This window comes from Strix aluco, chromosome 1, assembly GCF_031877795.1.
Source record: "Strix aluco isolate bStrAlu1 chromosome 1, bStrAlu1.hap1, whole genome shotgun sequence".
Classification (NCBI taxonomy): Eukaryota; Metazoa; Chordata; class Aves; order Strigiformes; family Strigidae; genus Strix; species Strix aluco.
This window is the reverse complement of record NC_133931.1, coordinates 100,506,377-100,578,465: the sequence shown is the minus strand read 5'-3', so window position 1 is coordinate 100,578,465 and position 72,089 is coordinate 100,506,377. Positions and strand designations below refer to the sequence as shown.

The 72,089-nt window shown below is 42.0% G+C and overlaps 2 long non-coding RNA genes across 3 annotated transcripts; both read left to right on the top strand.

Annotated features, from left to right (window-relative positions):
- The first annotated feature begins 10,634 nt into the window (after positions 1 to 10,634).
- LOC141933619 (uncharacterized) lies at positions 10,635 to 13,181 on the top strand. Its single transcript, XR_012626144.1, has 4 exons — positions 10,635 to 10,772; positions 10,955 to 11,057; positions 11,254 to 11,420; positions 13,061 to 13,181. It is a non-coding gene; the product is annotated as an uncharacterized LOC141933619 (long non-coding RNA).
- A 25,940-nt stretch (positions 13,182 to 39,121) lies between these two features.
- LOC141933613 (uncharacterized) lies at positions 39,122 to 51,591 on the top strand. Of its 2 annotated transcripts, none has more exons than XR_012626142.1 (2): positions 39,122 to 39,279; positions 50,945 to 51,591. It is a non-coding gene; the product is annotated as an uncharacterized LOC141933613 (long non-coding RNA). The 2 variants fall into 2 exon arrangements; XR_012626139.1 differs by lacking the exon at positions 39,122 to 39,279 and adding an exon at positions 49,409 to 49,738.
- The last annotated feature ends 20,498 nt before the right edge of the window (positions 51,592 to 72,089 follow it).

Below are 72,089 nucleotides of genomic sequence, written 5' to 3'. Positions count from 1 at the left end.
AAGTGGTATATGGGGGAATCCTATCAGTGATATTCAAAAGTGTTAGGGCTACCTCTGCATGTTTCAAGGTTCTGTTGGCAGAACTGTTTATACCTTTTCAGAGTAGCATAGAGAGGACAGGGCTGTGCTTGCAACTCATCAAAACTACCTTGTCTGGTAGCACAGAGTTCAGTGTGGGCAGAAGTCTTGCCTCTGATGCTTAATAAATGCATAGGGGATATTTTCTTTCAGGTGAGCTTGCTGCTTAGTCCGAACCAAAATTGAGCTATCTTTTTTTTTTGTGTGTGTCCTTCAGCAGACCTTCCTTTGGATCGCAGCATTAAGCACACTGCATGAAGCCCTATGTTTTATGTGCACTGGAGTGACCTAGTTGCCTCTGGGGATGGGCAGCCAGTGACTTGAATACACCCACAGCAGTGGAGACTGTGAGTTTCTGAGTAAATGCCAGTGAATGTGGAGGCAGAGGCAGACATACATCAGGAAGTTGGACCCACAAGATAGCAAAAGAAGTTATGAAATATGGTGCTATAAAAATTCTTCTGTGGGGTCCTCAAATCATTGGCATGTCTCTGTTGTGGTTTATGACATTTCTGGCATGACAGAGAATGACAGCCCTTTCTTTCAGTGTTCAGGGTTATTTATCGTGTGACGTTGCCTTTGAGCCGGCTCTTCCAGACAGGTACTCTCATGTCCTTTCCTTATTACTACACTGTTGCTCTGCTTTGCTGTTTCTGTGTGATGTTATCTACCACTTGAGGAAAAAAAGACAGGGTAAGAAAAATATGCTGGTGTATTTGCTTGAATGGCAAACTGTAGGGGATGGATTTCTCAAAGAACTTTTGTGCCTGTGTGGCACCAATACCTGAAGCAGGGCAGTTAGGTGTGCAGAACAGCACATGCAAAACCCTGCAGAAATCTGGCTGATCATGGCCAATGTGCTCAGATGCAGGCACAAATTAAGATTATGAGGCTCAGTGCTACATCAGTGACACATTCAGAACTGTTTGTCAATGGTCCTGACAGTGTCAGGCTTGAGGCTGTGGCAAAAAAGGTACTGAGCTGCATGGATTTGTCCCGTAGACCATACGTGGCCCTTGGATCACCAGCTGATCCTCCTGAATGAAATCATACCATGGTTAGTATTCCTGACTCAGTTCCTATTGTGTATTCTCTCTCGTGGTTCAATTTGGACAGATTTCCAAACTGCTCTGAGTGGTTTGAGTGCCGTGATGTGGTGAGTGGCCTGGCCTCAGTCATGCTGAAGGGCTTTCATAGTTCAGTCCTTCTGCAAATAGGAGTCTTCAGCCCTAAAGCGATGAGCAGGCTTTCCCAAAGGCAGGGAGGCAAGCTAGAAGGGTGGCTGCTCACAGTTTCTATTTGGTTCATTCAGGTTAAAATATCAGCTTTGCGTATGGAGAAAGAGTGAAGGCCTCTGTTGACTGCCTTTCAAGAGACTTGCACCTTTCCTTTCCTGCCTTATGCAACAGAGTTGTGATGTCTTTTCACATACCCTTACCCCATCACAGACCTACCCTGTCTCTAAAGCTATCATAAGGAACTTGTCACATCTCTCTCTGCTTTGACCCCAGCATCTTAACCCACTCTCCCTCACTTTTTGTTTTCCTCATCTCTCTCTCCATTTCACCTCCCATTAGGCAAAATCTCCCCTGTAGAGCTGTGCTGGAATAGAGCCTGCATGTAGGTCAAGATTGGAGAAAGGATTTAGACACCTCTAAGTGCGTCTTCTTGACAAATAGCCTGGTTATGCTGCATGAAGCAAGGAAAACAGGTCTGATTCTTAGCCATCACCACTGAAGCCTGTGCTGCTGCTACACTCCAGGCAGTGCTCAGTTCCCGTAAGAGGAGCAGGTTGATGGGAAGGTTTCTGCGGCCGAGCTCCAAAACGTTCCCCAAGAGTCTATGGGAGTGTCAGCAGATTTCTAACCAAGCCAAGAGAAAGGCCTCAGCGGATGGCCTGGCTAGCTGACAGCACCTCTGAACTATGCGTAGGATTAGCTCTTGTCACACGCACAGTATTCCTGTAAACTCGGGGTGTTCAGCTCCGTCCACTCCCTCGGAGCATTGCAAAGGACAGGGGCTGCGGAGTTGTCTGATCCACAGGAGGTTGGTGCAGCACGATGGTTAACGCAGTATCTCCAGGTGGTGAAAGAGAACGGGAGAAGTTGTAAAAGAGGCTTTTTGATTTCATTACTTTCTTCCTGCACCCTGCATACTGTCTACAGAGAGCATTTAACAGATTCATGGACCTGGACTGCCATGTGAGTTGAAAAAAAAAGTGAGGGAGAGTAAGAGAAAATGAAGGGAATCCATTAAAAATTGCCTCTGATACCTCATTAATCTTTTGCAGCAAATAATACATGCAAAACTTGGGCTAGTGAAGTCTCCAAAGAATAACATTTTTTTGGTGAGGTTTTAGCAAATTAAAGAAATAAATTAAGTCACTAGCACAGCAGGAAAGTGCTTGAGGCCTCCAGGATTTGTATGTTTTACCATTGTTCTAAAAATAAACTGGGAAAAAAATTTTAAAAGTCTTTCAGTTGAAAAATAATATTTGCTTTAAGTGGCTGTGTTTGGGTTTTGCTCCCGCACGTCACTTCACCACCTTCCCTGGCCCTGCGGCTGACTTTTGGAAACAGAAGGCGGAAAATGGTAGGAGTAGAGGTAGCAAAGCCATGCGGTAAAGGGAGAGGCATGATGGGCGTTAGCAGGAAGGGATGTGAAGCAGAAATTAAAACCCCTGTGCCTCACCCCACTGCAACTACTGAGACAAAGCATGTGTTAGAGATCAGCAATCAGCTTTCTGGCCCCACCTAGGCCCAGACCAGTGGGAAAATTTCTGGCAGCTTTGGTGAGGTTTGGAAGAGAGGTGGCTGGTGCCCCAAATAAATGGCCAGGCTGACCCCCTCCTCTTTTGCTATATTATAGACTGGTCATTTTTTTAATGAGCAGAACAAGGCTAGCCAGGTTGCCAGAAATCAGAGGAACAGGGCTGCCTTCTGATCTTGCTTTTCCATGCTCCTTTTTGTAATTTGCTGTAAAGCGCCTGGAGAGAACAGCATTACCTTTCTATTTTCTCTTCTCCCCTAAAATTGACCACTTCCTCTCTCATCCCAGCTGCTGCCTCAGTACTTGCTTCCACTGCCTCTCCTCCCTGGACTACCTCCACTTCCCATTCACTGCCTGCTGTCATTTCTTCTAGCTCCACCCAGGCCTTGCCTTGAGGAAGAATAACTACACTCACTCTCTTTCTAGCCTGTCCCAGAAATTGGAACAACTGTTTTTTTGTCAAACCCAGCTATGCTGCATGATCTGCAGGCAAGCAGCATTATGGAAGAGGTTTTTTTAAAGGTATAAATGATGGGTAGGTGTCTAGCTTCCCACTAAAGATTATCACCAGAAGTTAGATATCATGAATTTCTCCTACTCCAACCATTGCTCACACTGAAGCTGAATGCATACACCTTAAAAAAGAAATTAGTTAAAGGATGCCTTCAGAGTTGCAAAAGCAAGGCTGCTGTTTTCTGGCAGGTAGTCTGCAACTTGACTGTAATTGCCCCCCTACTCACCTGAATTCTGCAGTAGTCGGAATTATATATGTGCTTGAGCAGTATAGGGAAATATTTACTCTGATATTGTGCGTATCTTTTTGCTGCTGGAGCTCTGACACTTGTTCCTCCAACCTCAGTTAACTTCCCTGTAGAATCCCCTCAAGGGGCTTGGCCACTGATTTTGTGTGGATTACCTGGGCATGGAATAATCAAATGTGCACAGCATGCATACACACATGCACTCATACACGCATGTGCATGACACATCCAAGTCAGCGAATGCCAGAACTCCAGTTACCCCTGGTATCTTCAGTTAGTCTCCTTGTGAATGTTTTTCTGCTGTAGCCTTTAATTACATAGGCTTTGCTATTTTCCCCCTCTTTCATCTCTGCCTTATTTCGTGCACAGAATGGGCTGTGCTCAATTACTGAGCAGCAACTTAATATTTAGTTTTCTCCTTACTGCTCAGTGTGTGGCCCCTAGCCTTATTTACTGCACAATATTCAAGCCCTGCTCTGATGACATAATGGTTGATTTTCTCATGGGCTTTTCTGTGTCCTCATCATTGTATGTGTATCTGTGGCTACGCAAGTGATTTATGGTGGAACTTGTTCTGGTATTTGTCCCCAGCCTCCTGATGGTGCCCACTTACTGCTTTCATTCTTGGGATGGTTTCAGAGTAGAAGAATATGCCAGGGAAAGCTGTATAATTTGCTGTGAAGGGAGGTAGCTACTTTATTTTGTTTGTTTGCAGGTAGTGGATGTTCTGTTTTGTTATAAAAGCTGTGGGTGAGCAGCAAAGGAGGAGGCTGTTTTATTCTGCCTGCTTCCATTCTGAAGCGAGTGGGAAACTGCCCCTTCTCAGAAGGCTATGGGGAGGGCTGAAGAGCTTTTATAGAGGGCAGTGTGGGGCATCCCATTCTCCCTGACACACACCCCCAAACCATGGAGCAGAGCTTATGGGAAACTCCTGAGCATGGCACTGGGCCATGACATGCCCACACAGCCCTCATAGAGGGTCTCCTGGGAGCCAGCGGGAATGGTGCAGGGCTTGGAGCTGAGCAGAGCACACTGAAAAGCATTGGGCTGAGAGAAAGATTGGGAGCTCCCTAGCATGTGAATGCACAGCAGCCGGGAAGGAGTGGAGGGGGCTGGGTTTTTTCTGTTCTAAGATCTGTATTCACTCTGTTTTGAGTAGCCTGGATTCACATCTGTGCAGATCCTCACCCCCTTGTCACGCTTGGGCTGCTCACATTGAAGAAAAGGTGTGAGAAGACCACCTCAAAGTGCTGGCCAGCTTGAGATGCAGTTGCACCCAAAATGGAACCAGCTTGGTAGCAGCTGGATTTCTTTGGTGATATCTGCCTGTGTTGTACACTGTTAAATCCTAGTGGCAGTCCTGGCTCTGGGGCTCTGTAGAAAGCTGCTGGCTCTTGCTCGTTGCTGTGCTAACTTCTGAGTGGTTTGGGAAGATAGGCTCTTTGTGGTGCTGGCATTTTCCCCTGAGGGGAGAGGGAATACATTTGGTTCCTGTAGGGCTGCAACAGCAAGTACTGCCTATAAGGAAGACCCTAGACATTGTATGGTGTTGGACTCGTGTGACTAACAAGGATGGTGTTTGTTGGGCTGAGAATGACAAGGAATAATCCCCCTTTCCCTGCAGTTAGCAAGTCCACGAGGTGTTTAAAGGTATCTATGGTTGGATGGGACTGAGACTAGATCAGTATTTAGCATAAGGCTCTAGAAGGTTAAGGAGAAGGTGTCTGAGACAGCAACAGACTGTTATAAGTGTGGGGCTTATGTGTGAGGATGGATGAAACTAGTGAGGAGGCTGCCAGGTGCTAATAGAAGGAGGAGGAGAAATGTTTTTCCACCTATAATGTTTTATTGAGGTTCTCCTTTACATAACCTTAGGAGGACTCTGTTTTGTGTTTTAAAGGCCAGTAGGAGTATCCAAACCAAGAGACTGCTGGAGGTACATGACCTGATCAGAGTTTTTCAGAGCTTATGACTAGACAAAGAGGCTCTCAGCTCCCTGAAGTGTGGGCAACATCCTTTAACAGCCATCATTTAAAACATGGGTAAACATATCTCAATGAATGATGTCTCAATTTCACCACTGTGGGAAAAAATAAATCCTTACTTACTGCTCCAGTCACTGTGCTGTGAGGCCCAGGCTTGGCAGGAACCATGGTTCAGTCTCCTCTGAATTGCCAGCTCTCTAAACAAACTGTATCTTGTTGAAACAGAAGAATCTGTTTTCCACTGGGACTTAAAATAATTTGTATTTGAGCCCTGGGAGTTTCCAAGCTACCATATTTTGAAATTGTCTTTGTTAAAACCGGAAAGGGATCCTAGAGTATGGAGATTTTGAGTCAGTGATCTGGATCTGCTCATCATGCAAGCAAAGGGGAGATCTGCAACTAGTTTCAATATCTGGACAACAGTGTTTATCAAGGTAGGCACAGAGATGCTGGTAGCCTTCCCTTTAGCAGACAGTAGCTGTGTTGCTGCGTACCACCCTCATCACTCTGATAGTTGACTCCAGCCTTGAGTACCAAAAATCTGTAGCAACAGGTTTCTGGCCTTACAGGGAGAAAGCGGAGGAGATAAACTTCCAAGAGGCTTATAGGATCATGTCATGTTAGAAAAATAGTGTTTGCATTTGTTTCCTGAACAGCACATACTAACTCTGGGAGGCAGAAAGTATAGAGCAATAGGACAGGTTCTCTTGAAGTGACTCTGGGATGGCCTGCAGGGAGCCAGGCTAAATTGAAGCTAAAGTATGCTTTATGGGCAGCAAGTTTAGAAAGAGATTTAATTTTTTTTTAAAAAGAGGGCAGCTTGGAACCTGTGGCTGGTTCTGAACCAGGGATTAAGCACTGTAATGGGCAGGTGTGGAGTTAAAAGGGGCTGACCCAGGTGAAGGATATTCTACATCTAGCCTTGGATTTGAGTCTGATTTCTGTGATAAGAACCATCTTTAATGTAAAGCTGAAAAGATAGTATGAAGATGAAACAGTTGGAAATAAAAGAAGTCTGGCCAAAATTTTCATTTACATGGGCTATGTAAACCTCTCTCAAGCTGCAGTTAATGATCTTTTTTTACTTTCTTTGCTTCCCAGAGGCAAAATGAATAACTCCATGCCAAAAAGGCTGATTTTCCCAGCATTTACCAAAACCAGCATGAATTCCTCAATAGCCAATATAACAGAAGTTTCTTGTCTAAAAGTTTAGAGTTTTGTAAGCATCAACATTGTGGACAGAAAGGGGCCAACTAAACCCCAGGCCCTAGACAGGTTTGGATCTCTATCCACACTTGATATCTCATTATTGTGATCCAGGTTCCTCTCTGCTTGATGTCTTTCCAAGATTCTCCTATATTCATTTTATCCTTGACAGGCTAGTGAATATCTACCAGCACTTGTATCAAAAGGTTTCAAAAGGGAACATCTGAACATAATCTTCAGATAAATGCAGTATACCATGACCACAGATAAATTGCCTCTCCCATGAAAAGAAAAGTGAGTCCTGTAGCTCTGAAAGGCTTTTTATTTAGATTTTTCCCTAGAGAATAGTGAAGATCATGTTATCACAGTTGTGATTCTGTAGTGCGGTGAGCTGGGCTGTGGAAACTCTCAGGTAGATACCTGCAGCTTGGCTATGCAGAGCATTTTGTGACCTGGGTCGGGAATGTCCTGTCGGATGGTATGCTGCTAGGGCTTAGTGGCTTGAGCCTTCCCCACATTAGCCGAAAGAGAAGAAATGAACTCTATGTTCCACCCCTGATGCAGTAGAAGTATACAAACAAATGTATCTGTCTCTGCTGGGCCACATTCACATGCACGTGTTGGTTCCTCAGTGCCAGATCCTGCTATGAACTCTAGCTCTGCATGCTGTTAGAAATGGCAGAAAGAGATAGATATCTGTATCTCTACACACGCACATACTTTTTTTTTTTTTTGACCTGCAGCATATGGTGATGTTTGCTTAATCCATGGAAAACTCACATACCCATACACGATGTGACATGTATTTTCACCACAAAATGCAAACCATAGTTTTACACTGGGCTGTATTTGTTACTGGATCCTCAAGTTCTTTTCTGCTGCATAGCTAGGCAGGTATGTTTGGTATTTCTGTTCTTTTTTTTCTTTTTTTTTCCCAGTTAAAAAAAAAAGCCAAACCAAAAAAAAACCCCACCAGAAAACACATAAATAATTCAGAACACATGCTTTATGTCAACTGTTTCACTGTTACAATTTTATCTCTATAAACAGGGCAGAGGCAAATCCCATCCAAACAAGGAAGGGAAGGAAGATGCATTGCAAAATTACGGCTGGGTCACGTGAGTCAAGGATACATACGCAGATACATTTTTGACTAGAAGGCCCAGCTCAGGAATGTAATGCCTGCATTTTAATGCTTATGTATTGTGAGTTGCTGAGTGCATGTACAGTAAGTTGTGTGCACTCTGGCTGCATCTGACTTGTTCCTTGTGTGCAGTCCTTATTTGTCCATGACTTTAGGTGCCCAGGCTTCCAGATGTTCAGAAATCCCACGCAAATATTCTGTAACAAGAGACTCCATTGGAGGGTGCTAAACTTCTTGTCATTCCCTAGGAATTCAGCCCCTTAAAAAATATGAAGTTTGGGTCACTTTTTGTAATGGGAAAGCCAAGTCCAAGCTCCTGAAGTCAGATGGAAGTGCTCTGTTGAATTAAAAAAGGACTTGGGCTGGACCCATAACAGATCTCATCTTCCATACAGATGTGGTAGTTTCATTTGCTTTTTCGTCTTGTGGGTTCTTGACTAATTGGCTGCTGAGAGAATTTCTGAAATTTGCTTTAATTTTCAGCACACCTTACATACTACCTATAGACCATGCCAAAGCCCTAGTCTCTTTATATGGAGACTTTCCCTCACACTCCACTTACTTTGGCTCAACATTGTTGTGAGAGCCTGTCCCTGGTCCTTTGTAGCTGCTTGATTTGTTTTAATAACTTGATGAGGTATATTATTTTGTATATCTTCTGACACATTAGAATTAGACCCATCCCTGTTTTACTGTGGTGATAACAAGTGTCACCATTACTTGTCTACCACTCAAGTTCTAATATGCACTGCAAAGCTAAAGATAGTGCAACAAACTAGGTAATATCCTAGGCTGCCATGTCGACAGTGTAGAACACAACAGGCCAGTTCAATCTTTCAAAACACCTGTTCCTGAGAATTATTTATCAGCCCTTTCTTAAAACCGTATATGAAGGACATGCCACAGCATTTCTATGAATATCCTGTCCCAGTACCTCATTTCTCTGCAGTTAGATGATTTCCCTGATGTCCAACATTGTTGTCTTTGATGCAAATCTCATTCCCAACTTAGTGGCCACAGAGGCAATCATTAACAGCCTCTTATGTACCAGATAGATGGGGGACGCTGTAACATAGATGCTTCTGCTATGGTTATGAGGAACCAGAATTCTGGGGGCCTTTCTCTGCCACATATTTCCCATCTGACCTCGGACAAGTCTGTTAATCTCTCTATTTTGCTACTACAAAGGGATGCTATGAGGGCAAGTTCACTGGTGTTTGCAGGGGTGTTCAGATACTGCACTGACAGGGGCTACATAGGTGAATAGAGAAAGAGAGCAGACATACATTTATTAATCTGGTAAAGGACTGATATTTAACTCAGCAATGCTCCCAAACAAATGTCAAAGACTATATTATCAGCATGTCTCTTATCTCTGGAATTTTGTTTTGTGCTGCGCTACTTTACTTGTTGGTTTGTGTTTTGTTTTGCAGCTTCCTGGAAAAGAGAACTTTAAAAACATGAACAGAAAATGCCTGGTAAAAGTTGTAACCAGCTCTGACTGTCCATGGTATGACAGCCAACAAATATCACCTGATGATGATTTACAGATTCCTGGGAATATGTGGTGTTGAGTCTCAAAGAACTGGAACATGAACAACTCACCCAATATGCTTCTTGGGAAACAGTGTAATGTACCCACCCTCTTCATGCTCTCCTAATTTAGGACATGTGTAGTGTGTAATGATGAACTGGCCAACTGGTTATGTTGCTGTAAATCTTATTCCCCACCTTACAAAACACCCTTGATTGACCTCTTCTTTCATGAAAGCTCAGCCCAAGGTTTCCAGTCCACCTCTTGGGAGGGAGACAGATCACACTAGCCATTTGTGAACGCACTTCTCCAGAGAGAAAAATGCAATGTTTCGTGGTTTTTCATTTCACTGGGCAGCCTTTTCAAGTTCTGTGACCCGCTTTTGCTTCCCTTTAAGCTATGACCAGTATTTATTTATTTATCCCTTTTTAAACACAATAATTTAATTAAGAATCTAAGCAGCAGTGTTGAAATGATCTTTGAACTACACCCCTATCACTGAAGGAAATTTATGAATGCATTATATGAGAAAGATCCTATTATCTAAAAAGCTCTTTACTAAAGGGATTTGGCATCCGAAAAGTGAAACTTGAAATTCTGCACTAAATTTATAATGTAGAGATGTGAACATTATTTATAGAGTCTGAAAGGTATTCCAACTGAATCTGACAAGTTTGTCTGGATTGTTTATTAAAAATAGAACGGTTTCAAGTTCAAAGGATTTCAGAAGCGAGTTGGATATTTAGGAGTTGAAGGACAGATTATAAAGGTACTTGTGTAACAGATAGAGGTTTAATGGTTTAGGCTGCCTCTTCAGTCAGTGAAGAGAGATTGGCATGTTCCAGTTATGTTCTGTTTTCTTAGGCACTTATCTTTGGATGGGAATTTATTGGCTGATCATCTCAGCAGGACATTAACAGGGTGTCTGTAGTTAATCATTATTATCACCTGCCAGTTCCAGTTCCTTTGGCTTCAGATCAAGAGAACACTTCTGAAAGCTACCTGGGATGTAGGCACCTTGACCAGAAAATGACGAGATCCAAAAAAGAGAGTCCCACCTGTGCAGTCTCACTCAACCCTAGGAACTGAGCTGTTGCTGGTTGTGTAACAGAACAGATTCAACAGGACTATCTCCTCCTCACCAGCCATCTGCTAAGTGAACATCAGCACTAGAGGACCTAGTTCATAAGTCCAAAATGGTTTCTGGGATATGAAGGCTCAAAGACATTTGGCCCAACATAGTCAAGACAGTTACATTTCTGGACATGGTCAGCGGAAGAATTAAAGGTGCTCCGGTAAGTGCTCTGGAGGAGGACCCAGTGGCTAGGGGAGGGATAGAAGGTCACTTACTTGCTGTCAGGCCTCTCCATCCGAGTGGTACTGTGGGCACCTAACTGCAGGCTTAGCTCTAGTCCTTTGTCCTTCATGGAGCTGAACTGACAGGTGGACATAACCAAATAGTTCTATCCAACTGCAGGTCTGGAATCAGGGTCTGATAGCTCCAATTAATGAATGGCACCTGTGAAACCTGGTTTTCTATGGCTTTGGATCTTCTGACTGAATAATCCTGTATCAAGAAGGTATGAGCTCTATTCCAAAGTTTGGCTGTGACTGGTAAGTTCCTCAAAGTGCTTACCTCTGGAGATTCTCTTGTGACTAATAAATACAATAAAAGAGTTCTTCTCTTTTAAGAGCAGTATAATTATTTCCTGTAATGCCTTCTTAATTTCACAATATTTGTGGAATTTCATCTTTTATCTTTTTGTCCTCTAATAGGTTGACTTGAAATGTACCAACAGGTTCAAAAGGCTTTGGTGTGGGGAGAGAAGATAGATGAAGGATGACGTGCAGTACTTTCCTGAGAAAAGTAGAATTAAAAGGGCATAGTGTCTGTCCTATGAAGTCTGCTGTATCTCCAAAGGATGGTCAAAACACAGTAGTGGGTATGGTGTGTGTGTATATATATATATATGGTATGATATATATATAAGAGTGGGCAAAACACTGAGGGGAATATGGTATATTAAGTGTCAGAAAGACTGGGGAATTCTTTTAGCAACTTGATGAGACCCCCAGTTAAGTTTGCCACTACCTACACTACCTACTCTGCTGGAATCTATTGACATGAGCTTGCTCAGAGGTATGATGCAGGAATTAATATCCTCGCACTTTCCATTGCCTCATTTGCTTGGTTTTGTATTATATATGTATTATATACTCCACATGGGTTCTGTAGGGAAAAGAGAAATAAAGATGAAAGGAGACTGCCATTTTTTCCATGAAGAGCAGATTGCAAGAGTGTGGCATTTTTCCCACACATCTTGAATGGTTTTGGGCTTGAGCTTTTTGAGGAGTTTTAATTAATTTATTGTTTAAGTAACTGTAATGAGAAGAGCCCCTGCCACACTGATTCTAATGAGGATTGCATGTGCTCTGTGTCTTTCTCATTGTGGCCTGTATCATTTAAATATCTTCACCAACATGTGCTGTGGCAGATTTCACTTATATCTGCTTAAATTAAAGCTTGTCAGTTTAGGAGCTAAGAAGCATGCAAATATTTGAGAGAGATTTGACATTCACTGCTGAAATCACTGCACTAAATATCTGGCATCAATGACATTACTTGAGAAGGGTTAGAAATTCTTGCTTTGTTGTACAGGCTGGACATTCTGGACTTAAAGAGGAAAAAATATACTTCTCCTTCTGTGTTCATAATTAAAGTCTCCACCAAAATTTCAGCTTCCTTTTCTTCTGTATTTTCTCCGAGCAATATGTGACTGTTCAAGTTCCTCAAAGTTGCTGCTGGGAGAACAAACAGTACCAATATCTCAGAAGTAGCTGGAGTAATAGCACGATTTTGCTGTAAAAGGAATGGCATTTCCTTATGTTCTCATCCCCCAGAAATGCAAGGGAAGATGGCGCTGAGCTGGAAGAGTCTGATGGAACCTTAGATATTTGAACAGCTCCAGATGCAGGAGATGAAGCTTAATTTCCCGTGTGCATGTATTTTTTCTTCTTATGGGTCACTGTAGCAAAACACCATACTGTATGTAGTATGTACAGCAGTGTACAGCATGCAGACTTTTCTGTGCTGGAAATTACTTGCTTGTTGACAAACTGAAGTCAAACTTGGTTATTAAAACACAGGTATTACACATCTAAGTTTAATTGTAATAGAATTGTAGTGGTACTTAATTGGCCGTTACAAAAGGGACCAGAACCCAAATACCCCAATACCACAAGAGAGTACTTGCTACCAAACGTAGAGTTGCTTTTCTTCTCTCATACAGGATCAGTGAATATGAAGTGGACAAACAATATCAGTGCAGATAGGATCATAGGATAATTCAGGTTGGAAAACATCTCAGGAGGTCTCTAGTCTAATGTCATGCTCTAAGCAGAATCAGCCATGAGATGAGATAGGTTCCTCAAGGCTTTATCCAGATGGGCCTTGAAAACCTCCAAGGAGGCTGCACAACCTCTGGGCAACCCTGATTGTCCTCAGGGAAAAAAAATAAAAATAAATCCTTGTAGCTAGTCTGAACTTGTTTCAATTTATGCCTTGTCTTCCCACCATGCACAGCTGTGAAGAGCTTGGCTCTGTCTTCTTGATGACCTCCTTGCTCAGCAACGGGGTGCTCTGTTGACCACCAACTTCTGGTGACTGAGATGCAGAGAGGAGGCTCCGATGGTGTACTGACATCTTAGATGGTATAAAGGCAAGTAATGGATGTTAAATACAGTGTTTCCTCTTCCAAAGTCTGTGTATTGGCTTATTCCCTCAATCACATCACTCCTTTCGAAGCATTTTTTTCTTCAGCATCAGACTGCTGGGTTTCCTGCTGTTCAATGATTCTAAGAGTTGGGAGGAGGAGACATTTTGTTTGACCTGTATTGGTTTATCTTGTTTGCAGTTAGGCACATGAAAAAACACCACTTTCCACAGAGGTTTTGTGTCCCATTTTCCACAGTTTATTCCTCATTTCCTTTAGGATCTGACCTCTAGCCATAATCATCTGTAGCTGTAACTTGGTTGTTTCAGGTTGTATTCCTTTAATATTCCTTATTTATTGTCAAACTTTGCGTAAGCAGTGGTACAAGCCCTGAGCGCTGCTCTGCATAGTCTCATTGGAGCCATCGGAGAAGAGTCATGAACTCGGGTCCTGGCCCGGCTATCTGTTCACTCTCAGTTGTGTCAACTCCAATTACTGTCCCTTGCAGCCGACATACAGCCCACTGTCATGCCCAGGTCACACCTTTGACGGAGCAGTAACCTGCCCCTCCACCAACTAAGCTCAACCTAGTTGAAAGTCAGATCTGTCATGCAGAGCTATTTATAATTTGAGTGAAGCTGCAAAGGAAGTGGTAGGCAGAATACTGGTGCGGAAGCTGGAGTTGACAGAGCTGAGCCAGCTTTTGTAGCACTTGAGCTTTCTTGTAAGAGAATTTTGCTTTGTGTTCGAACTCAGGACAGGTCCAAATGGAGGTGTTGCTCAATCCAGCAGAAACCATATGGAGGAGTGGGTTCCTTCACCCTGAAACATTATGCAACTCTACCTCTTCAACTGCACTCCTTCATGCTGTGGACGCACCTCTGTGATCCTTGCCCTTTCCTCCACCTCGCCCATAATAATGCGGAATAATCCCTGTTGGCAGTGTCCTGTAGCACCAGAGTGCTGCGTGTTTCAGGCCAACTGGTAAATCTTCCTTTTTGGGGTAAGAAAACTGATATATAGAAAGATGAAATTACATGGTACTGCTCCCTGTGCTTTGCAAAAGTGCTATTTACTGTTGCCTGGGCCCCTGTTAATCGAAAAGCTTAGTAGGGGCTCAGGAACTTCATACACTCAGGGTTCTTCTGCATTTTATTTTCACTGATTGTATTAAATTAATTTGTTCCCTCTAAAGAATTGGACAGGCTTTCTCTAGCTTTGGTGCTACACATTAATACTTAAGCATAATATGACTTTAAGAAAAGATGAATTGGTGAGTGGCCTGGAAACCTGAGGCACATTGCCCTTTTAAGTAATGCTTCTGCATATGGAAGGGGGAGGAAAATATTGCCATAGGGCCTCTATGACCTGTTCATGGATAAATAATTATTTAGAAAACATTGATTTGGAATGAAGAATCAGCTCAGAGGCCTGACAGTTATACAGTAGTCCATGGGGTTAATCTGGGAAGGTTGTGAAGTCAGTCAAAAATCAAGTTCATCCCTGAACAAAACTGCCCTGGTTTTGAAAAATAGAAAAACAAAGCAATGTTGACTGCTGTAGGTGGAGAAAAGCATCCTCCAGGCTTGTGACATTTTAAAGACACAAAATCTTGTACATCAGATAGATTGAGCCCAATGTTCTATATATGCACATGAACAATATCCTTTTGAGTGATGAGTGTGTAAGCTCTGCTAGAACTTCCAGCGCATGAAAGACTTTATAATGGACTCATTTAAGTTTTTATGGCATGCTGTGTAAGCCAGCAAAGTGGGGTTAGAGAGTCAGGCAAGGCATCTGGGAAGTCAGAGGTCTCCTGGTAATCTTTATTGTCTTGGATGTCTCCCTTTCTCAGCTCCTGTTTCCCAATTGAAAAATGATAATGCCAAGGTCTGATGGACAGTGTCTGCTTTATTTGTTCTTAGTTTATAGGTTAGATTTTTTTTAAAAAAAGACATAGCTGGCTCAACTGCAGCCCTTGTGAGAGGAAGATGGGCCTTTCTACCTTTTCTATCCATTCAGTAGTGTCAAGGAGGAGGTGATTTCACAGAAAAGGGAGGGGCAACCACTCAGTAAAAGTGGTCTCCAGCCCAGTGGGCAGGTTGGGAGGTAGCAAAGATAAACAAGAAGCAGACTCACAATCAAGTGTCTTTGGAATGGGAAGAAGCAGCTTCACAGGGACCAGAAGGGACTATGCATGACTTGCTGTGATCCAAATATTGACAGAACTGAATGAAACCAGGCTAGAAGGCATCCTTGTAAGGGTGCAGTGGGCACAGAAAAATTGATTTATGTTATCCATTTTACGGTGATTGTGTTTGACCTAGTCAGTCCAGTTTACACTGCTTTGAGAAGTTAAGGATTCTAATTTATATTCTAACAAAATCCATTTGGTTTAAGTTCAAAGGCCTTTCTTATATCTTTTGAGGGGCTCTGGATAAGGGAAGTTTACCTGCTAAATTGGGATCTCATAATACAAGGATATTCTTTCTTTGCAAGATGATTTGGGGTTCTTAAAGTGAAGAGTACCATGGAAAAATGGTATGGTGAAATCATAGTTACTGAACTGCCGAATGCTCACGCAGGTCTAGAAGCCCATTTCCTGCACTCATATGCAGCTTCTCCGTGCTGAGAGCCTTGCTGAATTCTGCAGAGATTGTAAGAAGTTAGTCCTTGAGGGTATACTATTCTACTCTGCTGATACTGAATACAAGCAAAAGCAATGAAGATTCTGCTTGTCTTGGCTGAAGTGGAAACATCTTCAGTCAAACCTTTAAAATTATCTTTTGTTCTTTGATCTCTTTTTGTTCCCATTTGTCCCTTTGTTATATCCTTTCTGATGCTGAAGTGAAGGCTCTGTGGAGACAGGGCTACCCCTGCTTCTGCATTTCTGGAGGTGGGCAAATCACCACATAGTGCTGCTATGGAATGGTTTCCATCAACGCCAGGTCCCAGTGGGGCGTATAATTCTCCATAAACGGAGAGGCAACTTTCCAGACTTTTTATCCAAAAGAAACACACAAAAGAAAATGTGCAATATATGGTTTTCTTTCTTTTGATCCCTTTTTCCATAGATAGTGCATGTCAAATTTAACTTGAATAGTCCCAGTGAGATCCATTTTATTAGCTCTAATAATTCATGTCTTACAGACATAAAGCTCCCTTCTTGCCCATTCCTGCACTATACTAAACTCCCAATATATAGTCTGAGCCCACACAGTCATCAAGATCCCAGTAACCAGAATATGTTGTTTAAGTCCGTGGGGATTCTGGAAGCATCTTATCACCCGAAGTCAGCTATTAATTATAAGTAATAATATTGATTATTATTAATTATGGCTATAGAAGTATGTTGGACCCTCTCGATTTTTTTAATGTTTTAGGCAATGCTCCATGACACTTTGACCAACATTTAGAAAAATGGCCTGTATGTCTTTTTCTCAGAGCAAATAAATTACTTTTTATGGAATGGAAGTGGAGGGTAGAACTGAATAAGCTAGTTGCAATGGAAATAGTCTTTCAAAACACTGGAAAAGTTAGACACTCGCAATAGCATGTGGTCTAATTTCCTGAACCTGTGAGAAAGGACATGAGTTATTATATAGCTTACTGCTGAACATGTGCTTGCTTCCTCATGTATGTAGAAGGCAAGGGTGGAATATGTGCATGAGTCAGGTCTAGCATTCCTCATTTTGTCTCTTACAAGTTCAAAACCAAAGCAGACATTGTGAATGACAAAAAGGCATGCCAAGAAGTGAGCCAGAGCAACTTAGTCTAGAGGCTTCTAAACTGGAGTGGACAAGAAGAAAAGTAACTTTTGCTAACAGATACCTTTCTAATTTGTCAACAGCTTTTATTTTGTTTTAAAAAACCTTGTCAGAAGCTTTGGAGTTATATTTTTTCAGTGTGTATCAAAATGGTCAATGTTGGTAATTTTGTGTAAGAACCATAGTCATCTGCTGCTCCCCTGGCGTGGCAGTCTTTCTCCAATATTCCTACACTCTTTTTACAGCATTTCCAAATAAGTTTGCTGAAGCTTGAAGTAAGGGTGGGGACAAAGAGGGACCAGTGGGGATTTTTGGTGTGGTTTTTTTGTGGTTTGTTTTGGTTTTGTTTTGTTTTAAAGAAACAAGCATATCCCCAAGTATAAAACTCAGAAGAAGGAATCTTGGCTCCTTTGAGGCAGCGTCAAGGTGGGATCCTGGATACATAGGTTTGGTTGCCATCTAGGGAATGTAATGCATTCACAATTCATATTCAATTTACTGCCTTTACATGAAAGGATTCTGGATTTCAGAGCCTGATGGTGGGGTGACATTGAATACAAGATTGTGTAGCACTTTACAGAACTTTCCTTTTATTAGCAGCTCTATAATCACATTAACTTAGACTAAAAATTTGAACTGATTTTTCCCTTGAGGCCCAGGCTCTAATAATGGTAAAAATCTGTGAAATAGGATAAATACAATTCAATAATTATATTGATAAATAAAATGAAAATCAACTAATTGTGTCATTCAGTCAGTTGCCTGCTTCCGTTGTTGCTGCCTTTCTGCATCAGCGACTGCTAAACTTTTTCTGTCACACTTCAATAAATTTAATTGTGCAGAATAAATGAGCTAATTTTTGAAGTCACAGGCTCTGTTTGCAAGATAAGGATGGTGATTTATTGACCTCCTCTAACTCTGTAAGAGTGTCACCCTCCTTTTTACTGACAACCATAAGAAGGGTTTTTGTCCCTCTTCACCCAACGCCTTGCTAAATCCTACTTCTTATATTTACCTTCCCATCTCATTTTCTTGAAGTCACATAATACACCGCAATAGACCAAAGATCCTTGCTTCAGTTGGTGGCTATACAGACTATTCCAAGTGATTAGCAGAGCTGTGGCGTTTTTATCTTTCTTTTTAATGCTGTTCTGATGATCATTTCATTCTCTGGGTTTTGGAAGGATAGCTGCTAAGGGGAAGTGCAAGAAAAGGGGCATAGATTAATACCTGTTTTTTCTGGAAACTCTGGTCTAATCTCATCCATGAATCATGAGCTCATCCACCCTAACAGGATGCACACTCCTTTCAGTGCTCATTCACGTTGATAGTTTGACCATGAACACAGGAAAAAAGCAGATATTAGGCATTGGACATGCCTCATGAAAAAATGGCCTGCTTTTTAAACTTTTGTTTCTGTTTCTTGGTTTTTGTGTTTAGATGCTGAGAAGATGAGGAGAAGATACTGTCTATCTTGTCTGTTATATTACTGCTGCAATTGGATCTGTTAAACTGACATAAAATAGTAGGACTGAATAGGTTGTACCCTTTCTTTTCCCACCTCTTTGATTTACTTTGATTGTGAGTCAGGATTTTTTTAGCAAAACATCTGTATGACAGCCACAACTACCCTTTTCATAAGGCTGGATTGTTTGCTCTATTCTTTAAATTAAAGCTATAAAACAACCTATATGCATATGGAAACGGATGATTAGATACTGTGGTACAACTCTATCTCTGGTATAACAGACAAATCAGTTGACATGCTGTAGCAATATGACCCCTGAATCAAAAATCTTGGTACTCTGCTGAGTCAATAAAACTCTTTAGAGAAAAATAAAATCAGCATCAACACATCAACTATGCAAAAAAATGGTCTTAAAATTCTGCCTCCCTGCCTCTGGCAAATAAATCCAATAAATGAGAAGGATGGAGACACCTTCTTTGTATTATTAAATGGCTGTCTGCTGAGGTGCATAGGGCCTATGCAAACCAAACAGTTTTCCATCTTGGTGTAGACTATGTTCTTCACAGTGAGATGGAATCTACTCTTCTTTGAGCATAATTCTAGGCAGCATAGCAACTCAAATATATATATGAAAGCTAGCTAGACTTTGACAAACTTAACCTCCTAGAAGTGCTTGGCAAAAGACTTTTTATGGACCCAGGACTTCAGCCGGGCACCTAGAACACAAGCTGTGAGAAATCTTTTTCTCATGTTTTAGTAGTTATATTGGACCTCTTTAGGCTGTAATTTTCTTCTAAAGAAGACTTATAACCTCCTAAATATTTCCTGTCAGGTGTTGGCTAGGTGAAATGCATCCTAGGGAATTGCAGCTGGAGGAATCACAACGTCCCCCATACAGAGCAGTCCAAATTTCTGCCAAACTCTTCATTGTGTTTTTAACTCAATCCGTTTGCATTTTTTGTGATTAATGCTTGTAGCAAAAGGCAGACCTAACCCAAGAAAGCCTTCTGCATCACAGCTCTGCCTTTCTTCAAACAAAAACTTATGTCCAATTTAACAGCCTGCCCTGGGAGCTCCCCACATGCAGCCTTTGCATGAGATGATAATTGCTGTTGCTCTCTGTTTTCACTGTGTAGTTGGTGTCTGTACCTTGGTTGCTGTGTGTCACTTAATGTAGACTATCTCAGGAACCTGTCAACCTGCACCTGAGCAATGACATTGATTTTTGGGGGAGTAGGAAAGTAAATTAAACCTGAACAAAACTTACTCTTTGGTGAAGAAACCTTTGCCAATTTTAACAGGATAAAATTCCACCAACATGTAATGTTTTATTGGGCTATAGCGAAATACTTTGGAGAAAGATTTCCAGTTCATAAAACACTTCCAGAACGTCAACTGACCTTATGTTTTGTGGGCCATTTTCATTTTTCTCTTCGCAAACCAAGTTCCAGTTGTTCTGTGGATTTCTTGCACCAAGAACACAAAGATAAAGTTTGTACTGAAGAGCTGGACCTTGGGGAACATACAGGAGCTTTCTGAAGATCTGATTCAGAGCTGATCTGATCTGATTCAGATCAACATTTCTAAAACCATGACTTTTGCTGAAGGAGGGCTGTGTCCTTCCTCTGAAAGAGGAAGTAAGCAAACCCTTACAATAAAAGTAATGCTCATTTTCTAGTTCAGATTTTTTTTCTGCTGTGACCTTTGCCAGATCTTAAATGGTAGGTAGAAGAGTAGAACATATTTTCTAACTAATCTGAATTGAACACATTCATCATGCTCTGTAAATCAAAATGCAATTCCGCCTTTCTTTATCCTTTTTCATTGGTGCTCTGGTTATGTGGGTATGACTGGGAATTGCTGGTCTGATCTGGAAGTGACCTGGCAAAATACAAAACTTGTCACTCTAAGTCTGATTTACAGAGCAGCTGCAGGGTACAAACTTTGGTGAAATATGTAGTCTATAGATTAAACCAAAGTAAGGCAAATAAGGGTTCTTCACAAAAGAAAGCCGATCTTCCCTATTGCTGAATGTAGAAGCTGAACTGCCCAAGTGTGGAAATAAATCAGAACTGCGTACAGAGATAAGACTTCATACTGCCTGGTGGAATTTAGGTATCCTCCTAAAATATCAGGCTTTTGGTTCATTCTGTTGAAGAAATGGAAGCCAGCCCCATTACTGGTGCAATGCATGGCCAAGGCCAAGGTTGCAGTTTGAGATCTTTCTGTGTTCTTTGATGTTTGAAAACTAAGGTAGCAATAACAAAACAATCCAACTATGTGAAAATGGGGAGCTTGAGGGTCTACTTGAAGTCCAAGTGAAAGCAATTGCAAAACAATGTCTGGAGACAGGAGACATTCTCTATCCATGGTTTCCTTGGGTCCCTGTATTGCCAGACCTCTTCCAGTCCCCAGGACAGAGCTAATATGATTAGATCAGAGCATCCCCTACTTCATGAAATACACTTGCTTCAAGACACTTGTTTCCAGTTGGGTTATTTTTTTATGTTGTAGTTTTGAGACTGAGTTGGAATATTTTATATAACATCAGCCACTGTGCAGATTTGTGTATTGTACTGTAATTACTTAAATAGGGGATTTTGTATGCTACAGCCACTGATTCATGAACTGCAGGGTATCTGCAAAAACAGGCTTTCATTGGGATTATGGGATGTAAAATGCCTGAAGGTTTTTGCCTTTGATAGCAGACCTGCCATTGCATCCACACAGAGCTTGTCTAATAAATTGTATTAGTGTTTTCCAGCATCCTGATAACTTCTGTCCCCCAACTCTTTGCTATTCTGAAGTGTTTTGAAAGAAAACTGGTTCTCTGTGAATTATTGCTGTGGCAATCATTAAAGCGTATGTTCAGCATGCTTGTTGTTGACCATGCAGCATACCAAAGAACGGTGAACAGGTTCTTCAGGAAGGACTTAATATTGTAATATTTGCAATTAATTACATGATTTCTAACTAGAAATAAGGGGGTTGTGGAGGGTGTGGGGAAAAGACCACAGCTGGATGTTCTCAATGTCTTCAAGGGGATGTAGTCACTTACCTTCCATCAGTTTAGGGTTATGTAGCTAAATCCCCTACGTGCTTTTGGAAATAGTCTCAGCTACTGAAGATAATCGAGCTACTGTTTGATTTAAGGCATTGTCTAACTTGACATGTCAAATTATTTCAAGACCACAAAAAAGAGGAGGACATGCTGATGACAGCATGTTCATGCTTGTGTATCCAACAAATGTGTTAGACTAGGAATCCTTGCAGACACAGGTAAGTCTAAAGCTTTTTCCTTCTGTGAGATCCAGCAGGAACTGGGCAGGGGGACTCATAAACATATTATAATGGCTTGCTGCCTGATAAAAAACCTAATTCATCCAAGGGATAGCAGGTTTCTGGTGAAATTTGATTGCTGACTTTTTTGTCAGACCATTTCTAAATTTCTGCGGGTTTCTTGCCGTAAAGACAGAAATAGAGTTGTTTTGTAGCTGCTTGTGGGTTTTAATTATAGCAGGCACAGTATTTCAGACATGCTGATGCTTGTTTTTATGTTGGGATGCACATGGCTGCATTTTCTTTCCAGGGGTTGGGAAAGATCATTTTCTTAGTCAGATTGCTCTCAGATCTAGAGCTGTGCTAAAAAACGAAGCCAAAAAATCTTACTGCTACTAGCTCCCTTCCTTCTGAAGTCATCACAGCTCAGGTAAGGAAGTTCAGTAGATAGCAAGTGCAAGTCAGGGTAAGTAAAATTACAGTGCGTGTTTGGTGTCCATGAGATTCTTCACGGACTTTTTTTCCCATGCATAAGGGTTATGTCAGCCATTAGCATCAAGAAAATCTAAGGCCCCTCAATCTCCACTCTTGTTCATCTTTTGCTGTGCCTGTTTTAAGCTGCCTAGAGTGCAGCAGGTTGCTTGCTATTTTAAAAACACTAAAAATATAAGGGCAACAAGCAGTGTATAGCCATGTATATACCGTGTATATACAGACGCAACTGTATGTTCTTGGCTGAAATGCTCTGTTCAGCAGAGGTTCTTTGGGGTTAGGTGCTTTGTAAAGTTTGGGTTTGGTTTTAAAGCCCTGTGTGCTTCCACTCTCACTATTGTCGGCTCTATTTTACAGCGCTTGGCCGTGCAAAACGATGCTCCCAAACAGGGCATTGGAGTAGACTCAGCCCAGCAAAGCTGCAGGTAGAGCAGAACTCACTGCCACTGTTTTCCATATGTTCCTCTCTATGGGGGCCTGACTGGACCTCGACCTGAGGAGGAAGCAGAATGGAAACGCGATGGAGAAACAAGTCCCACCCCCAGGTATATGAAGCAGCCAAACTCTTTTGTTCTCATTCTCTCTGGTTTTAGCATGTTTCTGTCCTGGGGGGGTGGGGGGGGGGAGTGTACTAGTACTAGAGGCAGCACATCCCTTGCTCTGTCTGCACCCACAAAAACATCTAGTTCTCAGCCTTAATTTGCAGCCCTTCAAAAGAACCTTCCCCTATTTCCTCTTCTTTTTTTTTTTTTTTTTCTTTTTGTTTTAAGTTAGTTCACATTGATTAATCATTTTAGAAATGTTTAGGGCTGGGATTGTGAAACCTTTGCTGGCAAGAATTTTTCCCCCGGAGTCAAGGAGACTACTCATTAGCATGACTACTTGCCAGCGTGAGGGAGGGATTCACAATCTGGACATTTGTAGTTTTAAAAATATGTCTCTATTTAGCTGATTTGAGCAGCTGAACAGGGCTGGTTATGGAAATCAGACTAACAGGCTGTCACACTCTGGTGTTTTACTTCAGAATACATCCATGGTGAAATAGTGTATTTTTACATAACATACACATTTAAACAGCATTTCAATTATCTGATTGGTGTCTTCAGTCTTACAAGCATTATGTGATACCCCTTCAGCATAAACCAAACCAAACCCTTTGTTGTTAAATCCCCTTTCTATACCCCTCTTAGCTTACACACAGTGTAAAAATGTGTGAGGGTCCGTATTGACAGGAAAGCCATTATGGGCCAGTTACACAAATCTCTCAGAAGCGACTAGTGCTTGCAGGACACCTGGTTTTGAGCCCAGTGGGTGGAGGGGCTAGAGGGTGAGGAGCTGGGTAAGGTTGTGTCTGCAGGACATGAAGGTGGCATGGCTGTACATCTTGTTCCTGCTTGCAAGAAACAAAACTCTGAGGAAAGAAGTCTGGCGCTCTGACAGAAAGCCCTGTGTTTTATATTACACTGGTTCCCTACTGTGAGTGAGTCACTCCCCCTTTTTTTCTGAGGATAAGTGAAACAATTCTGCCTCTGCTCTGCATGGCTAACAGCAGCAGTGACCTTCAGGCTTGCCACTTAAAACTGGTGTGGGATCATCCCAGTGAAAATTCAAAACATTATCTTTCCCTTTCCACTCCTCCACCCCTCTTCACTGCATTTACTCCTCTGCATGCAGCATGGCCATCCAGCCTGGGTGCTGGGCTGCTGTAGCACAGGAGTTCCCTCTTCTGTCTGCATCTTCCTCCACCTTGCACAAATCTGACGGGGATTTTTCACCTCCTCACTTTCCTTTTTCCTCTTTGATTAACTTTGGACCAGATGGCCAGTCCCCAATCTCTCAGCATGCATTTGACTGACAGGAGCCTTTGATAAACCTCATAAGAATGAAGTCATCTTCAGGTCACCTCCTCTGCCTGGCCTTTAGCATCCCGCACATACCACCATTATCTGCTGAATAGGAGACAAAGGAAATTAGCTCCAATTCCCTATCATCCCCATTATTTCCACACTGATTTAAACAATGAGGCAATGAGATGCCCTTCACTTTCCTTCGAAAGGTACAAATGTCAGCTGTTAAGAAATGCAAACAAGAGGGTTCCCATGTTAATGGATGGGCTTCTTTGTAAAGCCATGAAGTGGTAAAGTGGATTTATTCACCGCCTGCCTGGAAAATGCTTAACACAGTTCTAAACAAATTCTTTAACTGCTTTTATTTTATACACATTTCAGAGTGCTTGAGAAGCCTCATTGTTGTGGTCTGGATATATATAATGATGTGATATGCCACTCTTGTTTTTTCCATATGCAGTTATCAGAGCTTCATTTGAGACAGACCTGAACTGAAATCTTAGAATTCAGATTCCTTGATATTCAAAAAGGTTTAGTTTGTATGAATCCAAGTACTGAGATGTAGGAAACTCCAATTTCAAGTGAGGAAAGAAATTTGGATACTCTGGACAGAGGACACAAGAGCGTGAATCAGAACAGAATCTCCCCAGAGATTTGTAAGTAGTTACCTCACATCTACTTGGTTATTAACCTTGTATCTGAGAAGAGCAATAACAGTACAACATATGAAGTGTTGCCCCAGGGGTATTTTAAGCTAGGCATGCTAGAAAATATCTTTTAAAAATATTTATTTTGATGAGATTTCTTTCCCAAGATTGCAGTCTTCCACTTGAGTTGGTTTGACTGGCAGTTACTTCTGTTTTTTTGGCAAATGAAAGTATCTGAATGTTTGGGCGCTTGCATGAAACCGTTCTTCAGATCACTGGCACACCCACATACATTGCAGGAGATTACAACAGCAATGATCTCCAAATTAACTCTTGGGAAAACTGGTCCATAAACTGTGCTTTACATTAAAATGTAACTTTGCTTTTCTTCTTCACTTTACTAGTCTCCCCTTGGTAAAGCAGTCAGGATCTTGTCTCAAAACAGGGCTCACTACAGAGTCATCTCCTGACATGCAGTTGAAAAGTACCACACAAGAATGTATCTATTTATTCCACAGAGCAAGGATCACGCTGAGAGGTAGAAACTGTGAGCTGTATTCCCATTGCCTGCAATGAAACACGGGAGCAATGACAGCATGTCAGGTCAAGAGACTGATGAGCAATTCTGACCACCTGTTATGCCAAGTTGCTAGACCTTGGCTTCCTGCACAGTCAGTGGAAAAAAAAAGTCATCTTGGTACCCAAGTTAAGCACGTAGAGAAGTCACTCCTGCCTATGTGACACATTGTGACTGCTGCTCACAAAAGGTCGGAGTCTGAATCACTCCTTGCTTATTGGCCTTAGACACCATTGTAGCAGGGGTTTCTAAGTTAGTCAGACATTGGGCAGCCTGAACATGGCACTGAAAGTGATGGTCTGTGAAGCCCCTTCTGTTATTTTAGAGTCCTAGGTAGTGTTTGCCACATACCTTTAGCCACTGATAAAGGCTGGTCTTTTTCTTTACAATGTTATCACAGGTACTTGCACTTCACCAGTGGCAGAGAGAATTCTCATGATTATCTAGGCTAATGTATGCTTCTCAGCACACCTGGCTAGCCTCCACCATGAACTCTGTCTCTAGAGAGTGGTGGCAGAACTGGAGCATAAGAGGACATCTAGGTTTTAAATAAACACCTTCTCCATATGAATTGAGACATAGTCTTGTTGCTGGAGGAGGACATTAATATGGAAGTCAGGTAGCACCTTTTTTTTTTTTTTTTCTTCTTTGAGAGTCTTTTTTTATGGCTTCCCTTCCTAGTACAAGAAGATCCATATTGTGGCACTGCAGTAAAGCATTCCCATTCAAAGCTGGGCATATAAACTCAACGGAAGTCCACTAGCTGAGAGAGCACTTGAGAAAAGTAAGTTAAACCTAATTAATGAAAGTATTAATTCTTCAACCATTCCTGCAAAAATCAAAAGAAATGTTTTGCTTCTTCCGTTTTTCCAGCTGAAAAGCTTCCAGTGTGGCCTGCACCATTAAAGGACTCCAGCTGCTTTGCAATTATACCTTCTTCCTCTTTCCTCTATATTCCATCTTATAGTGGTGAACCTTCAATCACCACAGTTTTGTTGGTGGTGACAATAAAAGGACAGTCTTCTGACAGCTCTGGAGAACCTGTAATTCTTATTGCTTCTTAAAGTATTTGACTAGCTAACATGAAAGGCCAGATGCTTGCTTCCATTTATCAAGTCTCCCCTTTTCCATGCTGGTGTTTCTATCTTGATAATGACTGACTTTGTCACCAAAGTGCTTTTTTTCTGACCCCTTGACATCAAGCTGGTCATCAGACTGAAGATGGGCCCTAGGCTTAGCTAGCTAGAACATGGCCTAGTCTTTGGATTTACAGGAACAGATGGCTTCTGCCTCTGTGATCAGCAGCCTTGGTAGTATTTTTAAGACATCTGAAGGCACCTTCGCACTGGTGAGGGTGGGAAGCTCAACACATTTCCATGCATCTTGCTGCATGCTTTCTGATTGAAATCTGGAGGAGGAATTGAGCTTCTGGCAGCGATTATGAGTTTGATAGCCACAAAGTTTCTTTTAAAGACCCTGCTGTGTCAGGGTGCAGATCAAGGTGCTAAAACATTCCTCTGAAGAGTTTATTTTCCTTAGGGAAGACCGAGTTGTATGGAGCTAACCTGTGGCAAGGATCGAAAGCTGTCTGCAGTACTAAGGGGTTTTTTAAGCACGGTTCTCTCCCACAATTTGTTTTTCACATACAGCCTGTCACTACTTGAGGTGTTTGGCTGTCCATCCCTGTAGATAAATGGATACACCAAAAAGATGGACAGATATACTGGCACCAACACAGTTCGATTTAGGTCACTTTACAGGAGATACTCAAGTCAGTCTGAAGAAGCAAGAACATGGCTAAAACTCTAATCTCAAGGTTTTGTTTTGTTTTTTTTTTAAAGCAGAAGTATCAGCTATCTGCAATTCAAAGTGAGAGGTTGAGGGTGGGGGGCTTATGCTTCCCATTTTGCTTTTAAGAAGGTCACAGTGAAAGCTTGTGATTGAATATTTTGCATGGAACTGCCTGTGACAAAGACAAAGACGAGGGGTTGTCAGAGTGCTATGAAAAGAGAGCGAGAGAAAGACCTGTATTAGATTTTTAAGGTATATTTGAAAGAATTAAATAAAAAATAATGCTTTTAAATCCTCAGGGACTTTCCAATTTATCAAGAAAGACACATTCTTCCTAATGAAAGGTTACTGACCTTCATGAATGTGACAGTTCAATTACAGCCCATTCATATGCAGAGCAGCCGTTGATAAAGGATTTAGGAAATGTGACTAGCATAGCAAAAAAAAAAAAAAAAGGGGGGGGGACACAAAATGTCTAGAAAATTATTTTTTATTGTGGAGAAAGAAATATAAATAAGATTCAGTCAGGTAGTAGAACCTTTTCTTCTCTGGCCCAGCAACCCATTAGTTTTGCTTCAGTGAATACATTGACTTTTTCCTCTTCTTTTTCTACTAATATTTCTGTCTTTTTAATCCTCCGAACTACTAAACCTAACAAATCATAAAGCCCTTGGGGTGCTGAGATGCAGGGTTTCAAACATTTTTTCCCTCTGACTGGCAGAGAAAGCTGGAATGTGTCCTAATGTTATTTTAAGTGCTTGAGTAGTATTTAAACTCTTAAATGGATGGAAAGTTAAAGCAGCAGCAAATGCACATGCACATACATGTACCCCCCCTTCCTTTTCCTTCCACCTTATCCTCCCCCTGCTTCCCCCCACACACTGAGCTTGGCCTCTCCAAGGCTGTTAATAGCCAAAGCAGATATTGGCTAGACTCTCTGGAGCCAGCCTTCAGCCAATGGAGGGTGACACCTGTGAGCTGATGTTTGTTGAACTCCTCCAGGTGTAGGAAAGATGCTTAAATTGACATAAGGCAGGAGCTATAAAAACAGGCAAGTATGTCACTCATACATACAGCTCCTTGGAAGATCCCAAGGCCAAGTTGTTGCGAAATAGCTAGAAAGAAAGAAAAATGTTTCACTTGCTTTGAAATAATTCCAGATTATCTGTTTATCTATCCGCATGCACACACGCACTCATGGATCTAGGCCTACACGTGCTGTGTGCACATGAGGTATGCATAGAAAATAACATGAGGCATATGTCCCTACATACACATATACAAGCCCATCTTGTATTTTAAGGTGATAAGCAGGCTGAGCAGTTGTGGAGTTAGATGAGGACAATCCGTTGCTTAGTGTAAGCTCTCACAGGTGGTCCCAGATGGAGCAGCTGTGGTGGAAGCTTAGTGCTCACCTATATTTGTGTTAGGTCATGATTATGTGGAAGGCATTGTCTTCCACGGAGCAGCAAATGTATTCTTGACTTAAGCAAGTGCTCAAGTCCAAGTGCAATCAGATGAGTGTGAAGAAATGCTAAAACTGTCTGCAGAAGTCAGAGCCAAAGGACATTTCCTTGACCTCCACTCAGTATCTGTGAAATAGCACGCATGTTTCTGAGAAATGAGAAGCTCTGTTAATTGGTGCTACCTCCACCCAGATACAGAGCTGAAATTTTCCACACTGTTCAGGCTGGGAAGAACTGCAGGGACCGAGGCTGTGAGATCCCTGTTCTTCCTAGCAGAACAACTGCTGGGACAAAAGGCCAGTGCAGAATATTTTCTACTTCTGTTATGGTTGATTACAGTTTCTGGGAAACCAGAACCACTCTCAGTACTTCAAGCTTCTGCACTAGATGTTTGTCTTCCATGCCTAGTTACCTTCTCCGAGTAAATTTCAAGACCTATCCCTAGTGCATATTTTGAATGTCCTGCTTACTGGGTACTGAAGTTTTTACACATTCTCAGGAAAGTCCTGAGGGGCCTGTTCTTGAGGTCATGAGGTTTTTCATCAGCAATCACCCATTGGTACTGACTGCTTTGCAGACTCTCAGTCTCTGTTGGCTCATTTGGGTTTAGGTGATCACTGTAGAGAAAAAACACTTCCTTGCCCTTAATCTAATTTTAGATCAAGGGCTGGCATGGAATTGGTTTTGGCAGCATTGAGTGATAATGTCTCATAGTGATGTATACAAATAAAGTAATCAATCTGTCTTTACTGGTTCTTTCAGATGACTTTGAAATGCATAATTGTAAGGTATTAAATTGTGGAAATCATGGCAGAAATTACCAGGATCCCTTTGGAATGGTCACATTCTCGCTTCTCTTTTAAACAAAAGTTCATCTGATCAGAGGCCTTTTCAAGGCAGAATGCTTTGTTCTCCCTTTTGTTCAGTATGTACCTGAGACTTTCAGGAGGGTGTTGGGAGGCCCCAAGAGAAATGAATCCAATACATGCCTGCAAGATCTGTTTCCAAGAAATCTGTTGATGCAGCATAGTAGACAACCTAGTGTTTGTTTTGAACACTCTGAAATTTTTTTTATGCTTCTTGCTTTTCCTGGTAGTATGCTGCCCAGACTGCACTAGAAGCTCTGGGTAGACTCTTAACAAACAGATGACCATCTCCCCTGTCATAGCTTTTAGCTGTCTCATAGTGTGACAAGATTAGAATCAAGGCCCTTTGAGCACTGGAGAAGAGCTCCCTAGTAGTACGCTCACCACTTGCTTTTAATGTTGAAAAGAAAAACAAGATAAAGGAATTGAAAATGTTGACATTTTTAAGTACAGAAAACCTCTTTGGAGTCTGTCTGTGCAGTTGGATTCATTGTAGGTAGGGTCCCAATCCAGCAGAACAGTTAAGCACTGAAGCTGGAATATTATTTTATGTGAACTGAGGACTGAATCAATTCTATTTAAAATGGAGAGAGTACAAGAACTAATCCAAGTACATTCTATAAAATTCCCTATGTCATTCCTCAGACATGTTTTCTGCAACCTGCACTAGTCTATTTGGACTATGATATGATATAAAAGCTTTACTGGAATTCATCTGGGATAACCTTTCTGCAATGTTTTGTCTTTGCCTCTTGTAGTTAATGTATGCCATCTAGGCTTTTTGTTTTCCCTCGTAAGATTCACAAAGCAAGACTATAAAACTTTTGATACAGAAAATCTTTACTGTCTTTTGAAATTAGGCTTACTTTTCACCACTAGTAAAATGTATTTAATTTACTTCCAATGGCCAGTGGACAATTTGATCAACTCTAATATTTAGATAGCTTCATTTTCATTAAATTAGACAGATTTTAATATTCAAATTCAATTGAATGCAAAATAATAAGAATAATTATTGATACCAGCATCATGAGAATATTTCTGATCACATTTGCTTTGGTTAAAAATACACTCTTTGTTTTCTTCTTACATTTAATTGGCAGGGTCTCTCTTGGCCCTGAGACTTGAGAGTGCAGTCAGGCATGTGGCTGAAAGCAGTCCTAATATACAGGCTGCATAACCTCACCAGCTAAACCTCACAGGCTACGAGGGGGCTGTTCACTAGGGGAAAAATACAGTCCACTGCCGCTCAAGCTAGCATGAACTTTACATACTGCGTGCCTTGCTGATTGATTAAAAATGTAGTCATCCTTAGAGGCAAATCACCTAAGGACTTACAATAAGTCACAAATTCAAAGATGGTTTTTTGTAGTGTACTTTTACGTAACAGACCCTTTCAGGATGAGAACTTGGTTTGCAGTCAGTGCAAGTTGGTTGGTGACTCCTGTTAGCTTGCTGGTTGAGGCAGGTTCTCCTGAACCAGTTCACGTAGAAACCAAACTGCACCTGAGCAAACATTGGAAGGTGGGGAAGGAATTGCTTTCAGTTCACAGCCACAAAAGTTAGAGTGACTTATGCATGTTCCAGTAGGGAAAACTTTCTCCCACAGCCAATTGTTTGATAAGATATAGCAGGAATTAACTTTCACTGGGGCTAGTGAATATAAATTATTGTATGGCTGGCCCCCTCCTAGCTGGATTTAGAGGTGTATCTGGAGGAAAAATATTAATCCGGTTCTGTCTCCCAGCTGCTCTGATGTCCTCAGTCAACTGGTATGAGACAGGAAAGCATTTGCATGTATATTCTCTAGATAGCAAAAAGAGTAAGCAAAGAGATGTATGTGACAGTCCATGTGCTGCTTATGGTAGGCTTAATGGTTTGTAGTCGCAGTTTCAGTTCAGCCTGGAGAGCATCAGGAACAGAAGAGCAGGTCAGTGTGCAAAAGCACATTGTGGCCAGCCTGGAAAAATGGCCTCTGAAAGAGTACTTGTCCCATTGATAGTCACTGGATCAAATTGTCCACAGATTTCCTTGTGTGAAATAAGGGGGAAAAAAAAAAAGCTCCTTTTCCAAGCAGATGTGATGCACTACCAGTGTGTGCTAGCAATCTTCTTTTCACTTAGGCAGAAGATTTCAATATGGGCATAAATTCTTTCAGGTGCTGCTCATTAAAACTGTGGTGAAGAAGATAAAGGCAACAGCAAGTTGCTATTATCTGTCTGGCCTAGCATATACTGTACATGTTAGGGTAAAGACCGCTCTGTCTAGTGTCTCACAACATATTGATAGTAAGAACTGGATGCAGACAGGCAATGTTGGCTCATTTCCAGAAAATGTTACAACTAGATGTGTGTATATCAAACTTGAAGTATTTAAACAGACCCCAATTCTGGCGCATCAAAGTGCCTAGAACACACGTTTCTTCAAAAGAGCCTTTTCTACTTTGGAAGAAGCAAGAAAAATAGTAACAGGCAAGATATATTACAAAATCTGGGCCTCAGTCCAGGAAAAGCACAAGTTTCCAAGATCCTCACATTTTTACATTATGGCCTATATTGAGGTCAAACCTTTTTAAGGTGCAGATTTTTCTTCTGGGTACTTGAAGAGGAAACAATGGGGGTTTGTTTCCGTTTTGTTTCTTATGGTGTGTAAAGGAATCCTGTGATGTTTGTTTTTTAAAAGGTTGTGGCTTCTTTTTTATTGCTAGGCTCTATTCTTGTCTTCTGGTTTGCAATGAGTCTTGCTGGAGCTCTTAGGGCTGAGGAAGAGAAAGGATACTGAAACTTTAACAGACTTTCACCAACATGCTTTTCAGCAATCAAGGAAAGACTATGAAAGCTTGGAACTTCTGAGGTTTTGTTCATTTAAAATAGGTTTTGCTTTAATTGTATCTCATAACCCTACCAGTTTTCCAGTCCTCCAGAGTCTCACTGTAGTAATGAGATAAATAAAGCATGAATTGCTATTGTCTAAAAAGAAAGCACTGGGGAAAATATCTCAAAAATAATATTAATAAAGAAAAAAAGCTGAAAAAAACATCCTATCATTTTGTATATGATAGGGATGGTCCTTAAAGATTTTTGTAGGATAAAGAAAAATCCCCTCAGTGGTTTCAGCAGTTCACATCTTCAGACCACAGTAAGCGAGGGTATAGCCAGGGAATCACTCTGCGCCAGGTACCATCCCCTTAGAGAGCAAACTGACATCAGCGCAGGTCTGTATTCAAGGCTGCTTTCCCATCCCTCTCTTGGGTTCCCTTGAGGGCAGTACTGGGTGACTCCAGATCAGGACTGTGTTCAGCCTGCCAGGGCAGTTGGTCCTGCCCTGTTGGTTTGTACCAGATAAGAGTTATAGCAGGTATATTATATATTACTGTCTGCCCTTGGCCTTGCTGTGCTGATGAAAACCCTTTCCACTCATCCCCTGCCTGACGCAGTTAACCCTATGCACTCATTCTTTTTAACGCTGCAGGTGGATACATGCAAATGTTATTACTAAGATGCCTTGTTTGGGTTTATCTTACATTCTATTTGCCCTTGAATGTAAAGGAGCCCAAGGGATTTCATACTGGGGCACATACTGGCCATTCAGTGGTGCTATTAAGAAAAGAGAAGTAAGATATAATGGAGATGCATCTCTTTCTAGCTAGTCAGCTACATAGTATAACACTGATGCTACTTTCATGTTTTTCATGAATCACTGACAAAGTCAGTATCAATCTTATGAAAGAAGGTAACAGTTTCAAGTGGCTGCTCTATTGTACATTAGAAACCTGTATGCCCATTGCACAGACCGTCTGCACACATACTGTTTGAACATTTGCATGTATTGACAGTCTGACAGATGGATAACACATTAGACCTACCATGTATGTGCTTGTGCAGATGCCCGTACATCCATCCTAAGCTCATCCAACCTGCTGTCTGTGAGGCCTGGCTGTTGTCTCAGTGCAGTTGTATGGGCCTGACTTGGCATGGGAAGTGCTGAACAGGGCTCCTTGGTGTGTTCAGTGTAGCTGAACACCCTCAGCCTAGTGAGAAGCGTGTTACTGCTCTTGCACAGACCTGTCTGTGGGGCAGCCAGCAAGCTTAGGCAAATGTCCCAATGCTTCTTGTCCATCAGATTTATGGACAGATAAAAGAGGACATGTCTGGTGAAACTGGCTCCTAGAGTAGCCTTAGTAATCTGTCAGTTCTTGGCCTCCTGTGTGCCACTTTACTGTTTAAGGAGGCTTCTATACAGTTCTGGAGTGCAGAACAACTGGTCTGCCTTTGCTCCATGCATCTCCTCTCCTGCAAGGAAGGCCAACAGAAGGGGCAAAGCTAATAGAAAATGTGTTGTCTCATAATCCTCCATGACTGGAGTAGCCCTACAACCTTGCTAGAGACACTATAATTTATAGTGAAAGCTGAAGTAGTGCAGAAGAGTCAGTCCTTAGGTTTCAGTCCTGGGCATTTTCTAGGGTGAACTTGGTGCATTTCCAGAGACCTCATCATTTCCATGTTATTTTCTGGCCTGTTCTTGAGTTAAGTGGTAGCCACTGTCATAGTCAGAAACCTGGGAAGTCCACGCCTTCTACTTCTGCCTCATATAAAAGCATGCTTCATATACAATGAAAGATAAGGGCTTTATGTTTTTCTGCTAGAGAATGTGTGGGTAGGAAAACATCCAATCTGTCAAACTCTTCGTGACTAATAAATATTAACTGCTTCAAGTCTTCTAATTATCTCAATTTTTTAAAGTCTGTGGCCAACTACTTAAATATTTAACCATCTGCCAAAAAGCATTCTTGGAGGTTTATTCTACAACATACAGGCAATGTTGTTGAAAATGGAAACTTTTAATACAGTGTATAGATGAATGTGACATTAATTTTTTTCTTAAGTTGATAAAGATAGCATGTTAAATTTTGTCAGGGTCTCTACATAATGACACCCCCAGTCTCTTCTAAACATTCCTCCATTTGAACATGCCTAGAGATCAAATTACACAGGAAAGATGAAAAACTCCCTGTGTTAGGATATTGAACAGTTAGTTAACCCATGTTGAACACAATGGAGCTAGCCACAGGATATGCCCATTGACTCTTCTATGTGATGCAATAACTAAACACAGTAGGATGCACGCAGAACAAGAATAATGATACTCATTTTCAATTCAAGCTTAGCAAAGCAGATGTATACCAGCTGGGCTCCCAGCTCATGGTCTTCTCACTTTCACTTTCTTTTGCATTCTTTGCTTCTCTTGATCTGGCAATGTCTGTAAGACTGATGCCTTGGGGGGGAAATGGGAGAGACAGAGACTTTGAAATCCCAGGCAGCAAGCAGGAACAATCCAGACAGCAGGTGATGTTTCAAAGCTTCAGGTCAGGATGAGTCATCAAGCCCTGAGGCCTTATATCCCTTCAGATCCCCAGAAGTCTTCTGAATTCCAGAATCTTACTGACCTCTTTAAAGGTAATAATGAATAATCAATACTATATTTGATCCCTTGCATGAAGGTATTACAACAAATGGTACTAGATCTTTTGAAAGGAAGAATAACATTTTGATCTTACATTGTAAAATTGCCATGCTCAAGACTACCTCCTGGCTCATATGCTTAATTATGTAATGACATCCAGCTGGACTACAAAGGACTCTTGCAGAAAGCCAGGCTTCCCTGAGAATAAAGTGTCTGATAGGAAATGTTTAGACTCTGAGATCCTCTGACACAAAATGATGTTTCTGAGGAGGATCCTATATCGTATCATTTTTATGGTGCTTTGCTTGGGACAGATCAACTGAAACAAGCCCATCCTCAATGCAAAAGACTGATTTTTTTGGGAGACAGAGCAGATTTCAGGTCCAGTTTCATCAGCACATAAAGAGAATGCCATTCAGTGAGATCTTCTAAAAGACTACAGAAGTGACCTATGCAAGGTCAAACTTACTTTCCTCCTTTCCCACCAATTATACTTTCCCTCCATTGTTATATTAGAACTGTCTTGTGAGGCACAAAGGGTGAGTGGTATCAGCTTGAGCTCTCCCCTTACTAGTTAGGGAAATTAAAAATGCCTTTTGGCTATGGAATAAACTGTTGCGTTACAGATGTCTGAGCTTATGAAACTGCATTTGTTATACAACCAAGGCAAGCAGCCCTGCTGAATTCAGGAAGAAGTCCTGGAGAGGTGACTGCCTCCTTTCAAGATGTCAGGGTAGTATTTGATTTCCTTTTTCCTTTTTTTTTTTTTTTTTTTGTGAAAGCTCTGAAATGCTCATTTTCTAAGTTATGATCCTGGGATGCCTGCCACTGGCTAATGTTTCAATCTGAATTACAAGTGGGACTTGCATGTCTGTCTTGTCTTCTGGGTTGGGATATGTACATCTTTATTGGTTTATATAACAGTTGTCTCTGGTACATAATGAAGCGCTAAGAGAAACCGTATGTACAGCCTTGGGTCTGAAGCTTGAGACTCTAATATTTTCACTAACAGTGCACCAAGGGCATATGACAACGCAAGATCTCTAGTATTGATCCTGACATGGACCTCACACCATCCCTGCCAGCAGCAAGGTCCATTAGTGGAGCTCTGACTCTGGTTGTGTGTTGTATTAATGGCTGAAACTCTTCATTCAGTGAAGAGGCAGAGCAGCTTCCCTTCCCACCATTTTTGGCTGAGGACAAAGATTGAATGATGTTTCACAAGCAGCAACTTCACAGGTTCTCCGGGTGAAGAGTCTTGTTTTTATTGTCTTTAATGTGACTAACAGTTCTGTGCTCTGTTTATGAGGTACAGCAATTACTTCCAGGTGATTTTCTTTATTTTTTATTCATTGTGCTTGGCACTGACTAGGTGAAAATGAGAATGTATTATGACTCTTGTAGACATTCCTAAATTCAAATCAAGAGAGAAGAATCTTTTAAGATGATCAGAGACTTACCATTTTCTTAAGTCTTAGGGATGGAAGGGCTGACTCCAACTCTGATGGAGTTCTGTTAAATCAGGTTTCAAGCACGCTCTGCTGTCCCAGTCCAACCCCCTCCCTTGAGTGAAGTTTGCAGCTGTATTAGAAGCAAATATGTATGGAGGGAGGTATTACATGATAAGAAGCTATAGCACAGGAACAATTCCTAATGTTGGACCAAAGCTCCTTGGAGTTGGTGGGGATGTGTACAATGACCACTGAGTTGCCATTCTGACACTGTTAGCTTGAACCTATTTGTCCTTTTCAGTTCCTGCTCAAAAACAAAGGCTCCATAGCTATTCCCACTTTTCACTGACTGTGCTATAATCTAAGCTTTACTTTAGCCTTGCTCTTTTCAGGCACTTGTTTCCAAAGCTATTCCTTCCCTCTATACAAGCTAGTCAGATCATTTTCTGTGAGTATCCCAGTTCAGTGAGATCTTCCAAAAGGCTATCTTCCTGAAGGATAGGCATGCAAGAAGAAAACTTCATAATCATAGAAACAGAATTATGACAGAAGAAGACAATGTGAAAGATATCTAATATCTAAGCTGTAATATTTCACAATCAAGTGTTAGTTTTCTCCTGTTTCTGAATATACTAGTTTTTTCTTGCCTTTCAGTGAATTCTTCTATTCACTGTTGGGCTTTGTGTGTGCATATGTATATATCTGTATGTATGTATTTGTGTGTGTGTCTGTATATATACACGTCTGTGTGTGTAAGTATATATAGAGATATATGTCACAGTTTGCTTTAAGGTAAATTTATAATAGTTGTTGATAGCTGAAGCAATAAAAGGAGGGAAATTAATATATAAAGGAACAGAGTTCCTAATAGTTCTATAAGGCAACACTAAAGGAGCTTGTAATGTCTTTCTATTTCATAGAAAAGTCCATGACTGTGCATCTAATAAAGTCATGAAAGCTGGGACACCAAAGTGGTAGAATGCATTGACAATGAATGCAGTCCTCTTTCGATTGGTGATGGATTTTCTGTAGATGGTATCAGTAGGTGCAGCAGAAATGAGATGCAGTGTATTTTTTACCTGGAAGAGAGATATGGCTTCTGACTTCTGTGCCTGCAATTTTTGACTCTCTTTTACTTGTTTTGCTAGTCTGGTGATGCTATCAACTTCATGAGAGCTTTTGTTTAGGGTTGTTTTTTCCCTCTCTCTCCATTTTCCTTCCCCACTACTGAGCCCCACTATTTCCTTTCATGCTTTGGCTGAATGTAAATGAAATGTTCTGACTGCCAAGAGCAAACCTATAAATAAGCGTGACCAAAGCAAAACTTCATTTAAACGTCAAACAAAAACTCTGGTCTAACCCTAGCTCAATCATGCCCTCTGGGGTTGTCAAGTTAGTAGCAGGGTACTAGTTCTCCTGCATGTGGCTACTACAGTGGCAGCAGTCTGGTACACAAACACCCAGAAAAGTTTAAATTAGTTTAAATGCTGGTAGCAGTCAAGTTATGGCAATGCAGTTCTCAGAACACGTTAATTAGCAGCACTTTTTCATATAGGTTTGCTGAGCTCTGTGTTGACATGACTACTGTTGGTTTGCAGATAGTTTTTAAGTCTAGCTTGGGGTATGTACTAGCCTGCACTACACAGCAGCCACCATATGACTGCAATTTAGATATAACTTCAAGTACTGTCAGCAGTCTTGCACTGAAACAGGGCCTTGTTGTTCTCCGATCTCCCAGGGGAGATCAGTGAAAAGGAGGCAAGGTCACAAAGTAGGAGCATCTTGGCCTGTGACCAGGGAGGATGTACACTGCAGTCCTTTTCAAGCAAGCTTGCTCATAGAGCCCATTTAAAATCTCCGTAAGTCCAGATTCAAGGACTCAGTTATGATTAAGGCCCTCATCTACTGTCTATTAAAGACTTCCACTGACTAAGTGGGCAGCTGGAAGAGTCTGAAAAGCCAGAGTCTGCAAACAAATGGTACTTTTCCATGGATGATGCCTTTGATTTCAATATTTACATCCTAAATCACTATTCAACCATTAGAAAGCTGTGATCCAGATGGCTCTACCTGGCTTAAAGGACTCTTTCTCAAGAGATAGCCTTTCCATTCTTTGTGATTAACTGTCAAAAAACATATCAGGCTTTTCTCCCACGTTGCCTAGTCATCGCTCTAAAATCCTCTTTGGACTAAAATAATTAGCAAACAACGTACTGAAGACAAGATTTTCAGTAAATAAAAACGTATTTTATTAAAATGGGTTGAAAGAGTTAAAAAAGTAAAACAGAGTTCATTCCAAGCCTTTACATTTTGAAAACATTGATGAAATTAGTTTTTCACTGTTTTACCAGCACTACTTTCAAGCTTCCTTCCCACGCTGTTGTGCAAGTTACTTGCAGAGTACTCAGGGATACAAATCTTCACCAAGCCTGACTCCTAGGTTCTCTGACAAATGCTCATGCTGTGAAAGAAGAGGCATTCAGCTGCCCTGGATTGAGCAGGCTGTCAGACATCCCCAGAGAAGTTACCATGAAAAGAACCTTCTTCAAAACTTTGTTTAAAGTGAGGGCTGTTAATCAAGGCCTTGGTGCTCTCATTAGAGAGGGGAGGAACCATTTAAAGTCAGGAAGCTGCAGTATATGAAAGTCATGAAATTGAAATGAACGCATCTTTTGCCAGCTGGTTTCACACCCCCAGTTGGCAATCCACAAAGGTTTAGAGGGGGAATTAAATCCATTTTTCAGCAGAAATAACTATTTTTGTGATTATCATATAGATTCCATGAGCTACACTTTGGTCCTATCAAGACAGGCAGGCAGCTGCATGAGAGGTGGAAAGAGAAAATGATTGAGATGAAATCACCACCAACAGCTACTGCAGGCAGGAAGGCAGCGTTGGATCCCAGCCACAATACTTCTGCAACCTGGTTTGAATGGGCCTGATGGGATGCCATAATGTAACCTACACTGAACAAGGTACGTGGAAAGCTGTCTGACATGGGGCTCTATTTCAAAGAAAAAATACAGATTCCTTCCAGGCTTTAATTGCTTTTATTTTACTTGTTTTGCTCTTGGGGCTAAGTTTGCCTTCAATAAAATGAGATTAAAAAAGTAGAGTGAAATAACACTCTAAACCAGAGTCAAGTGAGAAGAGCTTGGAGAAGAAAGGGTTTTTCTCAGTGTCAGTCTGAAAGGCCCAAATGAAATGGGTGATTGAAGTTTCTTATCGCTGTATGGCGTACAGTTCTTCTGTTCTTTGATTTTTTTCCAAAAGTCACTGGCCTTCTAAGCCCATTCAGTGTTATTAGGATGGAAGTGATTTTGGTCAGGAGATTGTTGCCTTACTTCAGAACTGATGACTCAGGTTCCACCTTCATCAGCTCTGGGCACAGTCTTACCCTCCAAGCACAAATGCTGCAACCAATTTTCCAGCTGCAGAACAAATCTGTTTTGTGTATCAAAGGTCGGGATCAAGTCCTCAGCTGTGAACTGCAGGAGTATAAATACTTTCTGGCAATTGGACTTCTGTTGTCTGGTGTATCTTCCTAGCCAACAAGTGTGGCTCCTGCTGTTTCTGATAGCAATTTCCCCATCCCCTTTTGGATTAGCAGAAATTCATCCTTGTGCAAAGAGCACATGTATCTCTTGAAGTCCCAATTTATGTCCTGTTGTGATTATTTAAGAAGTGCCTGGGAGACTTGTAGGGACTCAGCCCTGGGGTGAACTAAAGATTAGTTCCTGTTCACTGCAAAGTACCAGAAAGCATCACAGACAAACATCCCTGGCAGAAAGTAGAGAACAGCTAGCTGTGGCACTCCAGCTACCTCACCACTGGTGTGACATGAGTGCTCAGAATGGCTCTGGCTGTATTTATGTGTTAAAACAGAGTAAAGGGAGGCTGAGAAGGAGAAAATAAAATAAATGACCTTTTTGAGCTCTCTTAAAACCAGCACTAATTTAGACAGCAAAAAGTAAGGAGGACTATCCATAAACTCTAGGCATTGGTTTAGCGGTTACTAAATATTAGGGAGAAAAATTGCTTCTCTGTCTAGAAGATGGCATGTCAGTTCTTGAAGGCTTACAAGCAAGACTCCCTTGTACCACCCCATTCCTCAAAAGGTCCCACCTGTGAATATTTGTTCTGTTGTGAAATAGAAATAAAAATGAGCAGGTCATGGTTTTAGAGACTGGTTTTAGAGATGTTTTTTTAACTCTATCTAGAAGACTCCACTGATTTATCCAGCAAAAGGGAAGAGAAATATCCACAGTCTCTTGTTGTTGGTTTGCCAATTATTGAATACTATACAAAAACTGCAGATCAGTAGTACACAACCTTTTCAGAACCCATGTGTCATTCTGACAACTTTCCAGGACCAAGGGGGGCAGACTTAATCTGCATATATATTAACATAAATTTACATAGGAATTGAATCAGAGATGAATGTGCGCAGTTGTTATTATTGTGTATTTACAATAAACTTCACTGTAAGTGTTGACAGCACTTCACAAAACAGAGAGGAAGACAAAACATTCTTTGAGAGTCAAAGAGTAAATGAAACACCATTTTCTTGAAAATGGTTCCTCCTGTCTTCCCAAAATTTGATATGGCCACAGGCACTGAGGAATGCAGCTTTGAGACTGTCAGATGGCTACTGCATTTGCATGACTGGCAAAATAAATCTGATCTTCCACAGGGGAATATGCTGTGGTCTGTGGTTGGAGGGACTTTGATTTTTTTCATGATGGAGATAAGGATTCTGGAATTTCTGTACCCTCCTCCTAAATTGTATCTCAACACCTCCTTTTTTACTGACCTACATGAGTTCCACCTCTCTGAGATCTGTACAGCAAGAGAAAAAGTTTCACTTATCTTATGTTTCTGTCTACTTGCTGATTGACTGTTTACCCACTGCACTGGAGTTGGCATTTATGAGTCAGAGGTGAGTTCTAAGCCTATGCTGGAAGAGGAGTTGCAACACTGCCACAGATTCAAGGGCAAGACAATGAAAATTTGCTGTCTCCTGGTATGGGAAAGTCAGTGGTGCACAGTAGTGTTACAAATACAACTCTTTCGTGCTATTTCATTCCAAGAAGACCCTTAAATAGATGTGTTTGTGATGTGGAGCAGAAGAAAAAAAAATATTCTAAGGTTGATTTTTTTCAAAAATTAATCAGCAGTGGGCATTGACATTTAATAAAATGGCCTGTAGCATCCCTGGCCATAGAAGATCCTGGGAAAAACTCCAAACTGCCAACACAATTGCTGGATAAGCTTGCCTAAGGGACCTGGAGGGCACTGCCAGAAGAAATATCCCCTTTAACTTTCTGCCACAGTGATGCTGTGCATTCATTACCAAAGAGGTGGAAGAACAGCACAATGTGCTCTGAATAAATTGTTCAATATATTTGTTTAGATCTTGGAGTTAACTCTTATTTAGACTATTATACGCAATGCCTTTTCTCTTGAGAAAGTGCAGAATAATAAGGAAAATAATGTATGTGTCCAGCACAGGTCTCTCTCTACTATGTTTTTGGGGGTAATGTTGTGTTGTTCACAATAGGGAGGGAAGTGAATTAAACCTTAAAACGATACACCTGTCAGTTCAGGTAAATCTGATTTAGACTCAGGGTTGAATGTGGCAGCTTGGGAAATATCTTGTTTAGAACTAAGTGGATCCCAGCAAGGGTTTGAGGGTCAGATGTGGTACAGGCATAAATCGGAGTAAGCCCCTGCAACCTTTATGGGAAACGTACCACTGTGGGAGCCCGGTGTTGTTCAGAACGTCTTTTGGCAGGTCTGACCTCCCTTAGGACCTTGGGAATGAGAGAAAAGCGCATGTGAGTTGGGGCTCACAGTCCCAAGTGGGTTGCCGTGACAGCTTAACTAGTAACCCTGCATCAGCTACTGCTCATATGTGAGCTCTTAGCCTGTGGTGAGTATGAAATAATGCAATTTATCCTAATCTTTTTTGATTCTGAGTTATCTCTGTGAGCCTAGGTCTGAAAAGGAGAGAGGAACAATGGCCTTTTTAGATACTTCTCCGGTGGGCCCAACCTCAGGCTGTAACTGTACCTACAGGAATAGGAGATTGATATGGTAGCACATGTCTCTGTCAAGTTTTTTCTGGGCTGTTTGGTTCAAAAGCTTGTCTTTTATATTGTATGAGTCACTTTGCTATTGGCACTCTAAAACAGGAGAATGAAACAATCCTTCTGCAAATCTCAGGACAATTATTGGCCATCCTAAAACATGTTCATGCCTTATGTCTGAACAAAAAATCATAAATAATGTTATCTCTGTGAATCGGAGTAACCCAACTCAGGGGTTTTGCTTACAAATCATCTCATAAATAATTCAGCCAGTTCCAATTTTGGGTGACTTGCTGGAGAGAATCTGGATCATAAATTTGATAGATCCTAAATTGGGCCAGTGACAGGGTGGATTATATAAGGACTTTCACTGCAGAGCACCAGGTCCTATCCCCTGCTGCAATAAATACTTAATTTTTTTTATGGAGTATGGGATAAATCTAAGAGACTGGGAAAACTTTGGTTTAAAATACACTATAGCCTAGTCGTTAGAGACATTTCCTGGGAGAGACAGGCTCAGTTCTCTGGTCTAACTCAGGCAGAAGAGGGAGCTGAAACTAATCTCCAGCCTCCCAAGGGGCAGATCCACCTACCAGCAGACAGGAAGGTGGCCATGTTCCCTCCAGGTGCTTTCTGTGAGGCACCCACCTAGAAGACAAGTTCTGGGAACATGGAAGTCAGGCAGAGGAATGTTTAGTTTGTGAAAGTGTAGGGACAAGCATCAAGCTTCTTAGAGACAGTGTAACAGGTTTCCAGCAACTGAAATGTAAGGTAACTCTGTCGTGTAACATTAAGCATCTGTAAACTTAGTTAACCAAATGTGAGAGATCTTGAAGATCTAAATTTGAATTCAGGTGCCTAACATGGCAGCCCATTACTTTAGTCTATTTAGGAGTTTAGGATCATGTGCTTTTATGTTTACTATAATCTTTTCAGCTCTTTCCCCAGATTGCTATTTTGAGCTAACCTCAGTACCCACAGAGGGCTCCATGACCCATCCACTGACTGCTGAGTTTGCTATGAGACTAACTGCAACTCTGAGCCTGGTTTTCCCTCCCATCTGGCAGTAAAAATGAACTGCTGCTGACTGAATGACCACTGATTCTCTTGGAAGCAGAGCTATGTGAACAGCAACAGCCAACTCTGTCACCATTTGTGAGGATTTGTAGCTTGGGCCCTGAGACATCTGGCTGAGATATTTACGCAGTCCCGTATTGCACTCACTGAGGCTCTGCGTTCACATCTGGAGTCTAGACTGAGTGACTCTATGGGCTGGCCTTCAAGCCTCTGAACAGCTCATGTCCCCCTTGTTCTCTCGCTTTGTCTTTTTATTGCTTTATTGGTTTATTTATTTGCTGTAGGTGCTTCTATCTCATCTCCTCAGACATTCCTGTCACGGCCACTTGAGAGCTTCACTGAGGAATGGCAGTGACTGAAAGAGACCGAGTAAAAGCAAATGGAATGGGTAGGGGAAAAAGGCTGTGTTGTGGCAAGGCTTCGATCGCGTGGTTATGGTAATGGGGGATGCCTGGTGCCTGATTACACTATTTCTTCTGAGTTCTACAGCTGTGATTGTGGGAAATGACAGTGCTCAGCTGCACAGTTTGCATTCAACGCATGTGACAGGGAGCAGGGGTTTCTGTAAGCTGTTAGAAGTAGCCACATGGTTGAGTCAGGCAGGAAGATGAACTGCCTGTTACCCTGGGTTAGATCCGTCAGTGAGCTGCAGGTACAACCTGGGTCATCACAGAGCTGTTCTACCTCAAGCTGGTTGGAGTTGGTCCCCATTCATTGTCATGCTTTGAGGATGAGGAGCAGTGGGTCAAAGCCTAAAACAGGATACAGTGGTTACTATTCAGTAGCCTAAATGTAGAGATCTGAGGTATCTGCAGCATTGGCACAGGGCTGGTAGATGCATCACAGGTCCTGTGGTAGAGACTTGGGCCATCTGAAAGAGACATCCAGGTTTCAGAAATTAATCCCTTCAGTCAGTTACACGTTCTTTGTGCTTAGTTGTGTATTGTTTCAAACATGAGATGCTAAGATGTTTAGCCCCATGTTGGTGCTGTACTTTTCACAACAGGTGACATCCTGCTTGATCTGACACTGTCCCTAGCAGTATCAGCAGCTGCTGCTGCTGCCTGCACTGGGAGCAAATCTTTCCAAAGGTTGCTATCCTTATTCCCAGCCTCACTTCATTTCTTTCCCTTGGGCCTTTAGTCTGTTAATTCCACTTGCTCTTCTGCCTGTCCCATGTTCTCCTTGTAACAGTTTTCCTTTGTTTTGGATTTCCTGGTTGTCTAACAGCCCTGTCTGCCACTGCCAAAGAAATACTGCTAGGGAGTCAAGGGCTAAGCATTGCTGACAACAGCAGGGTTATGACCTGGAAATGTAGTGGAGAAACTGGATGGGCTAATAGTGAAAATGTATGTAGTGCTTGAAAAGATGAGTACTATGGATGTACCTGTTTGTGTAGGTAGATCTGTATGTATTTGGATATAGATAAGACAGAATCTACATTAAGACAATGTCATAAAGTCTAGAAATCCAGGCATTGAAATACAGTTCAATTCACCCTTTAAAGAAGAGTAAAAAGGGATTTCAGATATTCTCTGTGCACTCAAAGTAACCAGCAACAGCATGACGGCAGTTCTAAGTAACGGGGCCTTAATCAGAGTATATAAAAAGACTGGAATGATGTTTGAACAACATGTCCAGCTCCCAAGCATTGTCTTTTTCCTGCTATCAATGACACCCATTGTGCAATAACAACATTTGCACAGAGATACGTCCTGTTTTGCGCACGGAGAATGTATTGAAGCAGCCATAGGGCTGCACTAGCCTTGGCTAGAAAAGTCCCCAAGGGCCCATCTGCCAGCTGCTGACTGATGTAGAGCTGCTGCTGCTGATAATAGGGTACATGTGCTGGCTTTGAGCTGAACTAGGCAATCTGGGGCACAGTCAGATGTGCTCAACAAGGATCAAGTTCAAACCTGTTTAAGAAGTTAGTTCCCGTCAGTGGTGATTTAAGCTAAGTAGTTTTGCTGTGTATTGGAAAGGACGAGGAATGCTCACACAGTCAGCTACTTCATCTTGGCTGTCACAGTGGTGATTTCAACACAGCCAGGGGAGTCAGAAAGACAACAAATAGCTGAGATCTGTGACATCCTAAATCACACAGACACAAGCTGCTAAAGGGGTATTTCCATTAGATGTTTGCCTGCTCGTATGTAGCAGAATTATGCTACATATGCCACTCTCTCTTTTCAAGTAGCTGAAATCAAGAGGTGCCTAGACTTCTTTGAAGACGTAGACCATTGTTCCACACTGGAAACGGCTGTTGTTGGTTGAACGTTGCTGATCCATTCAGGAGCTCAACTGCAGCAGGCAAAATGTCAGTGTGGGTGAGGCTAGAAAATGCAGATTTTTGCTGTAGAGACTGATAGAGATCATTGGAGAGCAAACACAAATTTCCCCACTCTACTAAATGTTCTCACTGCAGAGGAAATTAAAAAAATTATCACTGCAAAATTCAAGAAACATAAATACACTAATAATTAGTCAAAAGAACATTGTACATGACATGTGTTAACGTCACCTGAATTTATTATCAGCCATGTTCCTTCTAGGAATATACCGTAGGTGCTAAGCAGGATATACTTTTGTGTGAACAGTGTTTCACACCATCCTGTATCACAGAGATTGGCTATATTGTTTTGCAGGCTTGGGAGCCAGAGTTGGCCTTGTATTGTAACAGTCATATTGTGAAGTTACTGAGCATAGCTCCTCTGTATTTCCCAAAATTATTCAGTTCCTTCCTCAGAGGAGCATGTGTTGCACAGCAGGAAACACAACTAAAGATCTTCCTCGTGATTATCATGTCCTGGAAGTATTAATGCCATATTCATTCTGATGGAGAAAGAGTTCTGGAGCAGCTGTAACTATTCAGCTTTTTCCTGAGAGATACCCAGTGAGAGCACCTTCAGGCAGATCCACAAAAGTATTTAAGCCCTAGGTAGGCCCCCTGAACTATACATAAAACCCAATGTCAAGATTCCTGCTGGTTGTGTCAGTGGGAGTTCAGATTTTTTTTTTTTTTAAAAAAAAAAAAAAAGAAAGAAAAGAAAAGACACAGTAATTAAGTACCTTTCTGGCTTGGATAAACTATGATTGAAACAAAGATGACTTATTTCTGGAATAAATTGTTCTGTCTGCTAAGCAATCACTTTATTTTATAGTGGAATGGAAGATCAAGAAATATAAGGAAAATGGTTTAAATCTTGTTATTCTGGCAAGGATCCCACTGACCATAATAGCATTTTACCTTTGCATGGATTAAGAGAACAGCAGGATCTGAACAGCTGGTCACTTAGTTGGGTTGTTGGTATTTCTAAACCTCTAATAAGGCAGTGCTGAATGCAAGTATCTTATAATCTGAATACAGAGATCTTATAGCATCACTCAAGGCCTCTTGAAGGCAATGCTTGCAACATACAAATAGAAGCTGTAATCTATAATGCCTCAAATCCTTTGTGAGGATTATCTCTGTTATCTCATCTGACATCAGAGAATTACATGTAATATAGACACATAAATGGCTCAGTCACAGAAAGATTCTTTAGAAAAAGGTAGCAGAGAGGAAGTTTTGTTTGTTTCTAAGCCAGGGAGAAGAGGGAAAGCTCTGCAAATGACAAGTGGATTGGAGCTAAAGTCCTGTTTAGGTTCACTGTAGATCGTACTCATTTGGGAGAATTAGCTGACGGAACAGTCCCCACTGTCTTGATTTGCATATAGTCATTTACAGCCACGCAAAGGGAGGATGCTTGTACCTCCATTTCCATTTAGCTAGGTTCAGCCAGTCTGCCTGAGTGTCAGGGGCTATGGAAAGTGTAAGACATTCAATGACTAAACCCTGTAGCTCCACACTGGCCAAATAAAAGCCTTAGATTTGAATAATTCAAGCTCAGGATAGGATTGCTTGACTTATGAGGCTCAGTTGCATAGCTAAACAGATCTACTCATTGCAGAGCCAGCCTAGATTCATCTTTGGTAGTTCTCTTCTACTGCCTTCACTTATTTTTCTTTATAAGACCCTGCTGGTTTCTTCAAAGAGAAAACTGACAAAGTATGATGCAGTTTCCCTGCTGTCTGTGACTTGCCTTATGCCTCCTACCTATCTTGTCTCTTTTTCTATCCAGACGAATGAGGTTCTAACCTAGCCTTGTACACTTACTCAAGGTACCTTATTCCCCTCTCCTTCACACCTGTGTATCACCCTATTTTTCTTCTTAAAATCTCACTCTTTTTTATTAACAATAAAGCAGATTTGGTCTTTCCCTTCTTAGAAATACTTGTCTATCAACATCCCTTCCCTCTCCCGTTACCAACCAATTACCAACTCTTTCCTTCCTTTCATCTCTAATTGCATCTCTAACAGCACTGAATGTGTTGTTTATTGCCTGTAAGCCAATGTCAGAGGTGCTGTCTTAGACCCTCTCCAGTCCAGCCTCTACACTTCTCATTCATCTCAAACCACTCTCACCAAGCTCTCTAATGATGGTAGGACAAAAGAAAAAGAGGGGAAAGGACATGTTGGCATACCTTGTATTTTAAATACCTATTTTGTATTCTCCTGTTTTGGGAACTGATTAAAACCTCACTAAAATTAATGAAGTCTTTCCATTGATGTAATGATCCTTAGACCAGGACCAGCAAAATCATACATTATGTGAGTCAGGGTTCAAGAAGGAATTCCAGTATTTTCATTCATAGATGGCTCATTTCCTGTAGCTTTCACACTGTCCTTTCCACTCCACTGACCTCTGTCTGATCGTATACAATCTCCTTTATATTCCCTCGTACAGGATAAGTAGTTGGATGTGCATAGAATGTTCTATTTTCTGAAAGAATTTCTTGGATTCCCTGAAGAGATTAGTACAAAATTTTAATTAGGGGCATTGGCAGAGTTCCCAAATGCTGGTATATTGGGCTGTGGTTTTCATTTTCATCACCCATTTTGGTTCCTATACAATGCATAGGATTTCTGATGAGTAGTTTACTTGAAATGATGCACGTTTTGTCCCTCCAGTTTTTGTCTGTCCCATTGATACAGATGAGTCATGATTAGCAGCAAAGTCTTGTCCTTTCCTTCCAAAGACTGGTGAGGTTGCCCAATATCCTGAGGACAATTGTCCAAAAGATGTCAGAGTCTGAAGTGACCAGTAGAATTTCCACTAAAACTTTGGAAGCCATACAGGATGCAAGTGTCATTAATTAAGCTCTAAGAACCTACAGTGCTGTGGGAACCTGGCATAAAATACACAAGCTGAACTTTGTTTGCAACTTCCTTCTATTTAGGAATTCATTAAAGGACTGAAGCATTTGCAGAGATTTCAGGACCCAGTGCTAGAATGGCTAATTGCTGGATTGGTCTTTTGTATACAGTGTAGCACATGAAAGGACTGTGATCAAAGAATGCAGGTGCTGCTGAGGGCAATAAGAATGCAAGTATGGTGATTGCTTGCCGGATACAATATATAACGTTTCATTTAGCTGTGCTTTGCTTTGGTCCATGATAGGATTTTGCAGAAATTGCTGAATGATTTTGACTGAAATGATTTAATAAATGCATTGTTTAAGCAGAGCTAAAAGTTATTACTTCTCCTTTCATCTTCTTCCTGGTTTTCACACTTCTAGCACCTGAGGGAAACATAACCACTACTGCAGATCTAACTTAGATGAAGGCTTTAGTAAGTTTAAGTTGGTTTCAACTTCTTCAGTTACAGATGACTACCACAGTTCATTTTTGCTGGATCTATGGTCTTGTAGTGGAGGAGAGTGAAGTTACACAGTACAGCTTAGCTTCACAGTGAGAGCTAAAGAAATCACAAATAATTTTATAACTATATTTACCATACCTAGATTTTCTTTAGTTCTTGCTCTAACTGTTCTCCTCTTGCCAGTCTTTTCATGTATTGTTCTCATTGAATAGCAACAAGAAGTCTATGGTGAAGCTTTCTCCTGTTTTAACAACAATCCTATTTGATCACCCCTTAAAACCAGCACAAACCCTAGAAACAAGTGGAGCTGTGGACCCTGTCTTGGAGAGCATGCATGAGTAATTAAATAATATGCCCTTCTGTCACCATTTTTGTAGGGAGGGGGATTAAAATCTGTGTTTACAGGCTGAGAGCAGGTGTCTGTGATGAGATCCCATGCTGTGACATGCATGCAGCACATTCTTACATGAAAAGCCCTGACTGATGAAATGACCACAGGAAGACAACATGGAACCCTCCCGGCATGATCAGAAGCAGCTTAATTAAGCTCTGTGGTTAATTTTAAAGTGAGTGTGTGCCTATTCTAGAAGAGCATTAAGAAAACTGAAAACATGGCTATTTTTTAATTATATTCTGGTCTTCCTGACATTCCTCAAGCAAACTGTCTCGCTTCTTGCGTGGTCAAATGACACAGTGACTCAGAAGTGAACACACACATCTTTACGTAGATGGGATTTAGTAACTTGTCCAATGTGGTTTTAGAGTTTTTTTCTTAGTTGTGGACATTTTTTTCTTTTGGTAGAAGGCAGCACTGAACCCAGAGTTTCTGCAGTTATTCTTGACACAGTTGTTTTAGTTGTAATTATATGACTGAAAGCATACAGAGACTACAAATTCCCCATAATCTTGTTAGAACTTTCATTAGAGAAGGCAAAAAAAAAAAAGACTCAGAGGAAAGATGAATGTATGTGTTAGAATGATTTTAAAAACAAAAAAAGACTGTAGTACTGATGGCAACAGTCCTTTGCCTTGTACTACTTGTACTACTGTGCTTTTCCACTGTGGAACTTTATATGGTTTCCTGATTTCTGTCAAGCAACTTGAGGAATTCTTTACATGTGTATGACTAGGGCTCTTGCAATAGTGGTAGAGCAGAGGTTTGGAAAGTGAAGCCACTTACCCTAACAATGCAGTGACTCAGTGATGAAACTGGAAAGTCAAGTCTAAAGTACCCATGTCCATCTTCACACAGAATATGTGGTGAAAAACTGTAGCCTAGCTATATATGGATTGATGGAGTGACAAAGGAAAGCTTAAGGCTTCATAAACACCTTTGCTTTTCTCAACAGAAGGATTTGTTCTCTTTTCCTGGTCTTGTTTTGTTTTGTGGTTTTTGGTTTTTTCTTTTAACTTAAACACAGGCTAGGTCTTTCTCAAACATGAAAGAAAGCTCTGTGAGAAATTCACTACCAAATTAAACATGAAATGGTGAGGGGGTGAGAAGGAGGCAGCAAGGGATGGGGGTGGGAGAGGAAACATGGACAAGGATAGCTGTCTGTGAGGGCAGCTGATTGAAACAATGGTACAGTACCTTGACTAATGTAGAGCTAATTAAAACTCTATAGGACAAAGTACTTCTAAATATACTATAGGGAACAATCTTTCTATGGTAAATCCATCCCCAATGAAATGCCATTGACTTCAATGGGTTTTCTTCTGGGATGAATTTGGCCTGATAACCTAATAAGTCTTTTCTGTCTCTAATTTCTAAGGACCTTTTGTTAGAAGCATAGCAAGGAACTTCAGTCTGACTCTCAAAAGTGCTGAACACCCAAAACTCCTACTGAGGTCTCCAGGAATTACAGATACTCAATACCACTGCAAATTAAAGCTGAATGAACTGTTTCATGTTTCCTGTGAGTTTGCTTTCTGTACAGTGCCATCACATCTGCAAAACAACCCTAAGTTAAACTCCTAAGCCTTTTGAGGCAGAAACTTTCTATGCATAGGTACAATACCTCACACAATGCAATACAGAACTTAGCAAAGGCCTCCAGGAACTAATGCAGTAAAATTAATTAGTAAAAACAGCAGTAGAATATAAATTTAAAGTATCTGTATTTGCAGGGAAATGGGGAAAATACGTACTTGGTGTGTTTATGTATAAATGGGCCTACCTAGTTTCCAACTGACTGTCTGTGGCCTGATTGGTCAGATAAATTATGTCCAATGTGTTCATAGTTTTTGTAAACTTAGAAAATTTGTCTTTTTATGACTCTGTGAAAGCCATATTGAGAAGCAGTCAAAATTAAATGAATGCATGTTATTGCCTTCAGCACAGAATGAGTGACTCTTCCCTTCACTCTTCAAGCGCTACGGATTCATGTACTTTTAATAAAATCTTTGTGCACCCATTAAATTGACAGTGGGATTTACACCTGGCATCTTTGAGGTGACCAGGACTATCATGTAAAACCACATCAAACTTGTTTTGAAAGGTTCAGGAACATTTTTCCTTTCACTGCACTACGGTTGTAAAGTCTGCTCTGCTTTGGCTTCCACTCCATGGAAGATGTACATTGTATAGATAATGATAATGTTTTAATAACGCACTTCTTTCTCTTAACTTCTTCATTTTATCTGAGAAAAAACTCAAGCAAACAAATTCCCAACACCATTTAATGAGTTGTGCTCTGGTTTTATTCTGAGGGCTGTCTCTGAGAGGAGGATTACTAGTTTATCTCTGTTACTTTAAAAAGCAGATCTGTTTGATTACTCAATGTTTGGTTTTAAAAGGGCAGCTCCTAGGGATCTTAAAGAAATCCATAATGCAACAGTGAAGGAATATAATAGACTGGTTTGGAAAAAAAATACAATAAGGGGAAAACATAACATACAATACATTTGGTGTGAACTTTTCCCAGAAGATAGCTTGAGCCTCATAGTTCACTTACAACCAGAGTACAGTGATGCTGGGCAGCCTGCCAGTGCTTGTTATTGTAGTACTGTGTAAGCCAGTTCCCTGGTGAAGCAAGAAAAAGAGAAAGACTTTTCTTTGCTTTCATAGGTGTCCCACACTTTCCTCTCTGCTCTCTCTGAACACTCTTCCATTCTTTACATCAAGGTGCCTTGGTTCATGCTACACTGTGCAGATGTCATGCTACTAGTTTCATGTGGTACTTTCACAGTTCAAGAGGAGTGACACAGGGCTGTATCGCCTCACTGCACTGGAGGTTTCAGATGACAGCTCTGCCTGACAGTCTAACAGTAAGACACTCTGTGATATGCGTAGTAATGATGAGTAACACCTTGTCCTCACAACAGAAGTATCTGGGAAGGGAAGCATTCCTAGGAATGGGTGCCAGGATAAGTTGCATGTCTACACTGAATTTTGCAGTCAGATGTGAGGCACGATAACCTGGGCTTAATACCATGCTACAGATGCCAGTGAGGCATCTCTGAGTTGTTCAGAGCAGTGGCAGACCTCCTTCATATTAGCCTACAAAACAGTGCACAGACATAGATGAGTTAAAGGCTCACAGTCTGGCCCTGAACGTATAGCAAAACTGAGTATGGATGAAGGAAGCCTCCCACGTTCTTGTATCTATATTCTACCTGGAAATTCATCCAAGAACATTTCAAAATCAGCAAACATGGCAAGGGGTTGTTTTTATTCCCCCCCTTCACATCCACACACCTCCTCTTCAGGCTGATATGTTGCCTTGAACCCTGAAACTACAGCACTCTCTGAGAAGCACTTACATAGCCTCCATCAGAAGCATGCTGGGCTCCCAAATGTGATAAGAAGCTGATAAAAATGATCTGAGCATTAAAACAGCCTTAGTGGAAGAATGTTTGGCTAAATAGATACCATCTGTCCCTTAAAGAGAGCATGTCCTTGTTCTGCCCTGGCCTGACCACTATGAGCTGTTGCTTTTGTGGTGCAGTCCATGTGTGGACTGGCTGTTGTTCCCAGGACCTGGGGCAAATGTTTATGCAATGTGGACTTTATGAGAAACAGTTTCATTTGCAGGGATTTTTAATTTTTTTTTTTAAAGGATTAAAGATTGGTAATGAAAACAACATTTTTGCCTAATACAGAAAAGTACTGGGCTGGAGCTCAGCTGAACACTCATATTAGCCTGTACAGCACATTTCTTTAGGGAAGCCAAAGAAGGAAGGTACCCTGAAGAGCTAAAAGCAGTGTACAAATTACCAAGAGAATTTTCATGTCAGTAACAGACAGTGCGAATATTTTCCAAGGGACACAGACAGTTAGCACACAGCACTGACTTTACAGTTCTTAAATGCATTTTCTTTACCTCCTCACAGGTGTACTGGAACAGAGCTTGGATAGACTGACACTACAGACAGTTCATTGAGCTAGTATGAAGATACATGGGAAAAAGGTTAGACAAGAACCAAAGGGTGTCTTTCTCTGACAACAACTGAGCAAACTTTGGGACTCACAGGATTAAAGCAAAAGTGCAGTCCACCTAGAGCAAAATCCTGCAGAGCATGAGGGCCCCAAGAACAGAATAACTATCATACTTCCTGAGAGAGGGTAAGGTAGTGAGACCTGCAGTGGGATAGTCACACCATCTAGCTAATCTATGCAAATTCACATTATATTGTCCAAGTGAATCTGAATATCTGCTATGAGTGATATAGAGAGGTCAGCCTTGCTGAGGTGCCTCACTAGGATGCCTAAAGGTAGACAGGTTAATGCCCCATGATGGATGTCAGGGCCTTGAGAGTACTAATAGGCCTTAAAGGTCATGACCAGCCTCACTTGGGACTCCCACTCACACCCCTTCACATGGACCCAAAAGCCCCATTTCAGCTCAGGCCTGGGCCTCCATCTCTGTTTGAGCTGTGTTGTAGGTAGAATGGAATGGAAGAGAAGAGTTGAGTTGGAAGGGACCTACAATGATCATCAAGTCCAACTGCCTAACCACTTCAGGGCTGACCAAAAGTTAAAGCATACTATTAAGGACATTGTCCAAATGCCTCTTCAACATTCATCAGTATAGGATATTGACCACCTCTCTAGCAAGTCAGTTCCAGGATTTGAACACCCTCTTAGTAAAGAAATGTTTCCAAATGTCAAGTCTGAACCTCCCCTGATGCACCTTTATACTGTTCCCACATGTCCTTGCACTGGATCCCAGGGAGAAGAGATCAGCACCTCCCCCTCTACTTCCCCTCCTCAGTAAGCTGTAGGGAGCAGTGAGGTTGCCCCTCAGCCTCCTCCTCTCCAAGCTACACAAATTCAGTGTCCTCAGCTGCTCCTCATAGGTCATGTCTTCTAGCCCCTTCACCAGCTTTGATGCTGTCTTCTGGACACATTCAAGTACGTTAACATCCTTTTGAAATTGTGGGGCCCAACTGACGGGATTGCATTCCCGTACTGTGTTCCCCCACAGTATGGGAACACAATTATACAGCTATAGTGAATTCTTTCAGGATGGGCTACTTCAGCATGCATTTGCCTTGTGGGGCCCTTTGCAAAAAGGAAAACATGGTCTGAAAATGCACTGGCTACCAGTTTGTAACTCAAAGTGTAACTCAAAATGTAGATTTTAGTTTGCAAACTCAATGTCGTTTGAAATCCTTGCTGCTTAAGGACTGTCTTCTTCCTAAAAGCCCTCTGGACAGGGGGCCCTCCTGGCAAGAGCATTTGTCTCTAGCCTCACTCTGCTTGCTGATCCACCAAATCCATGTTTGGACACATGCAAAGGCCTGTAGTCTCTTCACATTGACCTTGCATCATAATGTTGAGAATCTAACTGAACAAACATAGTCTAGCAGCTTTCTGCACTAATTGCATCAGTTTTGCAAACTAATTACCAAGTGTGTGCTAGAAGAGTGTTTTTTGTAGTTTCTTTTATCAATGTAAAAAATCAATGAAGTTCTTTTGTGTCTGAATAACATCACTAGTAATTTCATCACACCGACATTCTCAAGTGGTTTCAGGTGGTCATATAAAAAACAACATCCTCAGTCCTTCTTGGTAGCTATCTTACAGATGCATAGGACTCTTAAAGAGAGGCAGTTGTCTTTTAGTGTCAGATGACTACCTGGCCAGCCAAGTCCTTACCCACATCAGCATTATCAGCAACAATCTTCCACTTTATTAAATACCTGCAGAATTCATTTTAAAACTTGGTGACCTGTATGCACACTCCTGGAGAGTAAAGCTTATCCCCACAGACAGCAGTGCTATGAACTACATCGCACTGACCCACCAGTGTTTTGTCTCTTGGAGCTTTTTCAGTGTCTGGGCTGATTTGGTACTTTCTCCAATGAAAACTCCAAAATGGAAGCTCAGTTAATGCCAGCTGTGGTTATTTCCTTTCCTAGGAGGAGACATCCATTTCTAAAGTGACTGGACTGACACCACCAGCTTCATGCTCAGGCCCACCCACACACTCTGTCCGTTGCTCACCCGGCTGGTGGAGGGCTGGATCTGCTGGTCATGACTGTGTGGAGCTGTACTCCAGCAGGCTACTCATGGGTGAAAGCCTCATTAACACATCTCTTAGGCTTCACCCTTCATGCTTTGATGTCATCAACTGTATGAAATGGTGAAGTTCATGGTCAGGTCTTTTGAATTTAGATTGCAAAAAACTGTTGTTAAGATATGTAGGCTTCCTTCTCCAAAAGATATAGTCATTGTCCACATCATATTATGGATTTTGTGGCATCCATGAATCAGGAAAAGCTGTATCTCATGGTGTATTTCTATGACTCCATGCTCCATACCAGCTGAAGCTCTGACAAGACAGATAACCCCTACATCAATAAACCATGCATGAAGAAATAGGTAACACAATGTCAGGTGGAGCACCATGATTTTCTGCTCCAGTTTGGACATATGGCAGTAGGCAAATGTTCCTGGAGGTATGAGTAGGTCATGGGGTGACTATGAGCCACCAATGTGATAGAGGCAAATACCTTCTTGTGGGTCAGGCAAAGATATTTTTGTAGGAAAGGCAAGCATTGTGCAAGGCCCTTTTGAGAACTCACCATTACTACTGTGGACAATTCTCATTCCTCAGGCTCAAGAAAGAGAAATTCTGTCTGGGGTGAAGGCAGACAAAGACTAAGAAGTTCATTAGGGGCATGGAGGACCTATAGGAGAAGATGACTAGAAGGAGCAACACAAAGGCTGAGAGGGCTGCCATCACTTTCAAGAAAGATATCAAGGTTGAAGGCCAAAGGAGGAAGAGAGCTCTTGAAATGTATGGAAAAATATGTTCAAGAACACAAACCAGTTCAGTTCTTCTTTCCAAGAGGAAGACTTCACCATCAACAGTGTAGTAGCAAATGTCCCTTGGTGCAACGCTAAGGGATGGTGAGGAAATCATGCATGCTCTCTACAACACTGCAGAGTTCATGCAGAAGGAAGTGAACTCTCTTTTACCTCTGGCATCTCCAAATGAGCATATATGGTATACATGCCCTTCTTTACACGGTCTGGACATGCAGATGAATTTACAGGGACACCCAGCAGCTGTGCCCAGTGCACAGCCACCAAGGGCAGGGACTGCCTCGGGGCCAGCACCCCACAAGCCTTCCTCTGAAGGGTGCTGGGCCGAGGGGCAGTGGGCAGGGCTGCGCATGGGGCCCTGTCACCCCCATGTCACAGTGTCACCACCCAGCAACACAGCAGTCATGGTGCCCTGGGGAAGTATAAAAGGCAGCATCCTCCATGTCCTGCTGCCGGAGCTGGCCTTGGGGCAGTCCGAAGACATCCAAGAGGAAGTCCTTGAGGAGCCAGTGGAATTACTTGAAGGGGGCCGAGGGAGGAAGACAGGAGGCTGGATGAGGCTGCTGGAGAGAAGAACACTGGTAGGAGCTGGAGGTGCCCAAGGCTATCAGGCCTTTTCAGCTGGACAGCAGTGGCAAGACCAAGGAAATGCTTTCTTGAGGAACACTGCAGAGCTCACCGTGCTCATCCCCTGCAGAGCCAGGGCCAGCAGCGGTAAGAAATGAGATGCAGAGATGTTGCCAGGGGTCCCAGTATTTTGGGTGCTCTGCCAAGCACGGGAAGGATTCTTGCCTCAAGGTCAATCAAGCTGGGGCCTTTTGCCACTCTTGGACGCCCCTGAGATGGCTCCAGGTTGAGGGAAAATAGGGCTTGGGCATCTCCTGGGACGCGTGACCAGCCTGTGGGAGGAGGAGGCAGGTCTTGCTCACATGCTCAGGGAGTAGCATATCACCAGCGCTGGGGTCAGGAAGGAATTTTCCCCTGGGGCAGATTGGCACTGGTCCCCTGGGGTTTTTCGCCTTTCTCTGCAGCATTGAGCGTGACCACTTGTCAGGGCTCCTCTGGTCCATTTTGGCTGCGTTACTGCCTGCTGCTCACACACCATGAAGATGGCCTCTCATGCCCTGCAGCTGGGGGAGAAAGGCTTTTTTTTCCCCCAGGGTGGGCTAGCAGGTGTCCCCGGGGTTTTTTGCCTTCCTCTGCAGCACTGAGCACAGCCCCTTGCCAGGGTCCCTTTGGGCCATTTTGGCCAGGTGCCTGCTGCTCCTGCTTCACGAAAGTGGCCCTTGTGGCCCACATCTGGGGGGAGAAAGCTTTCTAGACTCCCAGGGTGGGCCCCAAGGGTGGCCCCGGCGGGTTGCTTCTTGTCCTCTGTAGTAGCACTGAGCACAGCCCCTTGTCAGGGCTCCTCTGGGACATTTTGGAGAGGTTCTTGCCTGCAGCTCTTACACCTCTAAGGTGCTACTTGCACCCTGGCTCTCTCGGGCTCTCTTTCCCATCGCAAGTTTGTAGCAGGAGTGAGCTCTGCTCTTCCCTTGGCTTCATTTCTCCAGGGGTTCTTGCCTGTGCAAACAGCCCGTGCTTGGAAGGGCTCCAGGCTTGCTGCACCATCTGGAGCTGCCACTTTCCAGCTCTCCCTGTGTGTAATACAAGCGTGGGGCAGGCACGAGAGTGTTCTTCATCCATCACTGGCCAAGAAGCACAGTGGAGCAAGTTTTGGGAGACAAAAAGGATCCCTGTTGTCAATATGTATCCTACTTTGGAAAATACCCCACAGTACCACACACCTCTTCTTCTTCTTCTTCCTCTTCCTTTTCTTCTTCTTCTTCACTTGTGGGTGGTTGGTCCTGATCCTCATTCTTCAAGTTGTCACTCTTCAGAAAACAGTCTGCTTGCCCTGTATTCCTGCTTCTAGTTTCTGAATCTCTGTGACCTGCCTTTGCCAGACTGCAAGGGATGTTTTTTCAAGCTAAACTGAAGAATGAATGAGCCTGCTCCTGGCTACACATGCACATTGTGTTACTGCTTGTGAGCATTGGGTCTGAAACAGATTCAGAAAAATAACAGAAAATAATATAAAATATCATTAAATAGCCTAAAATAAAATCCTGGTTCCACTTGTAACCTTTCTGATTTGTGTCCTTGAAAGTGTTCTTGGAGCTGAAATCCCCCAGCACTTCAGGCAAATAACAGTCTCATTGTTATTCAACTCATGGTGAGCACAGGGAATAGAATAGAATAGAATAGAATAGAATAGAATAGAATAGAATAGAATAGAATAGAATAGAATAGAATAGAATAGAATAGAATAGAATAGAATAGAATAGAATAATAGGTTATGCTATGCCTATAGTTCTGCATGACAAGCTCTGACCTAGCTCTGAGAGGTCCATCCAAAAGAGTAGTTCCTCACAGTGCTTCCTCACAGTATCAGAGCCTCTATAGTCATAGGATAATATTGTGTGAACTCTAGCAAACAATTATGCAATGTCAAGGAGTGTTATCCTGTAAGACATTGCACATGAATGATTAGTTGGCAACGGGCTAAAGAGTCCACTGGTCTTGAGGTGGGCACCAGGAGGGGCTTTTCTGTCATCTGCTGTAGCAGCCCTAATGTACAACAGCTGCTTCTTGGCAGGGCAAAGGCTTCTCGCCATCTTGTTACAGTGTGTGCTGATTGTCAAGAGAGGAAGATAAGGGTCAAGTATTTGCCTGTAGTATCATAGAATCGCTTAGGTTGGAAAAGACCTTTAATAAGATCATCAAGTTCAACTGTTATCCTAACACTGCCAAGTCCACCACTAAACCATGTCCCTCAGTGCCATGTCTACACATCTTTTAAATACCTCCAGGGATGGTGACTCAACCACTTCCCTGGGTAGCCTGTTCCAATGCTTGATAACCCTTTTGGTGAAGAAATTTTTGCTAATATCCAATGTAAACCTCCCCTGGTACAACTTGAGGCCATTTCCTTTTGTCCTATCACTTGTTACTTGTGAGAAGAGGCCGACACTCACCTCACCACAACCTCCTTTCAGATAGTTGTAAAGAGTGATAAGGTCTCCCCTCAGCCTCCTTTTCTCCAGGCTAAACAACCCCAGTTCCCTCAGCCGCTCCTCATAAGACCTGTGCTCCAGAGCCTTCACCAGCTTGGTTGCCCTTCTTTGGATACTCTCAAACACCTCAATGTCTTTCTTGTAGTGAAGTGCCCAAAACTGAACACAGAATTTGAGGTGCAGCCTCACCAGTGCTGAGTGCAGGGGGACAATCACTTCCCTAGACCTGCTGGCCACACTATTTCCGATACAAGCCAGGATGCTATTTACTTTCTTGGCCACCTGGGCACACTGCCAGCCCATATTCAGACAGCTGTCAACCAACACCCTAAGGTCCTTTTCTGCCAGGCAGCTTTCCAGTCACTCTTCCTCAAGCCTGTAGCACTGCATGGGGTTGTTGTGACCCAAGTGCAGGACCCAGCACTTAGTCTTGTTGAATCTCATACAATTGGCCACAGCTCATCAATCTGGCCTGTCCAGATCCCTCTGTAGAGCCTTCCTACCCTCAAGCAGATCAAGACTCCTGCCCAACTTGGTGGTGTCTGCAAACTTACTGAGGGTGCACTCGATCCCCTCGTCCAGGTCGTTGATAAAGATATTAAACAGAAATGGCCACAGTACCGAGCCCTGGGGAACACCACTTGTGATCAGCCACCAACTGGATTTAACTCCATTCACCACAGCTCTTTGGGCTTGGCCACCCAGCCAGTTTTTTACCCAGCAAAGCACACACCTGTCCAAGCCATGAGCAGCCAGTTTCTCCAGGAGAATGCTGTGGGAAATGGTGTCCAAGGCTTACCAAAGTCCAGGTAAACAACATCCACAGCCTTTCCCTCATTCACTAAACAGGTCATCTTGTCATAGAAGGAGATCAGGTTAGTCAAGCAAGACCTGCTTTTCATAAACCTGTGCTGACTGGGCCTGATCACCTGGTTGTCCTATATGTGCCATGTGATGGCACTCAGGATGGTCTGCTCCATAACCTGCCCTGGCACCAAGGTCAGACTGACAGGTCTGTAGTTATATGACAGGTCAGACTGACAAGCCTGTAGTTAATTATGAAATACAGGCTCTTCATATTTCCTGCATAGTTACTGTTGTCTGTGATCTAGCTGAGAGACTGGGCCGTAGCTGACTTCAGTGGTCTGAAACTCTAGACCAGCAGCAAATGAAGAAACAGTGTCCTTGAGTACAGAGGTATAGCAGGAGGAATGATGCTTACACAACGCTTGTGCAGGGCAGTGCTTATAGTTAAAGTCTCACATGGCACCTCACCATCACAGCTGCTGTGGGGGTCAGCAGTGATATTTCTCAGAGCAAAAGATTTGCTAAAGAGGGCAGGCAGGCTCAAGGGAACTGGTTGGTCCAGTTCATCTGCAATGGGGTTTGGGCTTTAACTGCCTGAAGATGCCAAGAAACAGGGCAGCTAGTGTAAAAAACTGAGATGTCAGGAAAAGGGACAAGGTTTCTTTCATTCCATGCCTCAACATCTGCATGGGCAAGGAGGTCCCATGGACTCCCAAGAAGAGGCTGTTGACACTACAGAGGATTATGAAGGCTTTTGATACTTTACTTGAAGAGCTGCAACACTTGTGTGGATTGAGAGTGAGGTTGCTGTGCAAATATGTGCTCCTTTTTCTCTTAATTACTTTTGATTCTAAAATGAATCTATCACCCTGGAGGTGTGTGGTTTTGAGTAGGTTGTTCAGGCATGAGTGGTCTCAACAGTGCTTGTAAGGCCTGGAGCAGGAGAATTGCAGAAGTCTGCACTCAGGGAAGAGCAGCCAGAAAGGGGATCTTCACATGCAAGCCATTCTGTGGTTCCAGAGTTAAAAACGATTCCAAGGTCAGACCCAGACCCAGCTGGTTTGGGAGCATGTGAGATCCTTATTCAGCCCAATTACACTGACAAGAGAGACCGAACAGTACGTGCAAAAGTTGTGGAGGTTATAAATGTGTACAACTCATAAGTTTTAGAAGTATGTTACAGGATGGAAAGGGTATTCTGTAGTTCTGAATCAGAAGGTGCTTCTGGTGTAAGGAAGAAAGTTCAGAATTCAAGTTATTGGGATATTTTGCTTCTTTTGATTTTTCCCTTCCACCTCCACAACAGAGGATGGCATGCGCAAACAGCTTGAAAGAAAGTGGCCACTGATTTGCACACAAAGGGGTGCAATGATTAGAAAAGTAGATCCTTGCAAGCGGTTTCAGTCCTGTGGTTACATATGGAAAAAGCCTAGAAGGGTTCTTATGAGGAGAGATGCTTGTGGAAGTGACATCACTTTGATCAGTTTGGGTGACTGCAGCATAGTACTAACAGGTTGTGCTTTATAAAGAACACATAGAGCAGTGATGTTACTCAGAGTAGTACTTGCTATGCTATCTTTTGATTAAAGCTCAAAAAAACAGGTCTTGGGATGGGGTGCAGAAGCTGAAGCCTGCTAGCCAGTTGACTGTTCATACAAGAAACTCCTGCATTGTTCATAACTATAGTCAGAGGACAACCAGATAAGAGGCAAAATTCAGTTCTGTTATTTGAAATTTTCAGGATCAGACCCTAGTAAGCACATTTCTTTCCATCATGGAAGGATGAAATGAAACTTCTCTTTGATAGGTGTTTCAGCTCAGCCTTTATGAGCTGATTAGAAGGGCTGATCTTAGGACATGGTCTATTTTCATTGCATGTGTTACGCAGATTTCCTTAAAAAGGAATCTTGTGCCTTAGCTAGGAAGATAAATAATGAGAAAACATCTGCTATTTAAGCTCTGGACTGACCTATAAATCTTAATGACGTATGCAATCCCAGAAGCAGAAATCATCTACAGATTGCAAAATTCTCTCACTCTCTCTTTTTGGTTTTCATTTTCTTCTGTTTGTTAGTTTTGGGGTTTTTTTAAAACAATTTTGTTGTTGTTCCTTTAATTCCTGGTAATTTGGGAGACCAAGTGTTTGGGTTTTTTCCCCACACTGTTTCATTATAACTGATAGGAACCATTGAGAGGAGGACATGGCAACCTTAATAACACAAGAGGGATGAAACAGACAGCCCCTACAAGGAGCTGACAGGCAGAGAATAATGACAGAGTAGAGGATGGATAACTAATAGTTTGGATGATTTACTCTTGAGAAGCTTCTTTGCCTGCTTATTTCAACCTCACATGCTGAAGAAACGAGTTTGCTTAGCTGCTTTAATCCTTTGCTGCATTTTCTCCTACCAGGAGACGGGGATCTGCTTCTCTCTTCAGTGTTTCCCTGTGGTCTGCCTCCCAAACACAAGATTGCTGTTAAGCATAACAAGAGGTTTCTGTCTCCTTTTGCCTCTAGAGCTGCAAGACAAGGGGCCCAGCAAACATGTAAAACAACTGTATCTGTGATGACCATAAAATTAAATAGGCTAGAATTGAAAATGCCATGGACAATGTCAGGTTCAATATTCAGAGAAGGATGTTAGTGTGGTACATGGCTTACCTGAAGCATGAGCAAAGATAAGGAAACTCTTGTCTTGAATTTTCCTGAGATGCTGAATAGAACTGGAGGGCCTCTCACACAGCAAGTCATTCTGTTATCTGTTTGTTTATTGCAAGGTCAGGCTAATTTTATTCTCCATTTCACGTTGCTTTAATCTAAACATTAGAAGAGGTGATGTTGGGGTAAAAGTCTCGGGAGATTGTGGGCAACATATGGACCATTTCTCTTGATAAATCATAGAACCATCTGCCTGTAAGTGGGCAGGGATGGAGTAAATCTTCTCCTGAAGCTGCTAAGAGATCCTTGTATCCCATGAGTCAGTATCCTTGATCTGTAATTTCACAGACAGGTCTGTGGGTAAGATGCCTACGGAAATCATTCACTTACCTGTCCCAGTCTGGGACAGGAGGATAAGCAAGCTGGGCTGGAAACTCAACTATCTTCTGAGAGTGGTGCTCTCAGGGCAGAAATTAGCCCATTCTGAATTACACTAGAGAGGCATGGTTGCAGTTCTGGAGTGGCAGGGCTGACACTATTCAGGCACACAAGCAGACTAAAAATAAGATAGTGTTTTACAGTTGAAATGGCAATTCAGGGAGTGAGAGCTAAAATTAAACACATGGTGATACTCTGTTTTGTTGTTTCCTGTGCCCTGAATACCATCTGCTTGAAAATCAGGTGAATCAAAGTGTTGTTCTGAAGGGCTGTCCTTATTAGATTGAGATTTTCTTAAAGTGGAGCAAAGAAATTTGTCTAAAAGAGGAAATAAATAGGAGTCTAACAAGTAAATGCAGAAGAGACTGCAAACTGATCAGTGATCAGAAAAGGGTGAATGGGTTTGACTGACATCTGGAGTAAAGCGGTGCTGTGCTCTTTCAATTACAGGTTTAAGACTGCCACAATTGACAGATTAAAGGTGTTCACCCTAATCCAAAATTATACTTTCACCAGTCAAATTGACCATTGTGTCAGCTTCAATTTGTTCAGATACGTCACCCACAGTGACTGATTGGACTGATTCACTTGCACGCTCTCTGACAAGGTCCCTGTTTTGTGTTCACTCCTTACTCTTGCTATTTCCCTTGTCAGACAGATACTCTAGAGGCATTTCCATTATCTCCCATGTAGCTGTACCTCAGAAATGTACTGGACTGGAAAGAAAAATCCTCAGGCCAATTATTCTGACATAAACTCTACTTATCAGAAAGCACTAGAATATGAAGCGTAAGTTCAAATAGCTCAAAAATAGGACACATGCATACACACACATATACACCCCAGGCAGACACCTAAGTAATGCTGCGCTCAGTCTCTGCCATGACTGAGAATGGATGAGCACTTTTGAATAAGAAACAACCCAAACATTGCCTCAACATCCAGATTGAAACAGTCTCTCTGAGAATGGAAGTGATTTAATTTAAAGCAAAACCAACAAATTGTTTGCACAGATCTGCCCTGTACTTTCTCTGTTCAAAGCAGAAGTAGCATACTGTTTGGAGAACAGTTACTGTGTAATCTTCCTCACTCTTTGAAAAAGGAACAAAAATAAACAGTGTTTACAAATTTCTGCTGGTGCTGATGCTCTTTGGGTGAGGAGACAAGGAAGAAGAGATGAGTTGCATTTCTTTTCCACAAACTGAAGGAAGAAGAGATACTTGTCTCATAAGCATAAAGCCATGAAGTGACATTCAGATTAGTGAGTTTTAAATGCAGCCAAATTCATCAGGTGGGCTCTCCATTGTGAGCCAGACTGAAAGCATGTCACATCCCACTGCAGGAAGTTCCCACGGGGAGCTTTGGAGAGCTCTTTCTGGTGTACCCTAACTTTCCACAAGAGTACAGGCAGTCCTGTAGACAGCAACATAACAGTGAGTGGAGGTGACAGGGTGCAGCCTCACGGGCTGTGGACCTGCAGCGGGACCACCAGAGTGGTCAAACTCAAGGCAGTGCAAATCGGATGAAGTTGCTTGATCTTATCTCCCTAGAGCTTCATGTAAAAAAATCACTTAGCTCTACATACCAGCATGATTCTTGCTAAAATTTCACTTGAATCTTATTTCAAGGTGATGTTGATGTGTATATAATTAATTTCATTGTCCTCTCAGATTTTTTTGTATCTCTGCTAGTGTTTTGGGTTTTTTTCCTCTTGTTCTACTCTCTGAAGTTATCCATGGACATAAAAATGAAATATTTTTGATCAGGTTACAAGCACATAAAAATGTCCAGTGTTATGTATCTCTGTAATACATCTGTCACAGTTTCACACACAGCCATTAGTGGAGTTTCCAGGAACTGCAATAGATAACATTTAAAAGAGTTACTACAGCCAGAACAAACATTACTTGCCTATCCACCAAAAAAGGCTTGCACGAAAGCTGAAGTAACTTTTTTTCCCTCTGCTTGCAATAGCATTTTTGAGTGGGACACATGCACAGGTTCCATGTAGCTCACAGGACGGTGACATGCTACACAGGCTTATGAAGCAGGACATTAAGGACTGGTACCACTTGTTATCTGTGCTAGAAAATCCTTTACATTCTGGAGACTCCCTTAGTTAAAATAATTCTATTCTACAGGGCATCTGTAGAATGTTTATCATTCTGTCAACATTTTGCCCAAAATGTTATATATCCCTTGAAAGACCCAGAGTGAAGTTGCTGGATTTTGGTTTGTAATTAAGTTTTGAATTACAGAGAACAGGGAAAAAATGTACTCTTTTTGTTATGGCTTTTAAGCAACTCTAACACCTTAGAGAATTGGTGTAGATGTTTGAACTTTGGCACATACATTATCCCCCACCACAGTCGTGCCTTTGGGTTTTCCAAATAGTTATTGAGAAAGATAAAATGTGAAACATAAGAGCACAGCAGTACCTAGTACTATCTATTTATCTAACAGTTTCATTTGCCTCTATGAAATCTAAAGCACATGCCTTGTACATACCCCTCAGTATTTGTGTACAGCATCAGAATTTGTTTTTAATTATTGATTTTCTAGCTTTCCATAGTCATGGGTCACATTACATGGAGGTAAGTAAGGTGGGAACCATTCCTTCTATTTCTTTGGGTATGCCTGCAACCCTCATGCATAAGCAGGCTGAGCTGACACTTTTTGTTAAGATATATGTGCATATGGGATGCAACCTGTGAGGGGAAGTCTTGGAGCAGCTAGGGTCCTTGTATGTTTGTTGACTGTAAAATCAAAATGTACCACTGGAATCATTTATGTGATTCAGGGTTCAGTTTTCATGGAGATGAGCTGTAGGTGTCACTCCCACTTTAATCTGGAGGTGAGAGATTTTTATAAGCATCTAAGCCAGGCAAGGTGAAAACAAAGGGGGACCACAGAGGTGAGCTTCTTGAGTCAGTACCAGTTAGTAACAGTTTGAAGCAGAGAAGTAAAATCATCAGAGATGCAGCAGGGGAAAAAACCAGAATACCACCATTGACTTGACAAGATATAAAACCCTATGCAAAGAGGCAGAGAGGAAAGCAGTGCATCAAGAGGACTGAGGATCAGCCTGTTCTAAGGCGGAACAGAGGTTGACAGGTCTCTTCTTGATTGACAGCACCTTGGCCAGCAGAGACTCACAAGGTGACTGCCCCGTGGATACTGAGCATATGAATGCTTAGCCTAATAATGTTAGTCCTGGCCCACTGCTGTGTGTGTTAACAATAAATAAGACTATTTTTGTATATGTACAATCCTGCTTTTGGGCCTCTATGCCCAGTAGAAGATGCCCAAAACATTGAGGGTTACATTTAATGTGATCTTCTGTATTGTGCAGACTGCAGTACTGGCCTCAATTAAGTCCTCCTTGAATTAGAGCATATCTGTTTGGGAAAAAAAACCCAAACCCGCATTCTCTCTTGATTGAAAACTTTTCCAATGATGTACAGTCTATTGTAGCCTTTGGGAAATAATTCCACTGGTTAATTATCCTGAATGTTAAAAATCTGCATGTCAGTTTTATTCTGAATTTGACTGGTTTCAACTTCCAGCCACAGAATGTTATATATCTGCTAAACTAAAAAGCCCACACATTATCAGGTTTCCACTGCCTGTTTTGATGGTGATTAAATAAGTCTTCTGCCTTCTCCTTGACATGCTAACCATACTGTCACCTTCAGGCCTGTGCCCTAGTCATGTGCCCTGAGCCCATCATTCCCCTGAGTGGATCTTTTCTGAATGCTCATAGTGCTTCAACATCCCAAAACAGACACAGTACTGCAGAGATCATGCCACTGCCAAATACCTAGGAGACCCATGGGTGGCAGGAGAAATGGTATTTTCTGTTAATATAACTGAGCACTGCAATGGCTGACGCATCATCCTGAGATGCCACCTATCATGTCACCTACCACACCTCTGGGTACTGACTGTCGGGATAGCCTGCGCACCCCTTCAGTGTGAGGGATTCTCTGTTGGCAGATATAGGCCTGTATCATCAAGCATGTCATTTGCTCATGCCTAATTTAGCAAGTGCTCCAGACTGGTGATCTGCGATCTTTATCACTCCCACTGACTTTTTGTCAGGGTAGACTTACTCTGTAATGAAGTTACGTTTCCATCCCTGTCATTGATAAAAGTGTTTGATAGCAGAGAGGCAAAAATTAATTTGTAAGGGAGCTTGTTCAAGTCTCACCTCCTTGACCGAAGTCACTCTGCTTTAATTCTTCCTGAACTGACTCTCGTAGTAGGCAGTGCTCTGCTTACCTGGTTTTCATGCAGCACAGAGAGGTACGTCTCTTGACACCTGTTGAAGGAAACATGGAGCCATGACAGGACAGTCCAGACAATGCAATGTACCATATTGCAAGCCAGGTGAAGTGCTGACCACCTCTCACACCAGACCAACATGCTGTTATTGGATCTGCTCTTCTCACCTTTTTGATGCTGCTGCTCTAACCCTTACATTGAAATAGGGCCAAGAACTGATCCTTGGAGATTGGCACTCATAATTCATCACCTAAGTGACTCCTGCTGCTCTTACATTTGCTGGTGCCAACAGACTCACTTCAAGGTTGCTGGCTTATGTTCATAGGGCAAATGGTGACTTAAAGTTTAATGTTTCCTGACTTCCTGCTGCTTGTTCGTGCAACATCTATGTTGTTATGTCATCTGTTGTAAAACCAGAATGATACATAAATGTGAAAATCATTCCTATAAACCAGCAAGCAGTATAGCAGACAATGAAGGAAAGTACAGGAGATTACATGGGTATCAAACAGAGAATACATTGTATTAACTAAATACAAACATACATTTTCTTGGGTTTTCTCTTTTGGAATGAGAACAAGGGGGACAAATCAACAGAACAGGGATACCCTCATGAAACTTCACTGAAGTCAGTAGAGTTACACCAGGGATACATTTGGCTGATTCTTTTGCTAACGGCTGTATGAAAGCCTTAATATAGAGTTTCTGCATGTGTGAAGTGTATGCCAAGACAAACGCAATGTGCTAAATGGAACCTCTTGATTTATTTAAATAAAAAATATGTTACAAAAAAACAGTGGATAATTGGAGTGGAATGGATCCAGACTGGAATCGTCTGTCTCATGTCTCCAGAGTGTCTGAGAGAGGAGCAGTAAGGAATATCTTACTTGTATACCTAAGCAACGTAGGATATGCAGATAACAGATAATTTCTTGAAACTGCTAAGACCCACCAAGGGACTCAGAGCTCTTCAGAAGACAAAGGTTATAATCAGATATAAAACAGCACTTTTGGCTGCAGCTGATATGAACTGAGGGATTACCAAATACACCCTGTTCAAAGCTGTTCATCAGTTATCTTCCTCATGGGCGTTTGCCTCCCTCCCCTTTCAGTTCAGGTCTGCCAGTATCACTGTCACTCCCCAGCTGGCCAAAATGGTCTAAGTATAAAAAAAAATCCTATCAAAAATGTTAAGGCTAAACAAGCTTCTTCTGCCTTAACTTGGTTGGAGTACAAGCCTCGAGATGTGCTATGGATGTGGTAGCCGTCAAATCATGCCAGACACCTGGGCTGTTCTAGAAGAGGCAATATCTTGGTGTGAATCAGCAGCAGCCTGAACAGCATCTCTGAGAACAGTCTAGCTTCAATGTTTGAACACCATGGACCTTCTCATTACAACCTCCAATTGCCAGTTAACTGTGGAGGTACCTAGAGTCCTGCAATGGCCACCTTTCTGATTGTGCTGACCTGCAAAACCATTTAAGATGTGTAACTGCTGAGCTGCTCAGAGGCATACTTCACATCTAAGGTCTGGTGGGTTTCTCAAACTCTGGGTTTTCCCTGACTTTAATAGCTTGTATGCCCAACCAAACACGTGCTCCCAGACCATACCTAACTTGCACTTGAGGGCCAGTGCTAGGAGGAGGGAAGGGGAGGAGTGACCATGTACCCAATAACTTCAGATATGAGAGACCCAATTTTGAAGGAACACTAGAAGGAAATCTAGTGCTCCCACATGCACTGTTGGAAATGGTGCAAAGAAGCTTCCTCAAGATATGAAGCTGTTCTACTTAGCATGAAATTATTATGCAAATGCCTGTATGAAGAGGTCAGAGTAATCATAAAAGCTAATGCCCATATTGCAGCGCATCAAGTAGATTGAGCGTCTACAGCTCCCATGAAGGAGCATTATGGAATAAAAATCCTCGGAAAAGTTCTCAGCCACAACAGGTCACTGTTAGAAATAACAGAGTAACTTTGTGTCTACTTATGCGCTCACAGCCAGTGGCAGACTATTTGAATTTTAAGGGACTGTCTGTGATAAGAAACAACCAGCAAGAGGAGTGTGAGAAACTGGAAAGAAGCTAAAGCACTCTAGGAAACACCATCAAATCCCCAGATATATGTCATCTAACACTGAGAAGTGTGATGCTGTAGCAGTGGAGGAGTATCTTGGTCACGTGGGTATTGCAGTATTGCTGTGTTTGGTGAAAGTACCTGTTAGAAGATCAAGATGGAGCAACAGTGCATGTGTAAATCTATTGGGATGGAAAAATATTAAAATATGATCCACAGAAAGAATTAAAGGTGAGATTTTCCAAACTAGTTGTAGAAAGTTGACACTCGATTCTCCCTCATTTCTAGTGAGAAAAGGGTATCCAAATTGGATACCTTTGAAAATGCCTCCTTTTTCAAAGGGACGTAAATTCATTTTAATTGGTTTGTATTCTTCAGCTGTTTAAGCACTTCAGAAAATGTCACCATGAGTCAACAAAGATGTGCTAATTGATTACATCAGTGAGTTTAACATTAACATCCCAGTATTAAATTAATTCTTCAATGTTTAATATATGGCTACTAAAAGAAGTTGTCTCCTATTAGCTTGGGTTATATGAAAAATAGTAGCAACCTTTACGCTATCAAATCCAAACGCCTTGGAGCAGTGTAAATAGCCTGACTTTGACATCCTGAAGTTTTAATACTGAAATGTGAAATCATAATGTACTTTCACAGCCTGATCCAGTGTCCACAGAAGTCAGACAGAAAATTTTTGATGACTCCAACAAGTCCTGACTCACACTTTTAATATGGCTTTTTCCACCCTATTTAATGTCTGACCTCATACAGCTTTGTTCCTGTAACAAAACTCCTAGGGAATCTCATTCTGTCCAGCACCTGACTTCTGCCTAATTTCTTAGAAATTGCAAGGCCATTTGCTAGCACAGTTGAACTTAGAACAAAGCCTAAAGGCTGGTGAATATGTAGCGTCTTTAAAAACATACACATCTAGGCAGTAAGATTTTACAGAGTATAGGATTCATTGTTTTTTGTCTATTATGCAATTCTGGTGAGAGGTCTCTGTTCCAGTTACAGTTTGTGAGATACAAGAGTTATGCACTCCTTAAAACACTAAATAAACATGGTGTAGAATCAGGCCTGTAATAACTTCTGATGTTGGGAATCTGTCCTGCAACCAAGCTCATCAACTGGAGGGGACAACGTTGCAGTCCAGCAGTTAATATGCTGGACTGGGCCTTTGGAACTGTGTACTTTACTTCTGGCCTACAAACCATGCTGTATGGATTACTACAACTCTGCCAGCCTGGATTTCCCTCCATTTAAAGGAAGAGAATGATATTTTTTTTGCAAAGCTCTTTGGTAGGTGCATGCTTTGATTACGACCAGCGTGCTTATTACTACTCAGACAGCAAGAAAAATTCAAAGAAGCGTGAATTTTTTAGATGGTGACATTAATTTGTTTATGGCATGTTTTGCATTGGTAGTGTAACAAACTGAAAACCACAGCTCTCTTTGAACCTCACTTTCTTCCTGCACACAGAGTTTTTCAATTTCACAGCGCACCACTGATTCTGGAGGGGGGGCAGAGGGGAGAAGAGAAGTGATGATTTTGGCAGAGACACCGTTATGATTTGCTAAAATAGCAGCTTGGCAAATCTGGTTTCTCAAATATCTCATGTTTTGTTAATTACTGACAGCTTTGTTTTTAACTGAACGTGAAACAATGTAGAGAAATGGGCAAGCATGGCCCCTGACTCACCACTGCCCGGCTGAGCTCGGCAGGTGGGAGCAAGCTGTCTCCAAGAAGGGGCCCAAGCAGAAATCACTGCCCCAGTTCACGATGCTCGGCAGATAGATGCAAGGGGAGAGGTCTTGGGACCCATGGGATGCCCAAAAGGGGGTCTTTCCACTCTGGGCTTGCTGGGGTAGTAGGAGGTTCGAAATCTTGCCAAAAAGGAATGTGAAGCAGGGTGTTCAGCCCCCAGGATTTCCTGGTGAGGCACCCCTTTCCACAGATGTGGTTTGATATGGGTAAAGATGAGTATGGGATGGATTGAGGGAATGTTGGCTTCAATTCTGTCCTGTGTGAAGAATCAGGGGGATCTGGCCACTCTAGACCACCAGTGACTGGAAGCATCCGTTCAGGGGCCAGTGTGTTTACCTGGGAATGCATCTTCAGGGGTAGGTGCAGCCAGGTCACCTTACCCATGCTTATTTACTTCAGACTAGGGACCACATGTCATGAAAAGCAGCAAAGTGTGAGACGGATACCTGAAGTAAGCATGGGCCAAAGTAGATACTCCTCTTACAGTTCATCTGTCAGCATTTTCTGGCCATCTGGAAGTTCACATGGAGCAGTATCTCCACATACTTTGATCTCC